Consider the following 71467-nt stretch of genomic DNA (forward strand, 5'->3'; position numbering starts at 1 on the left):
GTTGTGGGGTCCTAACCCCTTTTCTCCAGAGCCCTTCCTGCAGCCAAGGTGGGGTTAGGGAAGCCCAGGCCAGTTTGAGGGAGGGACCCATATGTCAGCCCAGCCATTGATCATCTGAGCTCTAAGACTTTGCCTCTTTAAAATGCAGGGGAGTCTTGGAGGCCCTGGGCTGTCTCATTGCCCAGTAGCCTCACCCACCCATTCCCCCAAACTCTGCACCCCCTCCCCCACCCATGTAAATCCCCAGGCCTCCTCCCCTCCCTGTCAGGGACTGATTTCAGCCCACCATGGTGATGCTTTATTACAGCTCACTTCCTGCTGTGAGTAAATAAGTTTGTCTCCTTTATATTCCCTGGGCAATTAGGAGAATGAAAGACTGAGCTTTGGATTAGCATTTATTTCCTCCAAACGTTTATATGAGGCCATTTTCCCACTGACAAATTGTGGGGCAAATTGTTCTCGAGAAAGTCTGTCTGCGCAAAGGTGCTATGATTAAACGGCTGGTGTAAATTTGGGACCATAAATCCTTTCCCTGGGTTAACGGGATTTATTCCCAGCAACTGCCATTATGGGCTGGAAGAAATAATAAACGAGGTTGATTTTGCACCTGTTTCAAAGTAATTAATATGCACACGAAGGCGAAAAGAGATGATTTTTACAAACTGCCTGGTTGGTGGCTCAAAACCTGGAGTTGTTCTGGGGTCCTCAAGGTCAGGGAATGACCTCTTCCAGGACCGAGGGCTGGAGCTCCAAGGAAGGGGTGGTCTGGGATCTGGTTGGCCCGAAGGCCTTATGTTGCACGTAAGGGACCCCTCAAGTCAGCCTGAGGAATGGGGTGCTAGTGGGCCAAAGGCGAGAGCAGGACATCTATGAAACTTAAGCGTGGAGTGTTGGACAGAGCTCAGTGATCAGAAGTGATGGAGACTCACGACAGAGCCCCAGGCCTGAGCGCAATGCTGCAGGAAGCCGGCCTGTGGACTGGGATGGAGACTTAGGACCATCCTCTCTGTCTCTCTCTCTTTCTGTCTCTGTCTCTCTGCTCTGCTCCTCTTTGCTCCCTCAGAGCTGGCCCTGCTAGGATGCCCCTCTGAAGGAATCCAGAGTTCTCGTAAATGGAATCTTACTGTACAAAACCCACTTGCTCTTTCCTTGGGGTCCCTCTCAAGGCGTCTGGTAGGGGCTCAGCCTTTCTAGTCTAGACTCTGCCTCAAGCCCATCCTGGCCAGAAGGGGTCTGTGGACACTCAGGGATCTTGTCTGCCGTGCACTGACCTCCAGCCTGGTACCACTGCCTCCCCTTGCCCCCATGCCCGGGTGCCCTGCCTTCTGCGTACGGATCTCGTCCCACTCTGTAGCCCGGCCCTGGTCAGATCCCCGCCCTGGGAACTCTGAGCCTGCACTCCAGCCACTGCCTGCATTAGTGCTCCTGACAGACTCCCCACGCCCTGAAATCCTGTGATCTGAGCTCCTCCCAGGTGGGGGTTCCTTGGAGGGAGGTTGGATCCTGGACTTCTGGCTGGGCACAGCAGCTGTTCTGATTGTCTCCGCCTGTTCAGGTGCCGTCTGGGCCCCAGCTCTCCTCCTGCCTCACAGGTCAGGTCCCTGGGGGCTCCCTGGATGTCCTAGGGATAATGTTTGGAGTGATCTGTGATGGTGGCATTTTCCAGAGAGGCAGTGAAGGTGTAGCAAGTGTGGGCTTTGGGGCCAGACGGCCTGGGTCTGAATCCGAGCTCACCATCTCCCAGCAGTGCCATCCTGGCCAAGTCCCTTCACTTACCCGACCCTTGGTTTCCTCCTCTGTGAAGTGACTATGACAGCAGTGGCTAGCTTGCCTGTCTTTTTTTTTTCCCCAAAGTGTAAATAGGTTGGATTTTTATGACCATGCCTAAGGAAGGCAGAGAAGGGAAAGATCGAAGTGGAGAGTGTTGCTGATTCCCGAATTTTTACTGGAAAAGCAGAATAACTGGGTACCTGGAACTCAAGCCTACCTTCTAGAAGCTCCTTGGGATGTCTCGAGAGTGACTGGCCCAGCTGAGCAGCTAGAGATGCATTTATAGGACACTGGAGATGAGGCTTCATGGGGTGAATAGGAGTTCTTCAAGTGGAACCAAGGAGAAAAGACCTAGATCCCCGGTAGAGAGAGCGCCCGTGCAGAGAAGGAGGAAAGCACGAACTGTGTGTGCAGGGAATGACGAGCAGGTCGGGTGTGGCCCTGGAGGGGGTGTTGTTTTGAAGCTCACGACAGAGACTCAGATGAGGGGAAAATATCCAGGTAAATCTTTTCTTTGAATCCATGAAATCCGATTCTAATCCCTGCCCAGAACCCTCTAAACTGGCAGGAAATTTAATCTCAGTCAGAATCTAGGCCCGGCTCCTCCTGGGGCCCTGCCAAAATCCAGGGGGCCAGTCCTCAGCCCTGCTCTCCCGTGTGGCCTCCTCAGCTTACATCCTCCCGATCTGGGTTCACAGAGGGCCCTGGAGCCCCGTGACTTTCTCCCACTGGGGATTCCCATCTGTTTGTCCGAGTTGGGCATCACTGGGCCTGGGGTCCTGCTCAGTCAACGACACAGCTGTCTCTTCAGTTGTCTCTGGAGGGTGGTGGCCGTGATGAGTCCCCCTCCCTGCAGCCTGGGAGCAGACCCCATCTTCCCGCTCAGGTTAGGGTCACCCCTCCCATGGCTCTGAGCTAGTTGTGAAGATCAGGGCGACAAAGGGCAGGAACTACTAAATCCCGGGTCAAGGACATACCACAGGCTCTGTATAGAAATGTTCAGAAAGAAAAGAGGAAGGAAAGAAAGAAGGAAGGAAGAGAGAAAAGAGGGATCATGTACAAAAATTACTTTCTCAGGCGCTGGTCCCGCCGGAGCATGATGCGGGAGGGCGGGTGGAGGAGGGCGCTGGGCATGGTCACCACAGCCTGACCCCAAAAGGGCTTAACCGTCAGACTTGTTACCAGTGAGGATGTGACCCAGGGAGGGGACCGGTGTGGAGAGGCGCAGGGCTCAGCTGTGCCATCGGAGTCCTGAGACGGGCCGCTGTGTGGCCAAGGGGTAGTGGGGTAGTGGGGCTCCCGAGACACTGTGGTCCTGGGAACGAAGGCAAAGCCAGGTGCCTGGGAGAAAGCTCTTGAAGCTAAGCCTCCTCCTTTTGGGGCCAGGCTGGGAGAGCCCTGGGATGACCAGAGGCTGCACTTGCTGCTGCTGTGTCTGCAATGTCTGCTAATGTCTGGAACCTCCGGTAAGGGTCCCCTGGGGTTGCGGTCATAAAAGACCATGGAGGGGGTGGCTTCAATCACAGAAACTTATTTTCTCACAGTCTGGAGTCCCAAATCACGATGTTGGCAGGGTTGGTTTCCCCGGAGGCTGTGAGAGAAGAGTCTCTGCTTAGTGTGTTGGTGGTCACCTGTGTCTTCCCCCTGGGTCCAGCTGGGTCTGGTTTCTTCTTCCTATGAGGACACTGTCCTGTTGGCCTAGGACCCACCCTGGGGGCCTCATGGACACTTGACCACCTCTTTGGAGAGCCTATCACCAAACAACATCATGTTCTGAGATACTGGGGGTTGGGGGCTAGGACTTTAACACGGGACTTAGGTAGGGGGGGGCACAGTTCAACCATGACGCCTCCAGACAAGCCCACAGAAGATAGACATGAGGATCGTTTTACAAACGGGGAGCTGGAGGTTGAGGGAGGTCAAGTAACTTGCTCTGGATTGCAGAGCCAGCGAAGGAGCAGGTGAGCCTCGCATGATGCTGATGCTGTTGGGTGGCGCTCGGGCCAGGTCCCGGGGTCCCTGTGCAGGTCGAGAGCTCCTGGGGGCACTGAGAGGAGGAGGCAGGAGGAGAGGGAAGAAATTGCATTCTGAGAGCCACTTTGCTGGCCTTTTGTCTCTCTGCTCTTGCCTGCAATATGCTTGCATCTTATTACTCAGGCTAGGTAGATTTTTGCTTGGCTGAGCTGAGATCAAAAAGTAATTTTTCTTTTTTGCAACAGCCAATTAGAAATTCATTTATTTTCACATTACGGACATTTGGCAAAAATTTCTTTGGCAATTTAGTTCCATTTATATAGTCTGCATAAAGGGAGACAGTGAGACTGGGAAGAAAAAAAAGGCAAGGCCCCAGGCAAAAATTAAATGCAGAATCATGTATTAGAAATGAGATGTATTTACTATTGTTTTTGAAAATTAATGGTGCATTTTTAGCTTTTATAATGTAATTTAATGATGCAATTCATCTAATAAAAAAAAAAAGAATGCATTTTAACTCAGTCACACAGACCTACTGGGGCACAGCACAGAACACCTTTCTTGTGGGAAGGGTTTGGAACGGAATGCTTGAGGCCTTTCTCTCTCTGAAAGACAAAAAAAGAAAAATTATGTGTGTGCATGTGTGTGTGTGTGTGTGTGTGTGTGTGTGTGCATGCGTGCTCACATCTGGGGCATCAGCAGGAATCCAGGAAAAAGGACATTCTTCTTTTGCCCTATTGGTATTTGTGTTATGTTACCGTGGTGTGGGAGCAGCCGCTGGTTCTGGAAGCTCTGAGGGTGTTGGATGCTCCTGCCTGCTAAGTAAGCCCTGATTCTAAGACCCTGGCCAGGGGTGGGGGATGGGGAACGAGGCCCTGGTGCTCTGTGGGGCTCCATTCCTCCTGGATTCCAAGCGGGGGTGGACAGACTATGGTCTGGGCATCCGTCCCGCAGGGTTGACCACACTTGTGAATTTGGGTCCTGTTGGCTTCCTGGCTCCAACACGTCTCTCTCTAGTTCATGTCAAAGAGCCTGATTGCCACTTGCCATTGGTCTCATTTGGGCTTAAGGCAATGGAGGACCGTCCGGTGCTGCACAGGTTTGCTGGGAGACAATCAGGGAGGAGAGGGAGGAGGGAGGGGTGGGCGGGCATCAACTTTCCTATCGTGAGTCTGGCACTGTGGTGGCTGTTCTGTTGTTCCTCCACCCACGAGAATGACAGATCCTTGAGGTGGGTTCTTTCCTGTCTCGCTCATGCTGTATCCCCAGCCCACAGTATACCGTAGGCACGCACCTGAGAACCTTTGACTGGCTGACCGACGGATGGGCCCTGGGCTAAAGGCATGATGCGGAGTATCACAATTAACCCTTGCTCCCATGCACAGAGGAGGTAGGGCTCCCTGTTTTATAGGAAAGAGGTTATGTTGACCCAGAGAGGTTAGAGAACTTTCTTGTGTTCACCCAGCTACTAAGAGGCATAGCAGGTACCAAACTGGGATTGTCTCACTCCAGAGTACTTGCTCTTCACCACCATGGTGCTGCATACCATGTATGCAGTAAATGAATGAATGAAAGCATGAAGGCATGAATGGAAGGATGGATGGTTTTTCTCAAGGCTATCCAACTAAGGAGCTGGGATTTGGGCTCAGATTTTCTTTTTTTTTTCTTTTAAAGATTTTATTTATTTATTCATTTATGAGGCACACACACACACACACACACACACACACACACACACAGAGAGAGACAGAGACAGAGACAGAGACACAAGGCAGAGGGAGAAGCAGGCTCCATGCAGGGAGCCTGATGCAGGGACTCGATCCCAAGACTCCAGGATCATGGCCTGGGCCAAAGGCAGGCGCTAAACCGCTGAGCCACCCAGGGATCCCGGGCTCAGATTTTCTGATTCCCAGTTGAGAACTTCCTTCCTCTACTCCCTTTACCCTTAGCAGGAGGGAGGAGACCATAGATAGAAATAGGGGCTTTGTGGGTGGGGATGAAGGTCATGAGTGTAGAGGAGGCCCAGGTGTTCTCCGGATGCTGGGGTTCCCGGGAAGATGACCAGGGATGGGGTACAGAGTTATCCCAGGGGTCAAGCAAATGTCCAGGTCATTTTTATTCATCAGTTCCACAATTATTTATTGAACATCTACCTGTGCCTAGAGTTCACCTGATCTCGTTGAGCCTTGGGAATTGGTTCTGTAGACTGAAGCTAACCCCTCAAAGTGTTTCTCAACAGGGCACAGGCACTGTTGGCGGCATGAGCTGGACGATCTGTTTGATTCCTTTGCCTGGCAGGATATGTGTCCCCACCCTCCCAGGCCGGGGTGTCCTCCAGTCATGGTGAGATCCCCAACGGCTTCCAACACGTGCCTTCGGTTGCAAATAGCAGATTCATGGAGATGCTGGAGGAGTAGGTGGGGTAAACTGTTGGAAGCCAGGAGTAGGTGTTCCTTTGTGTCTCCCTTCCCAACACCTCTCCCTCCTTCTCCTTCCTCCAGCCCCGCCAATGCCATCTCAAGCATTAGACGCTGTGGATGTCTCTCGTCCAGGCTACCAGCTCTTCCCTCCTGGCCTCCCCTGGCCTCCCCTGGCCTTCCCTCCTAGGCCTGCATCTGGCAGCAGCCCCTGGCCTTGATGTTCTGCTACTCCACTGGCTGCCCCAGCGCTGAGGCCTGAACTTGGGTCTTGCAGCCTTGGCAGGAAGGAAGGAAAGGTGTGTTCTCACTTTCCAGGAGGGCAGCTCGGTCTGTGCCCAACCCTGTGCTGCACCAACTCCCAACATTGGAATTTGGCATTTTGGGGCTGCCTAGAGAATTTGCCAGGTGAACATAGTAAATAGACCTCTGTGTTTCTGGAAGTCTGGAATTGCACTGACAATATGGTGGCCATTGGCCACGTGTTGGCTGTTGAGAACTCGAAATGGGAATTGAGGTGTGCTGTCAGTATACAGTTGGTGCCAAGTTTTGCAGACTTTGTGGCCCTGAGTGCAGCAGCAGGATGCTACACTTCTTTATTTTCCTGGGTTTAATTGGGGGGGGGGCTCCTCACTGGACTGACGGGGGGCCTGTCATCACTTATGTAGGGTGACCCTTCTTACTTTCTGGACCACGTAGACCTTGAAAGTCAGACATAACCCTCGCCAAACTCCCAGAGCTTGGGATTTGGACCACTCGCCCTTGAGCACCTGGAGTCTGCTCACCTTCAGGGAGCAGAGAGGGCATGGAGGGGGACACAGCCCCTCCTTCTCCCTGAGCACCTAGGGTTTCTGTGGAAATCTTTTCACTCCCCAAGGCCCACCCGGAGAGCCAGTGCTTCTACAAAGGTGCTCCATCCTAATGTGCGGTTAAGGCTTCTCCTGTGGAACCACTGAGCACCTTTGGTACCTTGTATATCTCATTCTAGATGTTTTGCCTACCATGCTCTTCTTGGCTTCAGGTCCTGAGCGGCTGCACACTGCCTGATTCAGCTCTGCACCCCTCCACCAGCCAGGCGCGTGTCCAACTCCCAGCAGTGTGGCTCAGGGTGAATTGAGGCTGTCAGCTGTCCAGAGATGTCTTTGAGAAGGCTCTGCGTGGAGGTCCCAGGCACGAACCTGAGCTCGAGCAGGTAAGAGCTGGGAATAGGGCTTTCCATTTCTCGGTGTGGGGCCGCCACCTCTGACACATACCGAGAATCACCGTGCAGTGACTCACGTGGCCTGAGCGCTCACGGGGCTCCGTGCTGCACGCTTTGTGCACATCGGCTCACTCAATCCTCACGACAGCACTGTTCCATAGGCTACATTAACCTCACTGTGCAGGTGAGGAACTGAGGCCCAGGGAGGTTAGGAAAACTGGCCATGGTCACACAAAGCAAGAGGCAAAACTAGCATTGGTCCCAGGCTTTGTGACCCTGGAACCCGGGTTCTCAACAACACAGCAGCTCTGCCTCTCACAGACACACGTACAGATCCAAGGACATGTGCAGACACGAGGACACGTAGGTATACATATGCGAACGTGCATATGAAAACAGATCCATGTAGATGTGGAGACAGACACACAGACTCGTCCACCGTTACATGGCTACGCAGATGTAAAGCTACACCTACACATACACCCACATACGCCCTCACCTATATGTATCCCCAGACACGCACCTGCACACACACCTCTGGCCACTATCCATGTGGCCACTCGGGTAGAAGGATGTCTCTCCGCTCGCCCGCACGTATACCTATCCACACACCACCTCCGCCCTTACATGTGTCCCTACACACATACCTGTACACACACCTGCAGCTACACTTGCAGACACCCCAACATGCACATGGCTAGCACACATGCAGGCGCACGCACAAAGCACACATTGGCACATGGGCTTGCCCGCCCGTATGCGGAGTCGGAGGCCCCCGCAACACAGCTAAGCATACAGAGGTGTGTGCACTCCCTGCTCGACACTCACTTTTGTCTGCAGAGAAAAACACAAATATACACACACATTTTGACATGCTTATAAGGGCACCCGCCCCCAGGGACGCAGAGCGCCCACCCCCCAGGCACACACACTCACAGGCACTCACTCAAGCACAGTGATCCAATTTAAACTGAAAAGGGAAAAAAGGAGTTGAAAATTAGAGGGGGAAAAAAAAGTCCTTCAGAAAGTATAAAGCTAATAAGCTGGCAGTGGTGAGCCGGCCGCCTTCACGATATCAATAACTCAGTATTGGGTTTCCAAAAAGACATCACATAATTTTTCAATGAGAAATCCATGAGGCCGGGAGATGCCGTAGTGGTGTGAATTACAATGCACACGCTCGTCAGCCGCCCCCGTCAGCACTTTCTCGGCCGCCTGCTCGGGCGGGAAGTGCTGTGGCTGCAGCCCGGGATGGTTATCGTTGCTATTATTTCTTTCTTTTGGAGCTTCAAATTAAGAACCCGGGACGCCCGTGGGTCCCTCCCTCTGCGGTCCCCTCCTCCCATTGTGCCCAGATCGAGAAGGAATGTCCCCACCTGATATTTTCTTGAGTGGGGCTACTCAGCTCTCCCCTGTCCTGGAGCCCTCATTCTGGGGAGGACTGTCTCTTGGGGCTTGGGCACCAGGGTCAGGATGGGTGGGGTCGGGACGCTGGACACGCCCCTGGGTGCTGTGCAATGCAGAAAACTGTGTTTTCTTGTTTCTATCAGCTGGACCTGGGATTTTGTTTAGCAGAGCCAGCCTCTTGGGCAGTGGTTTCTGCTGAGGTTGCCCTCGGGATGGGATTTCTTTTTTTCCGGGGTGGGATTTTAATTTAAAAAGGAGACAGGGTTCATGGGAGGAGCAAGAGGGGGTCATCTGGGTGGAGGGCGTGGGCCATCTTTATGGAGCACTGAGCATATTAGGAGGAACTGGGTGGCGGCGGAGAAGGCACTGATGCAGACAGAGCACTAGGTTTTGGAAAAGGAGGCTGAAGGCACTGCAGGTGGAGCTGAGCTTCCAGACTGTCCAACCCTCGTGTGCATCTTCTATTTGCCACGAGAAGAGGATGCTCCAGATAGGCATGGGTCCCAGAACGTGAGCCACATGGAGCAGACCTGAAGGTAGCCTGTGGTCAGGAGCAAAGTGGGCTAAGACATGCTTGAGGCCATCCAGGCATTTGCCTTCTGGTTGGAGATGCTGGCTTGGGTTGAGAGGAGGAGAGGGCTGAGTACATCAGGTCTGGGAGTGGTCTGAAAAGGAATTCACAGTTCCTGCCTTGTGCTCAGGGTAGGGGTGGTCTCCTCTTAGGGTCTTCAGAAACCCAATTCAGCTTGCAGTGAGAGAAGATGTCAGCACCACCGGCAAGGGTGCCCTGTCCATGGTGCCTATCTTCCCTCTTCTCCTCACCCTCAACATCTCTGAAGTCCACTAGGGCCAGCTTTGCAGATTATTCTACTTCAGTAGAAGCAGTTCCACGTTTATTTGTGGGGTTTCATGTAAGATTTTACATGAAAAGTGAGGAAAGTGTTGAACAAAGGTTTCCAGAGCACTGCATGACACTGATCTGTCTGGGATTATCGACTTGCCCTGCCTGGCCCCAAGTGGAGCTGGGGCCTGTTTAGCTACATAGACTGTATCCCTGCAGAGCCCCTGGGGCACCCTTCACTTGGTCAGTGATATGAACTCCCCAGAGATGTGCACTGCACTGTTTAGGGTCTGCCTCTCCTTTATCAACCCCGATTGAAGGCTTTGGGTGCCTTCTCCAGTGAGGGGTTGGCTGTGGTCTTGACCTTGTAACTCCATCAGGAGCTCCAGAACTGGGAACAGGCATTGCGAAACCTGAATCTCTAGGCTGTCTTTGGGACATTCATTTCCTCATTTAATAAGTAGTTATGGTCCACCGTACTCTGTGCTCAGCCCTGTGCTTGTCACAAGAGGAAAAGATCTCTCCCTTTCCTCTCCCTCCTGAGGACCATTTAGTTTATTAGGAGAGATAGAGATAGTGAGGAAGAAAACAAATAAATGTGTAATTAGAAGTTGAGATCAGTGGCCTAAAGAAAATAAATAGAATGCTGACCTAGAGATAAGGGGCTAGGGTACCAGCTGAGATGAGGTAAGAGAAGAGGCCTCCTTGAGGAAGTGACATTGAGCTGAGACCTGAGGGATGAGGGGGCAGCTATGAGATGAGCATAGGTAAGAGTGTCCTACGTAGAAGGTACAATGAGTGCAAAGGCCCTAGGGCATGAAACTACTTGACTCTAGAGAGTCAGGGGAGTTGTCATTGTGGTTGGATGGTCATGGGTAGGAAGGGCTCTGAATCTTCAGAAAACATCTGAAAGGTGCTCTAGTCAGGTGAATGTAGGTGTCCAGACCAGCCCTCATGCTCCGTGGCTGAACTCTTACTAATAGAGCAATGAATCAGGACGAGGGTCTGGAGGTGTCATCTTTGAACACATCCAAGGAATTACCAAATGCCTCCCATTGAGCCAATGAAATTCTGGGCCCAATCTCCTAGGGCAGACCCCAGACAGGAGTTAAAGTAATTCTAGATCCTATAACCGAGAACCTTCTAAATGTCAATCACTTAACAGCACAGATGCTCAATTCCCACATGAAGCCCCACAAGGTGTTGACAGGTAGCTTTCCCTGGGTGATGCAGGGACCCAGGCCTCCTACCCAGTATCTCCACCATCTCTGGGGATCTTGGCAAACGGTGAAAAGGGGGTGTAGAGCACTGCACAGGAGATTGTGATGGACCAGGGGTAGACGTGTATGTCTTTTCCACTCATGTTCCATTGGCCAGAATTCCGTTACTTGGCCATGCCCAATTGCAAGGGTGACTGGGAGAGGTCACCTGCTTGGATGGCCTCCAGGTAGAGGCAGTGGGTTCTGGTGGACACATAGCCCTCTCCACCACAGGTCTCTTGCTTTGAGTGGTCATGACAGTGTGGGCCGAGGCTCTCTGCTGTGACTTCACAGTAGCAGCACCCGGGCAGCTGCCGGGTCCCTATCCCAACCACTTAACTCAGGATCTCTGGGAATGGGGCATTCCCATTACGCATCTGCATTACGGAAAGCACCGCAGGAGATTGCGGTGTACAACCAGGTACTCTGTGCAGAGAGCAGATTCTGGGACAGGGGCCACAGCTGGGCCACCTTCCCCATGCTCAGGAATAATTAATTATGAGTTATTACGAGGTGACAGGCTAGTGTGGCAGGCAGGCAGGCAGGCAGGCAGGCAGGAATAAGCTATTTAGAAATAACACGGTTGCACTTCTGCATTCTAGGGAAGAGGCTGCTTGCACCTCACAGGTGGGCAGTGACTTGAGTGGCTCCTGGTGGTTGAGACAGGTGAGGACCTCACCTGGGCAGGTCCGGGTAGGGGAGGGCAGGGAGAAGCGGGTGACATGCTCAGCTTGGGTATAACTCTGAGCTTCCCAGGAAGCCACCTGAGGAAGACGAGGGAGATGTTCCACGCCACGGAGTGGAGGGCACATGTGAACGGGGCACGGGCCAGAGGGAGACAGTGTACGCCCAGCAGCCACGGCATCCGGCAGATTCGAAGTTGTTTCCTTCCGTAGAGGTCCTCTCACCCATGGACCTTGACCCCTGTGTACAGCAGCCTGTGTTCTTGTACCGGTGGGGTCTTGAGGGTGTGAAGGAGGCGGAGGGAAGTGTGTGGTAGAGTTGTTATCTGGGTTCAGGCAAGGAAAAAAGGAATTCTGAAGAATTTAAATAGCAAAGGATTCTGCAAAGGCAATATTGGGTACGCGTGACACAGGGAGGGACCCAGGGGTCACCCTTCAGCCACTGGCTGGATCTGGCTGGCCACGGGCACCCTCTGCTCCCTCTCTTCAGAGCGGCCTTCCCCTTCCTTCCCTCTGACATCCTGATGCAGGGCTGGCCAACGCCTGGCTCTCTGCTCGTCCCCCGCGGGCATCACTGATTGATGTTGCGTTGCCCAGGGCAGGTCCCTGCTCCAGGCATTCGTGACCAACAGATCACAGATGACACAGGAAACCAAACTTATTTCTTTTCCGGGGTTAACATGACACCCCCTTCCAAGGCAACGTGTGTGCAATTTCGATGAAATTGTCATTGTCTTAACCCCCAGGAGCCAGGAGCCAGGGTTTCATGCCCCTGGGGGCAGGTGGCCCACCTGGGGGCTATGGCTGCTGACCTTGCCGAGGCCTAGAGGCAGGCCAGTTTGCTGGTGGCCCTGGTGCAGCCAGGAGATGTCGTCTTCCAGATGAGGACAGTGCAGGGCCGTGCTCCGGACTCCCCAGGTCAGGGTGGCTGGGCCGCCCACCCCTCTGGAAATGAGGAAATGAGCAAGGCTCTGAGCTTCTCAACTACAAATAACTTAACACATCTTCATGGAATACTTAGTATATTCCAGGTTTGGGGAACATAAAAAGAAATGAATGGTCCCTGCCTTCAAGAAGCTCTGCCTTCGACTCTTGGGTGGCCCACCTAAGGAAACCTGAGAGCACTGTCCCGGTGGCTGTCACACCCTTCTCCTGACCCTGTCTCCAGCTGGGGAGGCCTGCGCTGCGCCCCCCCCCCCCCCCCCCGCCCCCTGCTTCACTCTGACTTCACGGTGGGTCCTGACCTCCTGGGTTCTGTCCCACAGGCAGCATTTGCCAGCTTCATGCCCTCTCCTGTTCCCAACCAGGCCCCGGGCTGCAGGGAATCACGGGGCTGCCGGGTTGGCCCGGCCCAGGGGGAGCTGGGATCACACATGGCAAGGGGGGCAAGGGCCAGTGATCACCTCCATTGCCCTCCGGTGGGTTTCTTTCCCACCTGGTTCCTCCTCGGCCTTCCTAATTACTGTTCCGTCCTAATCCCTGGGCTTCTCTTTGACGATTCCCACCCGTGGACTGTTTCCAGAGGGAAAGAGAAAAAGGCAAGAACAGTGAGTATCAGGGCGTGGGCTGAGCTTATATCCCGAGTCCTCTCTTCCCCGCTGTGTGACCTTGGGCAAGTTGCTTCTGTCCTCTGTTCAGTGAGACTAGCAGCCTCCTGCTGGGATTGTGGGAAGACCAACGACCCAAGTGTCCGGCCCACGGCCCACGTGTCTGGCAGGCTCCAACTGCTCCGCGAGCAAAGGCCGCCGTGGCTCCTTGTTAACGCATCCTTGGTGGCTGGGGTTGAGGTTTGCAGGTCGGCCGTGGCGTGTGGGCTGGAGACTTGGACATTCTCCTTTTTTTTTTTTTTTCCACCCAGAGCTGCTGGGACTAAGCTTTCTCTCATCTCTTCAAGGAAGATATGACACCAACTTTGTTTTAGCAGAGACAAAACCCAAATAAATCATCCACAGAGGGACCAGCAGGCTAATAGAATGTTCTTAAAAGGGCATTTTATTTTGTCAAATTGCTCTAGTGCAGCTGATCTTTGCTTGCCGTTTTTTTTGTGTGTGTGTGAGTGCAGATTTCTCGAGGGTTTGTTTGCAAGGTTTGAGGAAAGCTGCGGCCCTGACATCTGTCCCGCACCCCTCGCTCTGTAGCTCTGTCGCCCTGTTCCTGCCAGCACCCAGCCCGCGACATCTTCACCTCCACCCCCCACGTGCAGGAGGAGCAGGGGGAGACGTGGGAGTGGATGGGGGGCCAGCGGGGGGTGGGTGGGTGGGTGGGGAGAGCCCCCGAGTCCTCTTTGGGGGTCCACGGTTTGTGCAACGCCGGGACCCGCTCCGAGCCCACCGCATTATCCAGGCTCGTTTTCTCTTCTTATTTTCTGAAAAGCCGTGTGTCAGCACAGGCGTGGCAGGTGTGCTCGCTCCCCGAGACTGCGCCCCAGCTCGGGAAGAAAAATGCAGACTCGGAGAGAATCCGGAGTCAGGCGGCTCTCCCCTCGGGTGCAGGAGAGGGGAGGAAGCGCGGGGGTGGGGGGCGGTGGCTGGCGTCGAGGGGTGCAGGCTGCCCAGCCTGCCCAGCTGGCCGGGGGGCCTCCTCCGGGCTGAGGAAAGAGGCCCCCATAAAGTGACTGCCAGGAGTAGAGCAGCTGGCTGGCTCCCTCCCCCCATCTTGCTCCCCTCCCTCCATCCCTTTCTCCCTTCCTTCCTCCTGCCCTCCCTTCTCCCTTCCTCCCTCCTCCTTCATCCATCCCCCCCATTCCCCTCCCTCTCTCCCCGGCCTCCCTCCCGTGCTGGGCTAAGGACCTACGGCAGCCCGGCTCAGTGCTCCAGGCTCCTGACGGGGTCCAGCTGCTGGGGGTGAGCCTCTGCGCCCTGGAGCCTGCTGGGGATCCAGGGGCTTGGGTGCAATCCCCATGCTACTGAAGCTACTGAAGTTCTGGGTGGTTCTCCAGGAAGCATCACTGTGCCTGGATGGACAGAGAAGGCCCTTGGAAGGCAGGGGAAATTTGGCCCAGGTCTCAGTTTTTCAGGGGGAAGGGTGTTCTCAACAGAGGGAACAACCTGTACCACGGCTGGGAGACGGGACGGGGTTCAGTGTGGTGCGTGGGGAGGCCGGGAGGCTCAGGGAGGCCTGAGCAATCACCGTGTGGACGGAGACTCCGGGCTGACGTGGGTAATCAGTACATATTTATGCATGGTGCTCCTGCCACGTCCGGCCCAGAGCTCCTTTCGGGGGAGGACACAGAAGGTCCTGGTGAACTGTCTGCCATCCCCTGGGGGAGATAGTCAATGAACACTCCTTCAGCCTCGGCCTTGAGTCCCGTCTCTGCCCCTGTCTGTGTGCCAATCAGTTCACCCTTCCTGAGTCTCGGTTTTCTTGTCTGTAAAGTGAGGGATGATAGTTCCCATGATGGCCCACGATGCTTTGGGATCTGAATTAGCTCATATGTGGAAGGCTCTGGCACCACATATGTCATCTCCTTTTACCTCCATGATGACCCTGGAAGGAAGGTACTATAATCTCCATTTTACCCATCTGGAAATGGTGGCTCAGAGAGGTTGGGCAACCTGTCCAAGGTCACACAGCTGGTAAAGGTCTATAGATGGAAACTCAGGCAGTCTGACTCCTAAAGCCTGAATGTTTAATAATGACCTCCCAGAAGTCAGCATATGGACTTGGAACAAGACAAATACGTCAGTAAAATGGGGTTGCCCAGATCTGGCAGGAGCACAGGGGATCAATGCAGGGGTGATGAGCTGTGAAGGGCCATGGGGACGCTCGTCTCTTCTGTGGCTTCTTAGCATCCCATCGATTGTACTCTCCTGGACTATGGGGTGGATGGGAAGAGGGGGATGGCTGTTTGGGGGGGGGCAGGGATGCGGGGAGGAGGGTGGCAAGTACAAGAGGAAGAGTCCTTAGAGGGACCTGCCCCCTCCCATCTGGGTCCCTCCCTCTCTCCAGACGCCCAGCACCAAGGTGTCTGGGGAGCCCCGTGCTCCAGCAGAGGCCAGGTGGGTTTCCATCCTCCCAGCGGTGCCTTTTCTGTTCCCATGGGACCTTCTTGCTCTGGATACCCTTTTTTCCAGGAGTTTTGGTCTTTTCAGATCCTGTCTAGGGGACCTCTTATATTCCCTGGGCGCACCTTCTGAACCTGTGCTTTGGCCTCTGCCTCCCTGAGCTCTCTCTATTCCCATCCCTCCCGGAGGGTGGACAGTGGGGCTCCTCAGGTCCAAGGATGCGCTCCGTCATAGCTTTATTCCCGGGCATCACGTCCCTTAGAAGGAGCCCAGACTACGGTGTCCCTAGACTAGGTCCCCAGTCATGACAAGGACTGGCCACACGATGGCGCCCTGGGACCATCAAGCACCTGCCATCCCTCCAATGGCCCCTGGTCCACTGTCACCCCTGGGCTGGTCTCTCCCTTAAGTGTTTCAGTGGCACCAAATGGTCTGTGCTTTATCTCATCATTGTCATCCTCCTCTCCACCCGCCCCTTCCTCAGCCCTCTGTGGACCCAGCCACCTGGAACTGGGCTCAGGGAAATCTTTAGGACAGGGGAACAGACCTTTAATGTCCATCCCAGGGGACATCCGGCTGCCTGGCTTGGGGCCCCGAATACAAATCTCTCCTCCTGGAAGTCTGAGGGCCAGGGCTGACACAGAGAAGGATGCCATCAGCTGCCAGGGGCCTGCGGAGGAGTGAGAGTTCACAGCTGCAGCTGGACGTAGCTCCCACGGCACACGCGGCCCAGGCCAGCGGTGCCCTTTCTCGGGCCCTGCTGAAGCTGATGGAACTACCAGCTGCAAAAATTGAGGCTTCTTTCTTTCTTTCTTTCTTTCTTTCTTTCTTTCTTTCTTTCTTTCTTTCTTTCTAGATTTTATTCATGAGAGACAGAGAGAGAGAGAGAGAGAGAGAGAGAGAGAGGCAGAGACACAGGCAGAGAGAGAAGCAGGCTCCATGTAGGGAGCCCGATGTGGGACTCAATCCTGGGTCTCCAGGGTCACTCCCTGGGCTGAAGGCGATGCTAAACCGCTGGGCCACTGGGGTTGCCCCTGAGGCTTATTTCTATGAAAAAAGAAAAACCCACCTCAGGTGAGGGGGCCTCGAGTGAATTTCACACATGCTCAGGAAGCAGGGACAAGTTTGGATTATAATAATATAACCATTTGTGGTGTACTTACGGCATGCCAGGCACTGCTCGAAGCACTTTGCGTGGATTATTTTATTTGCATTGATTACCCCCTAAAATAGGTAATGGGAGAGGATTTCTAATGAGCATCAGGCCTGGGAAGGAGACAGATCTTGTTTTAGTGCCATGAAGTCCAGGGTACGTGCAGGATGGAGATGAGCTCCTTCAAGTCATAGGGGTGGAGAGAGAAAAGCCTCCTTTTAACTCACAGTGTATACTGAGACCTGCCACGGCAGCCTCTTCCCTTCCTACCCATTTGCTTTTCAGGGGAAGGAACGGTCCGCAGCTGGAGTTGGATCCTGATTTAATAAGGCAATAACCAGAGAAATGCATTTCGATTATTAAGCATTTGTTCATTAGGGCTCAGTTGCTCTGACCCAAATAGCTGCAAAGCAGTCATTACACATCAAAGACATTTCTGTTTATATATTTTGTTTATTTACCATCATGAACAAACATTATTGCATCAATTAAATGTTGATTAGGGGCCCATGATTTGAATTAGATTATACACAGAGCGTCAAGTCGTTTTTGCATCTCTTTTGGACATATCATCCATTTCTGTTTTAATGTTAGAATACAGTTCAATCCAAGTGTTAGAGGCTGTGACTGGTTGACGCGATAGGGTGGCTTCTGTGCACTTCCAGGGCTGGGTTGCAGCCTCGGACTGTGTGACGGTGGCCTGCGTTCAACATTGGTGATTCATGGATGTGCCTTCTCTCCATTGTGATTCTTGGCTTTTGGGGGGACTAATTTCTTAAAACACAGTGCAACACAATGCAATAACCCCCCACCATCAAATCCTTAGATACTGATCTCCAGGGTTGCACAGTTGAGCTGCCCAAATGAGACTAAGTTCTCTAAAATCGGTATTGAAATCAGCAGCATTGAAATCGGGAATGATACACTGAAAGACTATACATAGTTTTCCCAATCACTTAATTCAGAAGCACGGAGATGACATACCTCAACAGCTTTTTAAGAATAAGGAAAATTTGGGGAAATCTCTAAATGTATGAGAAAAATACTTTTTAGAAAATTAGATCACAGATAGACCTTTTTAAAAAAATATTTTATTTATCCATTCATGAGAGACAGAGAGAGGCAGAGACATAGGCAGAGGGAGAAGCAGGCTCCATGCAAGGAGCCTGATGTGGGACTCGATCCCAGGACCCTGGTATCACAACCTGGGTTAAAGGCAGATTCTCAACCACTGAGTCACCCAGGTGCTCTCATATATAAACCTTCTTGCTTTTTTGAGTCAGAGAAGGGACCTGAAGGAGGTATCCTGACTGGGTTGGGCCCTCTTGGGCTTAGAATGGGACCTCCCTAGTCCCCAGAGTCTGCCTTCCTTCTACTGCAATCTCTAGGTTAGCTGAAATAGGACTTCCCACGGGAATGTGTGGGGTGGGGGGGATTCAGATCTTCTGGGATGGTGAGGCTGATGAAAACTTCTCCCCACCCTGACCGCCAACCCAGCACAGGAAGGCCACTGACTGAGGCCAGCCCTGGGGAGGCTGTGTTCAAGCTGTCCTGGGTCAGTTCTACCGGGCGGCATGCAGGTGGGGGGCACTGGGGCAGCCGGGATGTGCTCCAGCCACGTGGAGCTGTGAGGCTCAGCTAGGAAGGCCAGCCCTGTACCTGTAAGGTAGGGTTTATTCTGGGATAAAGGAGAGGAAGAAAAGCTGGAGGGTGAGGGACAGTGGTGGGGAGTGAGTGACCTGCCTGCAAAGGCCAGTCTGCTTGTTGAAGGGCTTCTCCACTTCCAGCTCAGGTGTTTTCAGATATTTTTTTTTTAAGATTTTATTTATTTATTCATGAGAGAGAGAGAGAGAGAGGGAGGGAGGGAGGGAGAGAGAGAGAGAGAAGAGGGAGAGAGAGAGAGAGAGAGAGGCAGAGACATAGGCAGGGGGAGGAGCAGACCCCCTGCAAGGAGCCTAATATGGGACTCAATCCCAGGATTCCAGAATCAGGTTCTGAGTCAAAGGCAGATGCTCAGCCGCTGAGCCACCCAGACATCTCAAATTTTTTTCTAAAGATGTATTTTATTTTATTTTTTTAAAAAAAGATTTTATTTATTTATTTGAGAGAGAGAGGGAGTGAGAGAGAAAGTACAAGCAAGAGAGAGGGAGAGGCAGGCTCCCACTGAGCAGGGAACCTGATGTGAGACTTGATCCCAGGACCTTGGGATCATGACCTGAGCTGAAGGCAGACACTTAACTAACTGAGCCATCCAGGCACACCAAGATTTATTTATTTGAGAGAGAGAGAGAGAGAGAGAGAGAGGGAGGGAAGGAGGGAGAGGGAGAGAGAGAATCCTCAAGCAGACTCCCTGCTGAGCACAGAGCCTGACACGGGGCTCCGTCCCAGGACCCTGAGATCATGACCTGAGCCAAAATCAAGAGTCAACCACTTCACCAACTGGGTCCCCCCAGGCACCTCTCAAACTTCTCTTTTTTTTTTTTTTTTTTAAAGCAATGAAACTCTTTCATCAAATGACATCCTATGCCAAAGTCTGATATATAAACACTTAAACATAGTTGAGGTGAGGGCGGGGTCCATCTCACTCACCCCCTTGGCCCTCCACCCCATGGCACCCCCAAGTATCTCTGCCCAAATCCTCATTCTCTGCAAACCTCCGCATCAAGATAAACGGGACAACCCAAGTCTCAAAGCCTGTCTCCAGTCCAGCTGTGGGCCAGGAACAGAAGGATGACTGGGATGAGACCTTCTCGAAGTCCCAGGCTACCTGTGGATATTCTGATTCTGGAGGGCTGGTTTAGCCCAAGAACATACTGTTAAGGGGATCCCTGGGTGGCTCGGTGGTTTAGCGCCTGCCTTTGGCCCAGGGCTCAATCCTGCAGTCCCGGGATCGAGTCCCGAGTCAGGCTCCCAGCATGGGGCCTGCTTCTCCCTCCTCCTGTGTCTCTGCCTCTATCTCTCTCTCTCTATGTCTACCATAAATAAATAAATAAATAAATAAATAAATAAATAAATAAATCTTAAAAAAAAAAAAAGAACATACTGTTAACAAGATCCCCCAGTGATTCTAACGCAGTGCGCAGCGCTGGGGGAAGGGCACGGCACGGCAGTGCTCCCTCTCAGGGGCTGACTCTGCGTCCGTGTCTCCCTGTGGGTCACCTGCATGCAGAGGTGCTCAGAGAGGGCTTGAGTGATTGGAGCCTAGCCAGCCTGCAGTGGGAAGCCACCTCTGCTTCTCCACGGGGCACACTGCACAGACATCCGGCTGGTGGCCATCGTCATAATAATCTTAATTACTGTTGCTATTCTAAATGTAAGGTTTGGTGCTTACGAGGTACAAGATCCAGTGAGAAGCAATTTATAAACCTTCTGGTATTTTACCCTCATACCAAACCTTGTGATATTAAGTTCATTTTGTAAACGGAGAGCTGAGACTTTGGAAGTTAAGGTCTTGTACAAGTTCATACTGCTAGTTGGTGGTGGACGTGAGCCTCACACTCATGTCTAATGTTCCCCAAAGCTTTGGCATCTTGACCTTTATGTTGTATTGAGAACCTGGGCATACAGACTTTTCTCAGTAGTGAGGATGATGTCCTCAAATGACCCTTGCTCCAATATAATAGTGCCCAATATGGATAGTAGTAATGGTGTACGTCTGCCCAGTAAGTGACCCCATCTGCCTTCTCTGAAACAAATCCCACCCACACGTGGCCACAAAGGTCGCATGCTCCAGACTGGGCCTGTCAGAACGCCCCATACCCTTTGGCCCAGGGTGGACACTGGATCCATATCAGACCAATCGCATGCCTTCCCCAGGCAAGTTAGGAGGGGAGGGAGAAGGAGCAAGGCCTGGTGACCGAGTCTTACTGGTCAGGCCCTTCCCCAATTCTGAATTGCCAGAGCACCTGTCATTCTCAGCTATGTCACAACATTTCATTTTTTGCTTTAGCCTTGTGTGAGTTAGTTTTCTGACACTTGCGACCAAAAGAATCCTGTCTAATTGAGCATCCCATGTCAACATGCTGGTCCCTCCATCCTGAGCCCCCTCTGAACTGCCTCTGAATCACCACTCTCTCCCTGCTCCTCTCTGCAGACCATGCTTTCTCCCAGAGTGGCCAAGGGTTCTCTGAATACTAGTTACTCCCAGGAAGTCCCCAGCCCCACCCAAGCGTATTTATTTAAAATTTTAATTGTAGTAGATAGGCATAACATAAAATTTACCATCTTAATTTTTAAGGGTCCAGTTCAGTGGCATTAAGCACATTCACATTGTTGTGTGACCATCACCACCACCCATCTCCGGAACTTGTTTATCTTCCCTGATCAAAACTTTGTATTAATTAAACACTAACCTCCCCCCCTCCCCACTTTCCCCAGCCCCTGGCAATCACCGTTGTCCTCTGTGTCTACCAATGTGACTACTCTAGGGATCCGATGTGTGTGGAATCACATAGTATTTGTCTTTTTGTGGCTGGCTTATTTTACGTGGTAAATATCCTCAAGACTCATTCACATTGTAGCCTATGGTAGTATTTCCTTCCTTTTTAAGGCTGAGTAGTATTTCACTGTATGCGTACATCACATTTTGCTCATCCATTCATCTAATGAGGGACACAGAGTTCTTCTACCTTTTGGCTAATCATGACTAATGCTGCTATGAACATGAATGTACAAATATCTCTCTAGATCATGCTTTTAATTCTTTTTTTTTAAAGATTTATTTATTTATGACAGACACGGAGAGAGAGAGAGAGGCAGAGACACAGGCAGAGGGAGAAGCAGACTCCATGCTGGGAGCCCGATGCGGGACTCGATCCCGGGACTCCAGGATCGTGCGCTGGGCCAAAGGCAGGCGCCGAACCACTGAGCCACCCAGGGATCCCCCCCCTGCTTTTAATTCTTTTGGCTATATATCCAGAAGTGAAATTAATGAATCATATGATAATTCTATTTTTAGTTTTTTGAGGGACTGCCATACTATTTTCCACAGTGGTTGCACCAGTTTGCACTCCAATCAACAGTGCACAAATGTTCCAATTTCTCCACATCCTTGCCAACGTTTGTTATTTTCTACTTTTTTTTTTCACCTATTAGCCATCCTGATGAGTGTGAAGTGGTGGTAGTGAATTTTTAATAATGATAACTGTATCAGTTGTGCTGCATAAATACCATTCTAAAATTAGTGGCTTTTTTTTTTAATTTTTATTTATTTATGATAGTCACAGAGAGAGAGAGAGAGAGAGAGGCAGAGACATAGGCAGAAGGAGAAGCAGGCTCCATGCACCGGGAGCCCGACATGGGATTCGATCCCGGGTCTCCAGGATCACGCCCTGGGCCAAAGGCAGGCGCCAAACCTCTGCGCCACCCAGGGATCCCTAAAATTAGTGGCTTAAAACAACCACCATGACAGGTGCCTGGGTGGCTCTGGTTGATCATCTGACTCTTGATTTTGGCTCAGAGCCGTGGGATCTAGCCCCAAGTCATGTTGGGCTCCCTGCTTAGTGGGGAGTCTGCTTGAGGGTCTCTCCCTCTGCCCCACCTCCTGCTCATGCTCTCTCTCTCTAAAGTAAATATTAAAAACAAAAACAACCACCCTGATTCTCTGAGTTTGCAAAATGGGCTGAGCTTAGCTATGTGGTTCTTCTGGTCTTGGCAGGACTCTCACTCACGTGTTTAGGGCTAATTTCAGGGTTGACTGATCTAGGATTATTTCAGCTGGGACAACTCATTGGTGCTTTGTGTCATCTCTCCTACAGGGGCTAGCCTGGCATGGTCACAGGAACTCTGGACAGAACTCTATAAGAATAAACTGAAATGCGCAATGTTTCCTGCGGCCTAAGCTTAAAAGTGGTATTCAGTGACCTTCTCTGAATTCCACTGGTCAAAACAAATCACACCAGGCCAGTCCATATTCAAGGCAGGGTGAGAATTTACTCTACCTCTTGGAAGGACTTCCAAAGTCAAATTGCCAAAGGATGCAGATATGGGAAAGTGAATAATTACCACCATTTCCCAAAAATCTATCATAACTTTTCAATAAGTTTTTGTATCAGACCGCAAAGATGTCCATTTAAGATTCACTCTGAGGCTCGCCCAATTTATAAGTTTCAGGGGCTCTGGTTCACCTCCAAGATTAGACTATGCTGGGAAGCATGGAATCAAGGCTACTAATTCATCTGTTGGCCAAGAGCAGTTGACTCTAGGTTGGCTTGGCCCATGTAGCCTTGTACTGTTAGTGGCAGCCGTTATGCAATTGGCTTTTTCATCATCTTTAGAAGATGACAAGTCCCACCTTCTCCTCAAAGCCTATAGCAACCAGGGGAGCCTTCACAGGGCTCCATGGCCTGTGTAAAAGCTCAGAAAGTCAAAACTAAATGAAGACTAATGGTTTCTAAAACTCAGAGCCTCCCCCTGAAACTAGATAAATACAGAGCTAGGCTCAAATGGTCAGAGCTGTTGGTGGCAAGCGTGGGGGAGCAGGTACCCCCAGGCATTCTGTTCAATGCTCAGTCCCTGGAGGCTAATCTGAAAGATCTGGGCAGAGTTTCCTGCTTCATTATTTCAGTTACTGCTACACTCATGCTGCATGACAAAACATTCCCAACTCAGTGGCAAACAACACTAAGCATTTATGGGTCTGTGGGTTGGCTAGGGTTCAGCTGATCTTGGCTGGGCCAGCCTGGACTCCAGGAAGTGGGTTGGGTTCAGGTCTGCAGCAACAGAGCTTCATTCTTGCACCAGCAGCTTACCAAGGCAAAGTCTTCTAACAGAGAGAGGGAGAAACAGAGGACAAGTAAATGATCTTAAACATTTGAGGCTTCTTCTTGATCATGCCTACTATTGTTCTGTGGGTCAAAGTGAGTCATGTGGCCAAGCCAAACATCAACAAGGTAGAGAGACCTCAACTCTTCTTTCATTAGGAGGGTCCAGTGAGTTACATGGCCCGGGATGAGATGAATAATCTTAATACGAGGGAGTAAAAATTAGGACTCCCATATTTACCCAGAGTGGTTTGGAGGTTAAGGTATTGGGGTTAAACCTAAGTTCTGTGCAAGTGAAGTTTTTTATATGCTTATTAGAGAATATCTCATCAATGGTTGGCCTGGATCAGCGGGAGGCTATTTACAGGAGGAATGGAGGATTCTTATGAAAATGAGCTCCTTTGGGTTAGTACAGAACTGAGCCAAGGAGCTTCCCCAAGTAACAGAAATCTCCATCTTTGAAGGAATTTCAAAGTTCCTTCCAAATTTCAAATTTCCAGTTCCTTCTCCCACCTGGCCCATGCCTCACTGTTGACTCAAAACTGGTTTCTGGGGAGAGGGCATTGTTTCAGTAAGACTGGGAGAAGTCAGGCCTAAGCAGTGCTATTGTGTGTCTCCTTCTGTGAGCTGACTATGGAAGGGGAGAGGGGCTTTCTCTTCCAAACCACAGACCCTTACTGTGGGGCTTTGAAATTCTAGCATGGGCAATGGTTATGCTTGGTATCGGGCAGGACACGGAAGTGCCCTGTAGCAGCAGACACAGAGTCCCAGAGAAGCAGTGGCACCCACGGAACTTGGCATGGGTGACCTCTTGTTTAGAGTGACAGATTCCAAATGGGTGGGGAGAGATAAGATGGGGGACAGGTGAGCATGCCCTTCTGGGGTCTAGTCTTGGAGACAGTGCATGACTGGGCCTTACTGGCACACTGTCCAGCATGTACCATGGTTCCAGCCATACTCAGGCTAAGGCCTAATGCCTAGGCTGTCCTCCCTGGACTTTAGGAATATGATGGTTAATTCAATTCTATCAGGAGATTACAAGGATTGCAAACAATGTTTTCAACACTATTCCTTTGTTCATTAAGTATCCAGCACATTCTCTGTGCCAGGCCCTATGGTAGGAACATCGAATAAAGAAACATTTCCTTAGTTTCAGGTGTTGTTGATAATGGGGAAGGTGATGCATGGGAGCAGGGGGTAGGTGAGAAATCTCTGTACCGTCTGCTAAATTTTGTTGTGAACCTAAACCTGCTCTAAAAAATAAAGTCTATTTTAAAAAAGGGGAAAAATTCCTGTTTTGAGAAGCTCATTATCTAGTATAGGGCAAACTACAGCCTATGGGCTGAATCTGGCCCACCAACTCTGTGTTGTAAATAAAGTTTTATTGGAACACAGCCATACGCATTTGTTTACATGTTTTCTATAGCTGCTTTAGCATATAAGGGCAGAGTTGAGGGGTTAAGACAGAGACTATGACCTGGGATGAATACTCTGTTAACTCTGGATTCTTTTCAGAAAAAATTTGCCAATTTGTTGTCTAGTAAAAAACAAAAAAACAGGCAATGACAATACAGCATGGTAATCCTGTGACAACAGTAAGCACAAGGCTTTGGGATCAGGGAAGGCTTCTTGGAAGAGGCAATGTCTAATTCAAGAACTACAGTGGAGAGATCACAGGCTGAGAAAAGCATGAACAAAGTCCAGAGGTAAGAGTGAAGGTGGGATTTGGGTCTCGGTGTAACTGGGAGCTAGGGTGAGGTTGGTGCTTATCAACAGCGGGGGTGTGCTCTGACCTGTGCTGATGATATGAGTGCATTTGACTCTCTATTCCTTTTAGGCCTGGATTTTGTTGTTTCCAATTTACAGATGGGAATGGATGTGACAGTAAAGGAACTGACATTCACGGAGGCCGGTGGATGGAAGGATGATTCGAGTGTATTTGCCACATCTTGTGAGTGCTGGGAGTGGGTTCTGGTTAGAAGCTGGGGTTGCACCCTGGCCTTGCCTCTAGGCTCCCAAGAGACCAATATTAGCTGGTGATCCCTGTGGTAGCCTGGCAAGACTTAACCCAGCTCCAGAGTGTCCTGTGCCCACACTCAGCCTTCCCAGGGGGGCTGCCTGGCACAGGGGTCCCCGAACTCTGGGCTCACCTGCAGGTCTGGCCCTCCTTCCTCTTCCCTCCCATCAAAATTGTGTCCTTTGCCCTCAGGCCAATGAGATCTGCAAATCCACACTGGGGGAAAAAAACCCTGTGACTCAGAGCAGCCACTCTCCAGGGCTTGAGTGGGAACCACAAGCATCATGACTTACTGGTTTGTGCCCAGGAGGATCTTCAGGTTTCCCACCAAGTCCAGACACACAGCTTCAGAATCCTGCTCAATTCACCCTCCATCCATCAGCTGATATACTTCCCAACCCTTCCTGAATCTGGAGAAGGGTTGGCTCGCGCAGTGCTTTCAGCACAAACCTACTCACTTCCCGTAGGAAGCCAGCCTTTCCGTCAACTCTGCTTCTGACCCAGAATTTAACACAATTCAACAAATGTTCACCGAGAATCCACTAAGTGTCAGGGAGCAGGGATGAATAAACATGGTCTCTGTGCCCTAAGGAGCTCACATTCTGATGAGAGAAGTTACTGACTTCAGCTCCCTCTGAAGTGGCAGCCTTGCTCTGCGGAGGTTCGGGGTGGAACTGGGCACGCTCCATGCACAACTGCCCTCAGCCTTTCCCAGCAGAGATGGGGCCATCCCTGCATGCCATTGTGTGGCTGGGAACTCAGCATCTTGCACCAGTGGGGGCTGGACCCCAAGGAATGGCAGCAGCTCAAGGTAAAAGATGAAGTCAGGTGTGAGTCAGGCTGGGATTAATGAACAGTGCATCTGGCCTGAGCAATGGGTACAGCACTGGGGTCTCTGGAATGTTCCAATAAGGAAGTGTACTCTGGGGTGCTGGTCACCATCTGGTGAAGGCATGGGGAGGAAAGAGCTGACAAGCAAAGAACTAAAGTATCAGGGCCTAAGCCCCCCAACTAGGAGCACAGCAAGAAAGAAACCAAGGCAGAGGAATAGCCAGTCCAACTCTGTGCAAGGGTTGACAAATGTGTCAGGACCCCAGCAGGTTTGCCAGGCTTTATAGAAAGACGCCAGTTTTAAGAAGCTCGGGGGCTGATTCCTCTGGTCTAGCCCTACACTGCCCAAACCTGGTTCAGGGACGCTGGATGGCCGGGGCCTCCCTAAGTTAGAACGCCCATGAGAGCCTCTTGTGACTTGTCACGTTTTCTCTTCATCAAGACACAATGGCCATTTCCACGCAGCGGCTGTCTTCCCGCCCCCAAGGGCTGGCAGTCACATCATTCGCAGAAGGGGCGCCCGGTTACCTCTCAGACCTTGTCCTGGCATTTGACTACCTGCCTTTCTGTGGAGATTTCCAGAATCCACTAAGTAGGTGCTGTAAATAGGCAGAGAAGGGAATGAGTGTGAGTGTCTATGTGCGTGTGTGTGTCTTAGTCTCTACTTACACCGCAGACACACACACACACACACACACACACACACACACACACAGCCACACTCACAGAAGCAGATCGACTTCATCGGAATCAGTTTGCAAACTTCATTTCTTTAGGATGAAGAGACGAGAAAATTATTATTAACATATCAATGGCACCTCCATGCTGGGAACAAGATTACTCTCAGGCGCACACAAGCACCCAGGGAGGCACAGACGCTGTATTTTAAATGTGCTCCGTCTCCGCATCGCGCTCTCCACCCTGCCCCCATTCCCTTTTTATTTTTATTTTATTTTTTTTTATTCCTCCAAGCTTGTTTCTCTTGAAATTTCCACCTTGTGGTTGTGTACTGCTGACTTCACATTTGCTGTGGTGTGAACTCCACATCTGTGAATGGATGACAGGAAAGATTAATAGCCCTGCTCCCTTCTCCTTGACTGTGGGCCCAGCTAATGAATAAATAAATAAATAAATAAACAGAGCTCCAATCCCCTAAATAGAGACCCAGAGCCGGGGAGAAAACAGCCTTTTGCTGAATCCATTCTTTAAGGAAAAACCCAACCTCTAATGATCTCTGATTTACATAGTCGGCAGTTTTTCGCTAAACATTTTACAAAGACACAAAAGTTTGGGGTGGAGGGATTGCCCCCACGCTCCTGGTAGACGGAGGCTGGGGGCCCGAGAAGCCCACAAGCCAAGCTGAGCTGGCGCAGAGCTCGGGCTGGTGGTGATTAGGAGCCGGTTTCTCACCCAGATCATCTCAGGCCAGAGACCGCTGAGCCAAGTGATGGCAAGGAGGGTGGCAAAGCGACCCCACGGGGGTCCCAGCCGTGGTGCTCACTTACCAGCCAGGAGGAGGCATGTGAGGCCTCATCAGTCAGCTCAGAGAGAGTCTATGCTCACAATGAGGGGGAGATCACCTTCTCCCTCCTGCCTCCTTCTGGCTCCCAATTCCCGTGAAAGGGGAAGAAGCTCAGATGTTCAAGGAAACTGCTTCCCAAACTTGAATGTGTACACAAATTACCCGGACATCTTGTTACAATGCAGAGTCTGATCCTGTAGGTCGAAGCTGGGGCTGAGATTCATCATCTCCCAACCAATCCCCAGGGGATGCTCAGTGCTCTGGGTCCAGGGACCACAGTGGGAGGAGCGAGACACAGTGGCATCGTGTCCTCTCCTCTGTGGCTGTCATCGGAGGACAGTCATCCCCTTCCTACTACCATCCTTGGGGCTTGGCCTTTACCTGGTTCTTCAACCTCGGCTAACTCTACGGCTTGGTTATTGCCGGGCAACGTCAGCCCACCCCGGCAAGGGCGTCCTGTCTAGAGCACGCGTGGAGATTTCGGGCCTTCATGGGCTGCGTTTGAAAGGCCTGCTGCGTCTCACCGGGTCACTGCGTCTTAAACAAGATGAGTTGTTTGACACAGGGAGATGCTGCGGCCGGGGCACTGGCCGGGGGGCAGGCAGGTTCGCGGGCAGCGAAGGCGTCCACCTGCCCCGGCTGAGCTGGCCAGAGGCTGGGGGTCCCAGGCTGCGGACGTCGGAGGGACGGCGAGCTGCTCGTCAGCGCAGCCCGGAGTTGGAGGGGCCAGGATGGGGGTGCAGCAGCCATCCACCCCAACCTGCTGTTCCTGCTGTTGATCAGCTCATGTCACCATCTGATGACAGAGCAGAGAAGAGAACATTACCGCTGGCGGGGACAGGAAGCCCTCAATGCTGGACATTCTCTTGAACTCACGGCCCCTCCGGCTTAAGCAGACCTGGTCCAAAGGAGCCAGGTAACACTCAGGTGGGCAGACTGGCCCTCAAGGAGGTGAAGGGAGCAGACCGGGCTGGCCCTCTGTCTTGTCTTGTCTCAATGCTCAGGTGGGACATCAGGTGCATCCCTGTTCTTGATCCCCAGCTGCGAGTCAGCTTGTGAAAGCCTTGAGTTTTGGGCTATGAATCACCCCAGTGAGCTCACCTTCTTACTCCCTGGATCGTTGTCAGCTGACCCTCATCCAGCCAGGGCGACCCTCATCCAGCTGCTGCCCATCCCACTCTGTCCCGGGACCCCCGCCCCGTCCGACTACTTGTTTCTCTGAGCCTCAGTTTGCTCATCTGTGAGACACCTGCCTCCTAGGGCGGGGAAGGCAGAGAAGAAAACACTGCAATGTGCCCAGGCCGCTGTTTCCCTTAACCTGGCCAGCAACCATTCCGTTGGCCTCTGCACGCCCTCCTCCTTCTACCCTTCCCACGCTGCCCCCTTGGCCCGGGGCCCTTCTGTGCCCTCTCTGATTGGTTAGCTGGGGAGCATCTCCCTAGTTGTGTTTCAGGAAACAAATCCCATGAGATGCTTTGCAAAAAAAAAAAGTCTACAGTAAAAAAAAGAATTTTTTTTTTTTTTTTTGCAAGGGGGGTGGGGAGCAGAAATTGCATAACATTTGCCTCTTGAGGAGTAAATTCAGGTTAACCTTGCCTGGTTCAGCTTTACCCAAACTTGTTTGGCCGTGGAATGTTCCTCAGTATAGCACTTACTACCAACTGAGGTGTCAGAGGCTGGGAACAGCCGACACTCTCCTCTTCCAAAGCCTCAACCTGGGGCCAGTCTGGCCCCCGGGGAGGCTGGGTTTTGTGGGTGCAGGCTCATCCCTATCCCTACAGTAGAAATGGTAGGCATTTCTATCCTGTTTTTGTCTCCTGAACTTTCTGACCCCATGATTCTCTCTGGGCTTAGCTTCCCATGCCGGGTATTTTAGGCTGTCTCTTTGCAGAGAAAGTTGGGACTGAACCTTGCACCCACCTGGAGAACCCTGCCCGGCTCAACTCCAGGGTTATTGCACTGATATAGCCCAGCTCAGCTCACGAACCTGAGACCAATGTCATCTGTGACCTGCTTGTATCCCCTTGGCATTCCTCATTCCAGGAAGCTGCTAACTGGCAGCCCACGGCAAACCTCTGTGACTCTGCCAGGGGATTTGTCTCTGCTGCTTGCACGGAGGCCAGGAGGCCAGACCATTAATGCCTCCTGGGAGGTGCCCTCTGCGCGCGCCTGATGGGCATAGTAGTTTCCTGGGGTGGCTGTAACAAATATCCACAAACTTGGTGGCTTCAAACCATAGAAGTATTCTCTCACAGTTCTGGAGGACAGAAGCCCAAAATCACTATCACTGGGCTGGAATCAAGGTGTCAGAGGACCATGGTCCCTCTGGAGGCTCTCAGGGGGCAGTCCATGCCTTGCCTCCTCCAGCTCTCGCTGCTGCTGGCATCCCTGACTCTGGTGCTTGCGCTGGTGCTAGGCCACTCACATCTCTGTTCCATGGTTCCATTGCCTTCTCTTCTGTTTGTGTAAAATCTCCCTTTCTTCCCATTTTGATTGTATTTAAGGCCTCCCTGGATAATCCAGGATCATCTCCTTATCTCAAAAGCCTTACCTTAGTCATATCAGCAAAATGCTTAAAAAAAAATTTTTTTTAAATTTTCTTTGCCATATAAGGTAACCTTTGCAGGTTCCAGGGATTGGGGTCTGATCCCTTTGGGAGCTGTTATTTTCCCCTGTTACATGAGGGCTGGAGGGAGGATAAACAACCAGCTTCCTGCCCCTTTGGGTGCCCAGATCCATTGCCTGCTTTCTCCTATTGTTCCCGCAAGGAGCAGAGGGGTTGCACCCCCGTTGTCCATAGCAACACAGGGCTCAGCAGCACACTCTGCTGGGTTTCTTCCTCTCATCCCCTCCCTGCCTCACCTCTGTATTCCTCTGACCCGCGGCTCCCGGGAACCCTTCCTAAATAAACTAGTTGGCCCTGAATCCTCCTCTCAAGGTTTGCTTCTGGGGGATCCAACCTAAGAAACCCACCTATGGCCAGCCATCCACAAGCAAAGGCAATAACTTGTCGATTATGCTACAAACTCCAAGAATCTCGATGTATGGAGCCCCGGGGACGAGGTGCTCGGAGCCGTGAATGAAGTGGTGGAGTCAGCAACCACCCTGCAGGGACCGTGGAGCCTCCCACCAGCACAGCCGCACTGCTCGCTCTCCATGCAGACTTCATTCAGCGGAGGGAGGGCATCGAATCTGTATTTACCTTGATGATTCACAGCGGAGCAGAAATCTTGGTGGGATGTAAAGAGCAGAGTTTCTCCCAAAGCCACCATCATCTCTTTGATGTGGGGATTTGACCTCCTCCAGATGCTGGGGAAGCAGAGGCCCTCATTACGCCAAGCAGCTTGCAAAGGATGTGAAGGCTGATAGCTACTTAGAAGAAAGAAGTACCACGAGGTGGACGGGCATAGACCTGCCCACCCCATGAGGTGTGGGGACCCTGGAAGAATAACCTTGACTCCACAGCTCCTGGGGTGAATGGGTCCATCCAATGGTATTTTGGGAAATGCTTTACAATTGGCTTCCGGATGGGGTGGGGGGAGCCTTGCTCTGTAACATTTGCCAATTTCTGTGGTGTAAATACTCTCAGGGTGGCCAGTTTCAAGCGACCAACTTGTTCACTGGTTTGAAAAATTCTCAAAACTTTAACAATGAACTCTTGTAAGCCAGTATGAGCTGGCTCGGGCATGTCACTACCTCCATCCTTTATTTCATTGTAGTTGTTAAATTGGATTTTTATTTTATTTATTGGAAAGGATTCTTTTTTTTTCTTTTTCTAAAATTTTAATTATTTTTAATATAAATTTATTTTTTATTGGTGTTCAATTTGCCAACATATAGAATAACACCCAGTGCTCATTCCATCAAGTGCCCCCCTCAGTGCCAGTCATCCAGTCACCCCCACCCCCCACCCACCTCCCCTTCCACCCCCCCTAGTTGGTTTCCCAGGGCTACGAGTCACTCATGTTCTTTATTACATTTTATTTAAATTTCAAACTTGCAGAAAAATTCCAAAAATACTCAAATAGACCACTGTATGTATATACCCTTTATCTCCATCCACCAGATATCAGCATTTTGCCATTGTTACTTTATTTTTCTTTCTGAACATATATATTATTTATTGTTGTTTTTTATTACTGTTGACCCTTTGGAATGTAAGTTGCAGGCACATGACTTGTTCCTAAGTATTTACCTCATCTTTTCCTCCTGGACCCCACATCTCCTGTACACATCTGTAACCACACTGATACACTAGTATCTAATTTGTATTTGAATTTCACCTATTGCCTTAGTGATGTTTTTTATAGTACTTTTTTCAGATCCAAGATCTGATCCGGGGTCCTGTTTCATTTCTTTGTCAAGCGTCTTTTCTCTCTGTTAGCGTGATTTCCTTATACTTTGTCTCTTTCCTGAATTTTGACATTTTTTTGGAAACATCCAGAAAAGTTTTGTAGGATGTTCTTTAATTTGAGTTTATTTTAGTACGGAGATGCAATTTTTAAAAAATTTGATAAAGAAATATGCTATTTTAAGTTACATACTTACTATTCATTTAAATTATAGAAAGAATATACAAGAAAAAACAAATAGGAGTAAGAAAATAAATATCATTTATTATTGCCCTACCCAGAAGGGGCCACTCTTGACATTTCACTCAGTGTCTTATCTACATGCACACACTTAACTTGTTTTTCCAAAGAGGAAATTATATGTTCATACAGATGTGTCAAGCTTTTATTTGTTAAAATGAAGTGTATGTCTCTCCTTATTATTCAGGATCTCTCTACAACACCTTCCATGGCTACTGAGTATTGATATACATTTATATTATTTCTAATTTTTCTTATAAAGCTCAATGCTGGGGCACATTCATGATAGCTTCCTTGGGAGAATTTTCCAGGGATGGAACTGATACATCAAAAAGCTCAGAAACATTCAACGATTGTGCTAGGTGTTGCTAAATTGTCTTTGGGAAATACACTAATTTCTATTTCACCAGCAGCACATGAAAGTTGTCATCCACCCCCCCCCCCCCAGCCCATCTCCCACATCACTAGGAATTATTTTATGTTAACCTTTGGCATGGACAGAAAAATGAATACTTACTTGTTTCAGAAATATTTTATTATGAAGCATTACAGTTAGGTATGGAGATTAATAAAGGGACTGCTTGTGAACCTAGCACTTGGCCAACTGTATCAGATCTTAACATTTTCCAGTTTGGGTTCAGATTTCTTTTAGTAAAGAAACACTGTGGACACATTTAAAGCCCCCTGATGCTTGCTCCCTGCTATGCTTCCCTTCCCGTTTTTCCCAGAGCAAATGCTAGCGTGGCCTTGGGCTTGTCCCTCCAATACGGTTTTTATCCTTTCACTAGATATGTGCAGTTACGTTCACAGTTCTGTGATGGCTGATGACATCGAGAATGCTTTCAGATGCTTTTTAGCCACTTGTACTCTCTGCTTTGTGCATTGACTGTTCAGGTCCTTCGCCTAATTTTGTTTTTGTTGTTACTCATTTCTAGGAGGCTGAGACACTGGATCAGGCCTCATTTCTCTTCCCTGGACCTGTTTCTCTACACCTCCAGTCCCCTCTCTTCTGAGCTTCCTATAGATCTGGCCAGGACACATAATTCATAGAAATCCTTTTAAGGATCCCCCACTTTTGGGACACCTGGGTGGCTCAGTGGTTGAGTGTCTCCCTTTGGCTCGGTCGTGGTCCTGGGGTTCTGGGATCAAGTCCCACATCAGGCTTACTGAGGGGAGCGTGCTTCTCCCTCTGCCTATGTCTCTGCCTCTCTCTCTCTGTCTCTCATGAGTAAATAAATGAAATTAAATAAAAAAAGGATCCTTCACTTTCTTTTGGACAGAGTCCTGACTCCTCTGTGAGGTCTGTGCTGATGTGTCCTGGCCCACCCTTCACCATCCCATGTTCAATGATCTACCCTCCTACACATTCTCCCTGGTTCCCAGGTCCTGGCATTCTCAAACATGCTACCTGTTCATGACTGTGCTTTTGAACACTCCGTTTCCTCCCCTTGGAATGAGTGGCCTTACGGATTGAAAACTTCATCCATCTGCCAAGGCCCATGTGGACAGCCATCTGCTCCTTCGTTGGTGGTCCGATTGGACCTTGTACAGATTGTAGGACTACACTCTGGATGGAAATGATCTGTTGGCCCTGGATGCCAACTGGCACCTCCTGGTCCTTTGAGTTCCAGTGAAGATTGGTTGGAGCCCCTATTTTATGTTTAAACTTTATCCCAAACCTTCCCGAGTTCTCTACCTTGGCCTCTGGCCCTTCCATTCTCAGGAATACATCGGCCCTGCCTCCACTGCCTCTAGGGTTGAAATTTCTGATTAACACTTGCACACCCAACTGGAAAACTCAGACCCTCCTGCAAACAAAACCACTTCTTCTAAGCGTCTGTGAGTGTGCCAAGTGTAGCAGAATATAAGTGATGCTGTATTTGGGGAATGAGAGGCTAGTGACAGGAAACCATCCTCTTTTTAAATGACTTCAAGTCACTTCAACCTCGGGGCTCCAACAGATGTCCCAGGGTGCCATATTTCCAGCTTTCCGTCCCTTTCCTTCTGGACTATTTTCCCTTTGACCCTCTCCTGCCCCATCCTTCCAGGAGTAAGGAACATTATTGAGCTTGTCCTGCATAGAGAGGTTCAATTATTTTCCTCGGTTGTCACCCAGGCATGTCTTTGGGTCTCACTGTCCATCTCAGGTGGCTCGCTGAGGCCTTTGCACAGGACAGTCTGCCCCTGCTCCCAAAGGGGCTAGCCGGTGATAGGTACTAACCTCTGTCACTCTTAGATGCTTGTCTATCACCAACAAGGCACTGGGGCACCCCTGGAGGACTGGAAGAATGTAAAGAACCAGCTTCGTTGTTGCAAGGGTGGTTATAAAGGATGAAACGAGATGTTTTCCTCCATCTGTTTCTTATGAGATATTGTATTTTCACTTCTCTCCTTATTTTGACTGAATTGACCACACTGGTCATCGTGTAGGCCCAGCCATCTCTGCATCTCAATGCCTCTCTGGCCTTTGTAGCCTTGTCCGCTGACAGCTGGCTTTCAAGGAAGGAGATCAGGGAGCCAAGGTGCCAGTGTGGTTGGGAGCAAAAAGCTCGGCACAGCACCCCTTGGCACTGAGGGTTAGGAAAGCACCTGCCAGCAGAGGTGCTCCCTGGAGCTGCTTGGCCCCGGCCCAACCCAGCCCATACTTGACCACTACCTCCTCCCTCCATTCCTTTGCCTGCTATTTCCATCTCTGTGGCACACTTTTCCTCCTCATCTTCCTCTCTAGCACCTCCTCCTGGATCGGTCAGCATCATCCCTTTGAGGTGGGTAGTATTTTTATTCCCATTTTAGTGACAGAGAAATGGAGGCCTAGAGATATTAAGGCAGAGCTAGGACTCAAAGGCAGCCATTTCAGCTCTGTAGCCTCTATGTCAAAGGTAGGACGGGTTGTAACAAGAAGGGCTGGACCCTTGGCCGAGGAGAAAGGATGGTTGCCATGCTGACTGTTAGGGTCAAACGTGAGTGAGCAGAGGATGTCCCAGGTGTTTAGGGGCCATGCAACAGGTGAGTCAGTGGTAGACTCACGCTTGAGTCCAGTTTTCCCCCCTTGTCCCATGTCCCTTCTAGTACATTACCCTGCTTCACTTTTTCTTAGGCCATCCCAGGGAAGGCTGAGTCACTTGCCTTAGAGCCTGTGATTTTACTATGGGAGGTGGGATTAGGGTCAAGGCTTTCTGAGTCCTGGCCTAGGATTTTCTCACCACAAAAAACTACCCTCTACCCAAGGTTATCTATGTCTTTGTGGGAATTTCTGTCTCTGCTTCTGCCTCCCCTGTGGGGTAGCTAGGTGAAAGACACATTAAGACTCTTCAGACCCAGTTGCCCACGGCCTGGTGGTGTCATGCCTCTACATACTCTGCAATCAAGCTGTTAGAGAAGCCCAGGTTTATGTGACTTCTGGGCCAACCAGGACATTGCTGGTGTGCGTGAGCACAGGGCTGGGTACTCATATCTGCTCAATGCCCACTTCCTTGCCCCCTCCTGCAAGTATGTGATCAAGTGACAGGTCGGGCTGGGCTTTTGATCATGTTTGGTGAGACTCAGGGAATGATTTTTGCTTCCTTCTCTACCTTCACACACACACACACACACACACACACACACACACACACACTCACCTCTAAGCACCAAATGTCTATGGGTAGTTGTGGGGCAGACTTGTCCTTTAGCTGTGGGCCTTCCAATATGATTTGGGGTTTGGGGGGCAGGCGATAGGGAGGCTGAGCTGTCACTTTGAATTGCAAAGTCTCTATCCATAATGCATAAAGGGGCCTCTGCAAGTGGCCACAGCCTCCTGTCGTCCTGCGGCTCAGGGAAATTAGACAGCTTCAGAGCCCCTTATGAAAATGCAATGTATTACCGCTGCTTTTTGACTAGTGAATTATGCATTCAAGAGTGACAAATTCCAAGACGCCGCCTTTATTAGGAACTCGGTGCCGGGCGGGGTGGACAGTGCTGTCTTCCAAGCTTGTGACAGAATGTTTAATAACTTTTTCTGACTGCGCTTCCCGGAGGTGGTGTTTATAATATGTATCCCCCCCTCCACTTTCATTTTAGCAAAAACACTGATGCTGGAGATTATTGCTCTATTTATGCATTTGGAAACTCTTCCTGGGTCAAAGGGCAGCATGATTGGAAATGACAAAGGCAATGACAGAAATCACTTTTTTAACTAATCTGTCTTATGTGCCTGTGACCTTTGACTTCTTGGTTTTTTAAAGACCCGTCCATTTGGAGGCGTCCGCCCTGTGCTGAACTTCAGGCTCGGAGGCAGGAGACAACGTGTACCACCTCCTGCCAGTCATTGGGCAGACTGAGACCTGGCATTGGTATCCAGGTTACGAGAATCATTTTCCTGCGAGTGCGGGCAGGGGATGCTCATGGAGAGCCGCTTAGAGAGTCTGAACGGCCCACTCCCTATTTTGGTTTCGATCCAGTTCTGGCTGTCATGCCAGGTAGGGCGAGGCACTGGGGCTGTCCCATCTGGCCATGCTGGGCCTGTTTTAAGGTTCATCTCTACTAAAAAGGTTTGGTAACCTGTGCTTCTTCGTGGAGTGTGCTGTGTCCAAACAACCCAAAGGTTGTGCTTTCCTGTCTCTTCTAGGACATTCCCTGCTCAGCTCTCAGAGGGACTGTTCTTGCAAGCAAATCTGACCCTATAGCTCTTCTGCTTTGAGGTCTTCCGTGGCTCCCCACAGGCAATAGGGGGTAACTTAAATTCTTCAGCCCAGGCTAAAAGGTGCTTGATGATCTTGACCTGCTGACCCTGCCAGCCTTCCTGGTTCACCTCTTGCTCCTATGTCATCCTCCAGCGAGGCTCTGCCACTATATCTTTCATGCTAACTTTGTGGCTCCCAGAATATAGGGCATTCTGGCCCTTTTACAACTCTGTACATGCTATTCTCTCTGCCTGGAATGCCTTCCTCTTTTTATCTGTCCGGCAAATCCCTACTCATCTTTAAGGACCCAGCTCCACTTTTGCCTCCTATGGGAAGTCTTCCTTGATTTCCTGGGTTGAGTAAAGTCCTTCTCCATGCCCACATACTCACTGTGCTTGTACATACCTCTGTTAGAGCAATAATCATATCAGATTTCAGTGGTTGGCTTATCTTTCTCCCTGCTTTGTTATTCGTAGAAGACCTGGATTTCTAGCTTAATAAACGTTGGTTGTTTGAATGGCGTCTTGTGTTGCCTGACATGGAGTCTTGACCAAATTCATTCATGCATTCAGCACACATGCACTGAGCACCTGTTACATTCCAGGCACCGCTGGAGCCCGACATTCGGTTCCACGATCTCCTGCTAGCATAATTCTGAGCAAATTCCTCATTCTCTCTTCTAGCACAGGTGCTGGCACATGGTGCTCATATAATGTTAGCTGCAACAGTGGTATTATTGTCACAATTATATTGTATTATAATATGTGAATACTATATATTTATTATAATATGATGATTATTAGTGTTATTATTATTCACATTACTTGCTCTCCTTGAACTGACTGGGCCTCCATCCCTCCCTGGCTGCTTTGCCCTGCACTTGGCAGATGGGATGTGGATCATTTTAATTAGGTTTTATTGGGCTGTTATATGGGTCATAATTGCGGCCATTATTCATTTTCATGGGGCTGCTGACAGAGCCTCGGTTTAGACATGATGATATCTTGACAAGACAAATCCCTGTATCAAAAAGATCCCTGTTTGAGGGGCTGGAGCTATTGGCAGGATAAGAGTCCTTCTGCGGCCCCAAAGGTGGATTCTGCAGAGATGAATACCAGGGGTATTCATCAAAGAGAGGAGAGGTGGTGGCTGCCAGTGGCACACTCTCTGTGGAGGTTGGGGTCACCCCCATGGGGAGCAGGGTCATTCACCCCTTTCGGCTATGTGCTCCAGGATCACCACTGGATTCCCAGTGCCCTGGACGAAGGAGGCCCTAGGATAATACTCGCTGAATGAAAGCCACACCTCCAGGTGCTCAGGGAAACCCGAGAAAGGAGTGTGGCTGAGTCCACAGGCTGGTGATTGTGGGCTGGTGGACTGAGCCTGAGTTCAGGACCCTGTGATGTTCTTGGGATCCCGAGTAAAGGCTCAGTGAGGAATTGGTATCAGGGAGAAGTCAGTGCAGGCCCATGGCTTGGTGCTGTCCACGAGTCCCAACTACCCAGAACAGTGTGTTCTTAGGTTCAGGGTGGGTGGATTGTGGATAAGCAAATATTCACTAACCTCCCTTGGGGGATGGAGTTGTTTTGCAGCCAATGCTGTCAAAGTTGCTCGGGTGACAGTGAAACATTCGCAGGCTTGACACAAGAAGAGACACATAGATGGGCCTGTGTGATCTGGCTCGTGCCCTTCTGCATTGCTGGTGAGCTGCTGTTGTGAAGAGCATGTCCATGCCACCCTGCAATACACATGCCTAGAACAGACCTGAACCCAGTCTGCAGCCTGAAGCCAAGTGTAGCCAACTTCCAGCTTGAAGTGACCTGTCCCACTGCACCCCGCCAAGATTAGCTGAACTCAGGCTATCTGCAGACATGGCAACACATGCTTGTTGCTGGAAGCCTTTGAATTTTGGGGGCAATTGTTGAATGGCATTAGTGTGGCACTTGCTGACAGATACAGAGCCCCAGAGCAATTCCCCTGTGATGTGTTTCATCTATTGGGCTTCTAAATCAAATTAGTTTTTTTTTTTAAGATTTATTTGAGAGAGAGTGTGCATGAGTGGGGGGAGGGACAGAGGGAGAGAAACTTGAGTAGACTCCATGCTGAGCACGGAGCCCAACGTGGGGCTCGATATCACGATCCCGAGATCATGACCTGAGCTGAAATCAATAGTCGGACACTTAACAGATCCAGCCACCCAGATGGCCCTCAAATTAGGTTTGAAATGAGTTCAGTTGTTGAAAACACATCGAAAACCTCTAGACCTTGGTTTTCATCCAGAGCTGATTTTACCCTCTAAGGGACATTTTGGCAATATCTGGAGGCAGTTTTGGTTGTCACAACCTCAGGGGGAGTGGTTTCTGGTGGGTAGAGACCAGGGATGCTGCTAAACATTTTCTGGTGTGCCAGCAGCCCCTGCAGCAAGGCATTCATTTAATTGGAATGGCAATAGTGCTGAGGCCGAGCAAACGTGCTTAGACCCTCTGAATCTGGAGCTGCAAATATATCCATTCTCCTTCCCATTCTTCCCTTCCCTCCCCACTCCCTCCCTCTGCTCCTCCTTTCCCTACTCCCTTCCTCCTTCCCTCCCTCCTAAATAAGATGGATACAATTCCTCAGGGAATTTGTGTTGAATGGGGGAACTCAGACATAGACGTGAAGCTCTGAAATAGTTATGATCCATGCTTTACAGGCTGCGCTGGTAGAGAAAAACAGAAGGGACCACCTTCAGATGGGTGATCAGGGAAAGCCTCTCGGAGTGGCTGACATTCAAGGGAAAGCCTAGAGGAGGAGGAAGAACCAGCTGTGGGAGAGGCAACAGAAGAGTGTTCCTGGCTTTGGGAACAACAGCAAGTGTGGAGGTGCCAAGGTGGGAAAAAGCTTGTGTGTTTCAGGAACCAGAGGGAGCTCCTGTCTGATGCAGGAAAGGGGGGCTTTCCTGGGGGCTGGACTTTGCTGATTGTCATGCTCCACCTCTGCACCATGGAACTCCCAGAAATTCCTGTGGAACCCAGAGTCTCAGGGCCCACGAGGGTCCAAGCTTAGGTCTGGAAATTTGCCTCAATGCCACGTTCAGTCCATTTCTTACAAGTGCAGAGCTGAAAGTTGATCAGCATTCAAAGTAATGGAATTGGAATATTGTCATAGGAGCACCAGAATCCATGGAATTGGAATGTTGTCCATGGCAGATTCTGGTTAAAATGCCCCGGGCAACGTGGAGTGTGGCCTCGCCATGGCATACACCCCTGCTCAGGAGGGCTCAATTGGATCAAACAGCTGGGGCCCTTCCCAATGATTATGTCTTCCCACTTTCGCCCTGGCTCCTTCCAATGCAGTCTCATGGGACAGCCAGGACACATGGGATCTTTTGCCCCAGTCTGACCTCAGGGTAAGATTCAAACTCCTCACGATGACCTGAGCAGCCCTCTGTGATCTAGTCCTTGCCAGGCCCCCCACCTTATCACATCCATGGGCTCTGAGAACCTCCAAGCTTTCTCACACCTTTCCTGCATCAGAATGGGGCTCCTTTGGGTGCTCAGGACAGGGCAGCCATGCAGCCTCCTTTCTCTTCCCTGGACACGATGAGCTGTCTCTGGACTCCTCGTCTTCCAGCTTGCTACCCTGTTGGCTGAAGTATTCCTCCTTGAACATGTTTGCACAGTGATCTCCCTTCCAGCCTTCAGGCTGAAACACCTCCTCCATGGAAAAACCTTCTCTCATGACCTGGCCCTAAATCACCCTCCTCACCCTCATTTTTCTCTATCCTCCATCCTGTTCATGTCCTTCATGGTGTTTGACCTATGCTAGATTTCTCTCCCTATGTGTTCACTTGTTCATTGTCCTTGCTTATCTTGGCCACCAGGATCGTCCCTGGCACATAGAAAATATTCAATAAAAACCCACTGACTGAATGAGTGAGGGAGTGAACGAGTGTATAATGCGTCAACCCATCACTGGCCAGAGTCCTCTTGCACAGGGATCAGAGCAAGAGTGTGCAATGGGGTCACAAGGCATGAACACGTATGGCTGCCAATAGTACAGTATTATGAGCTGAAATGTGTCCCCCAGTACCCCCATACGTTGAAGGCCCAGCTGCCAGTAGTTCAGCAAGTAACCTTATTTGGAAATACAGGGTCTTTACAGAAGCCATCAAATTAAAACCAAGTCATTAGGCTGGGTCCTAATCCACTCTGACTGGTGGCATCCTCACAAAAAGGGGGAAATTTGGAGAAAGCATGCACGCAGAAGAATGGACGGCATGTAGAGATCCAGGTAAAGATCGGGGTGATTCATCTATAAGGAAGCCCAGGAGCATCACCCAGTGCTGGAAGCCACCAGCAGCGAGGGGGGAGGCCTGGGACGAGCTCTCCCCCCACAGCCCTCAGAAGGAACCAGCCCTTGATCTTGGGCTTTTAGCCTCCAGGACTGTGAGCCAACAACTTCCTGCTGCTTAAGTCACTCAGTGTGTGAGACTTCGTTATGTCAGTCCTAGGAAACCGGTACAAACAGGCAGAGGCAAAGGGACAGACCGGCCCAGGGACTTCACGGAGGGCAGGGTGGTGCAGGGGCTCAGTCTGGGGAGTGGACTGGGGCTGGGTCTTGGGGGGAGAGGCTGAGGGTGGGGCCCAAGCACTGAGGCTGGCTCCCACCCTGGCTGTGTGCAAGCGGGGCTGGAAGCTGCCGGCCTGTGCCAGCCTGGGGCCCTCACCCCCAGCCTTCCACGGGCGCGCGCTTGTCCGTGTGCGTGTGCATGTGTGGGGGACGTGGGGTGTGGCAGGGCACGGAGCGGGGCCAGAGCCAGAGGCATAATTAGGACATGGAGAGGAAGAGCCGCGGAGCTGGCGGGACCTTCTCTGCTGGAAGAGAAACCTGGACCGGCTGGTTGGCTGTGAGTCCTTCAGCTGGGTCCCCGTCCCTAATTACCACCCAGCCCGAGCCTCTGGGTGGCAGGTGGCGGCGGCCTGTCCCATCTGCAGCCTCTGAGATGCCCAGGATCCAAGCCAGGTGTCGGCGTGCAGGTCCTCGTGGCCAGCGAGTGGCAAGAGGACTTTAATTAAAGAGCTCATTACTGTGGCTCTCCACTGGAACCCCCCAGCCTCCCGGCCGGTCTGCAGCAGAGCTCTCTTAATCTGGGATTTCAGAGCAGCGCTCGAGGGTGGGTGGGTATGGTGTGCCCACGATGTGTGCCCGAGTGTGCTTGCTGTGTGTGCACTGAGCGTCTGGGTGTGCTGCCGTGGGTGTGCGTGTGCCAGGGTATGGGTGTTACCACAAGTGTCTTGCATTTTTTTCTTTGTGCGTCTCTTTTGTGGGGGTGGATTTCTGGGAACGTGTGCGTGTGTGTATTGTCGCGGTCCTGTATATGTACATGGGTGAGGGGGTGGATACACATGGGTGTGTCAGTGGGGTGTACGTGTGCAAATTTGTATGATTCTTTTCCTTCACTGATTACTAGAATGTTGGTGATTGTCTTGGGAGTTGTATGTGTGTTTCTGGTCACCGTGCAACTGTGTGTGTGTGCAGGATGTGTGAACGTGTATATAGAAACAGGCTCCAGCATCTGTACTTAACCGGGCTCTCGGCGGCTCTGCTCAAGGGAGGGGAAATGTGGAGAGCTCACAGTGTGGGTGCAGGGGGGCGGGTCTGTGGGGCAGCTGGCTTGTGGGGGGCTCAGCCCTGCTCGGATGCCTTATTTAGTTGTGCTGAGCTGAGGAGGGAGGCTATTCTAGTCAGCCTGCTAGGAAGGAAGATTTGACTTAGGACAGGGGAGTGTGTGTGGCTCCCAAGGGGACAGCATGGGTCCCCCCAGGGTGAGCACTGTGCTTCCCACTTTCCACTCTGATTCCCTGGGTGATGCAGAACTGGGGCTGGGTGCTGGATGGGGAGGGATGCATAGCACCAGGGAAGCTCCCACGATAGGATTTCAGGGAGGTGATTTTATGAAGACTTTTGAGGGTTGGGGCAAGGAAACTGAAAAGCTCTCTCTCAACTGCAAAACAACGTTTATAAGTTTCAGATTCCAGAAGAGCTTGGGGCCTCAGACTGGCCAAAAGGAAATTTGTGATGTTTGCAGAGGTAGTGTGGTCTGTTTGAACCTTGGAATGAGGAGCACAGGAGTTTGGGGAGGCTCAGGTGGACATAAAGAGATTGGAGGGGTGGAGAGGAGCCCCAAGGGTATGGGAAAGGAACTGAGCCATTTGTGACCAAGGGTGGTGAGGGACTGAGTGCTGGGGCTGGGCTGGGTTCTCCTATGGGGTGCCTGGGTATAGACAGGAGCTTCTGCATGGCAGACTGGAGTTGGGAAGAAGTTGGCACAGTGGAAGTGTTGATCCATTCAATCTTGTGTCCTCCTTTCTCTCTCTTCCACTCAACAGATCGTGTCCCAGGGAGTCTGGAGGACGCCCTCCAGCCCCTGCTAGGGACCAAGGACACAGGGTCAGCAAAGAATAGATATGTCCCCTGAAGTCCTGGGTAAAACATTTCCTTGGCAGCTCATTAAATAACCTTTTTCTTTGACTATCCAACTGGTGTGTGGGGAGTTGTGGATGTCACACAGCTCACAGACCCAAGCTCTTCCAGACACCTGTCCCCTCTGCTTCTTGAGGGCTCAGAAGCAGGTGGATCTGCTCTGATTCCAGCCATGTAGAGGACCAGAGGGTCCTTGACCAAAGTCATTTCTTTCTTTCTTTTTTAAGATCTTATTTATGTATTTATGTATTTATTTATTTATTTGAGAGAGAAAGTGTATGAGCTGGAGGGAGATGGAGAGAGAGAAAATCTTAAGCAGACTCCCTGCTTGACAGAGCCTGCCCATGTCCAGAGCCTGACATGGGGCTTGATTGCAGGAACTCGAGATCACGCCTGAGCTGAAACCAAGAGCTTAACCGACTGAGCCACCCAGGCACCCCATGAAGTAACTTCTTGTTTGCCCTGGAAGGAGCCACCAAGTTAAAGCAGAGACTCAGGTGGCTTAAGAGGATGGGATGGATGGTCTCAGGGAGGCCCAGGATGGCAGGTGTGGGAGAAGGGGAGCTCGGCAGAGAGGTCGTTGGTGCCCTGTCTGTCTTCCATATCTTGTTTCTATGCATGGGGTCTGACTCTTCTGTCTGTCTTTCTCTCAGATGGTGTACAGGGTGGGCCGGAAGACCTGGAGGTTCATGCCCTGGGGAGTGGGCGGCAGCCTTCAGCCAGTGAGGATACGAGTTGGTGGATAAATACCCCAGCTCCCCAGCAACCTTGGCCTTCTGCTGGGACGACTTGGACCCTTGTCCCACCCCATATCCTCGAGGTTCCCAGTGTATTGAAGCCCAATTGCCCCCAGGGGTCACTGGCTCAGGAGTGGACCCCATACTGGCTGTCTTCCTCTCCCACATCTGGTGCCTTTCCTGGGACCACTTCCCAGATAAACCACTCGTTCTCAGATCCTAGTCTTGGGGTCTGCTTCTGGGAGGCCCTGGCTGAAAATAAGGGTTCTAAGACTGTCTCTCTCAAGCCCATGTCCCAGCCTGACCTGCCAGAAAATAAGAGGAATGGCCCTAAGAAAAAAGGGAGTGGTCACTGAAAATCTCTGTACCTGGAGCAGCACGGTGGAGCTTCGAGCCTTTTGCTTTAACTGAAGTTCCCAGGCCACGGCCAGTAGCTGAGCAGTTTCAAGGGGGTCAGGGAAGAGCAGCCAAGGAGGAGGGTGTGTGTGTATGTGTGTGTGTGCACGCACACACGTGTGCAAGCATGTGTGTGCATGCATAGGTACCGTGTATACACCGCACACACTTTCCTAGCACCAAACAGGGGTCGGCCTCACCCTGTCTCATGGATCTATGGACTCTCAGTTCCCAAACATGAGGATAAGATGCCTCTCTGGGGACAAGCCTTGGAGGCAGGGAGGGAAACTGAACGAGTGGCGGGAATGTTGGGGTGACTGAGGACACGGCAGGTGTGCTGCCTGAAAGGCGTTGCATTGGGAACAAGCACACCTGCATTCGAGTCCCAGGCCTTCCCCTAAGTGCTGTGTGACCTTAGGGAAATTATACTTCCTCTTTGGGCCTTCCCTGCCTCTGAGACCCTGGCCCCTTTGAGTTCTGTCTCTGCTCTTAAACATGGCCTTGCTGTGGGTGTCGGACGGTCATCCCCTTCTTTGTCACTCATACCAAGAATTGAGGAGGTGGGTTCATTTTACTGAAGTTTTGGGGGTGCTAGTGTGTTAGGGTTCACCAGAGAAGTAGTGCCAAGGGTCTAGACATAGGTATATAGAAAGAGATTCATTCTGGGGGACTGGCTCGCAGGATTGCAGAGGCTGAAAAGTGCCACGATCTGCTGTCTGCGAGCTGGAGGCCCAGGAAAGCTGGTGGTGGGGTTCCAGTTCAAGCCAGAAGACCCGAGAACTGGGGTAGGGCAGCCAATGGGTTAGTTCCAGTCTGAGTCTGAAGGCTTGGGAACCAGGAGCTCTGGTGTCTGAGGACAGGAGAAGCTAGACATCCCAGCTCAAGCAGAGAGCAAATCACCCTTCTTCCTCCACCCTTTAGTCGTATTTGGGTCCGCCTGCATTGGTGAGGGTGATCTTTACTCAGTCTACAAATGTGAACACTAATTTCCTTCCCGAAACACCCTTCTAGACACACCCAGAAATCATGTTGTACCAGCTTCCTGGGCATCCCTGAGCCCGGTGACACTGACACATAGAATTCATCGTCACAGCCAGGGAGCGACAGGGTCACCCCACCACGCACAGCTTTTGACTGAGCACAGGCCCTTCTCTACTTGTCTGGGCTCAGTTCCTGTCTACGCCAGTCTTGGAATAGAGAGAGCAGCTCAGCTCTCCCGGACTCGCAGAGCCCACCCCAGTGCTGAGCAGAGCAAAGCTGAACAAGACTGTCTCTTGTGCCAGCCTCCTTAGAAGCGTGCTGGGCTTAGAATTAGCAGAACTGTTATCCTGTCCCACCCATGTGGCACACTGGGGCTGTGACTATCATTTCACATAATCAAGGAGTTTGGTGTCCACAGAAGACAAGTAAAATAAACTCTCTGGACGCTGGCAGCCTTGTTGGGAGAGAAGGAGCTTTGAAACTGCTCTTGAACGTGACTAGCGCTTTACAACGTAGGCTCGTGTAGTCCCCACAAAAAGCTGACAAGGTGGGTATGATGACTATGAATGTCCCATTAGCAGACTTCTTCAGTGGGGCAAACAAGAGCCATGTTCCCATTTTGCAGCTGGGGAAACAGAATCACGGATATGGTGTGTTGTTTTAGAGATGAGTCTGAATGCTTTTTGCTAAAAGGAGCAACCCAATTAGAATAGACTTAAAGGACGGGACCCATTTGTCCTTGTGTATGGAGAAGTCCGGATACCAAGTGGTTCTGGGACTAGGCAATGTGGTAGCCCAACGCCTCCTCCCAGAGCAGCTTCTTCTCACATCCTTTCCACTTGGGACTACTTGCTGTCCATAGGTAGGTTTGGAGCTTTTGGTCATTCATGGATCAGACATTGGGACAAGGCCCTATCAATCACATGCACATTTATAAGGGAGAGAGTTGGGGCCCCGAGTAGCTCCCCCACAATGTCCCCAGCATGTGGGGCAGGTCTTCTTCCTCCATTTCCAGAGCTCTTTGTGGATGGGCTGCCCACCCACAGTGCTAGGTGTGGCCTCTGTGGGAAAACTCATGGTTCTGAGCTGGTTCCAGGAAAGCACTTCTTCTGCCCTCTTTCCTTCTGTCCCCTCTGTCCCTGGCCAGTGCCAGATGGACCAACTTGGTTCCAGTTGCTGAGGGGAGAGGGAGTAGGAGTGTGGGATGGGGAGGGGATCTCAGGGCTGGTTCACAGTGACTCCGAGCAAGGCCCCACTGAGACGGTGTCGGCAAAGATGTTGAGCATCCTTGCCTTCATGCCCTGGGGTGCCTATTCACAAAATATTCTAGGAAGTCAATGACTCTTTCTAAAGGGCAGTAGACGTAGTGTTTGGAGCAGGCAGATAGATCTGCTATATTAGCAGAGAAGTAGGCTCCTCATTGAGCAGGGAGCCTGATGCGGGGTTCGATCCCAGGACCCCAAGATCATGATTTGAGTGGAAGGCAGACGCTTAACCGACTGAGCCACCCCGACGCCCTGAATCTTACTTCTTGCATGCATGAAGTTCACTTGGTTGGGGGAAGTGTGGAGGGAGGGTCTGCTCCACAAAGCCATTTGGGGATCCAGGTTGATGGAGATCCTGCTCCTGCTCCTTCAACATATGGTTTTCCAAGGTCACCCTGGATTTCATCAGCTGGAGCCTGGAGGACAGCACATGGGGAGTTTGGCAGAGGCCCCTCCAGGGAGCACTGTACCTCACTCCTCTCATTCTGTGGACTGAGACCCAGCAGCATGGCTATGTGTGACCCCAAGGGACGCCGGCTGTGTGTTGGGGAAGAGGACACGAGTTTGGGAAGCCACACTTGGTTTCGAATAGGGACCCTCGATTCCTTGAACATGTTGGAGCCTGTTTTCTCACTCAAAGTGAGAAAGGCAGTGATCTGCTGGCCCGATCTGTGGTGAGGGTCTGCTGAATCCTTTCAACACTCACCGGAGCCATGGTCTTCTCCTTTGGAGACTTGCCACTATTTACAATTGTCCATGTACTGGTAGGCTCCCTTGGTAATGACTCCTCCAATGGGATGAAAACTCCAGAACAGGGCCATGCTGCTTGTTGTCAGAGTGTGGTCACCCCAACTGGCCTGGAGCCCAGCACTTAGTAGGTATTCAATAAATCTGTGTCAGGGAGATGAATGCTTGGATGAATTAATATGAATGTGGATATGCTAAGATTTACTTTATTTATTATTTATTTATTTATAAATTTTTATTTTTTTTATTTATGATAGTCACACAGAGAGAGAGAGAGAGAGGCAGAGACACAGGCAGAGGCAGAAGCAGGCTCCATGCCGGGAGCCCGACGTGGGATTCGATCCCAGATCTCCAGGATCAGCCCTGGGCCAAAGGCAGGCGCGAAACCGCTGCGCCACCCAGGGATCCCTAAGATTTACTTTAAAAAAAATTCTTCCTCAATACATATTTCTACCTCTATGTTCCAGCATGGGGTGGTGGTGGGGAGTGAGGGGAGGAGGGGGAGGATGCGAGGAGGAGGAGGTGCAGCTTCCTCCCAACCCTAGCAGAGCCCAGACTATAAATAGCTCCAGTTGGAATCTGACTGCAGATTCCTCTAGCAAAGTCAGCATCCCCAGGACCTCTCATCCTAGATGGGGACCAGGAGCGCTTCCTCATTAATCACGGCTCTTTAATTAACAGCTCTGAGCCTGGAACACAAGGTGCTTACCGGGAGAACGCCAGCGGGCCCTGAACTCTGGCCGCCTGTTTTTATTTGGAGGACCCGGCGCCTTGGGGAGCAGGCCTGGCATGGCTCGGCGCTGAGCCCAGCAGGGGTTGGGTTTGGAGGACGAGCAGCTGGCAGGCCGGCCGCCTGTCTCCACCTTGGACATCACCTCGCAGAGCTGACTCGACTCTGAGCAAGTAGCCGGCAGCTCTGTCTTCCCAGGGCGCAAGGAGGGGAGGTGCCCGGAGCAGGACAGTCTAGGACAGCCGTCTCCAAACTTGTGTGCATCCTGGAATCACTCAAGGAGCTTTGGAAACACTGAGGCAGGGTCCTCTGAGATTCTGACGTAACTGGTCTGGGATGGGGCCTGGCAGTGGGAGCACATTGAGGACCACTGCTTGGTAGAAGGCATCTGAAGCTTGGCCACCAACCTGGCTGGGATGGCCAAGGCCCAGGCAGATCAAGGTGCCTTCTCCATGTTGGGTGCACATAGCAGGAATGGGACCTGCAGTTTCCTTCTCCCTCCATGCCTTCTAATTGTGCTCAGCAGAGTGTCCGACCAGAGAAGCAGGACCTCAGGACAGAGGCTGGAGAGGGGAGGAGGTAGAGGCTGGCACAGGTGGCCGTGGCTGAGCCGCAGTGGAGATTCGCCCAAGGGATCTCTGACATGCTCTGAAGACTCCTCCTTTGCAGGCTGTGGGCAAATAGGGAGCAGTTGGCAAAAGAACACCAACTTTCAGCTAGAAGATGAGTAAGGGCTGAGGATCTAGAATAAAACATGGTGGCCATAGCTGCTAACACTGTAGCGTAGCAGTGAAATTTGCTAGGAAAGTAGAACTTAAGTGTTCTTATCAAAAAAGAAATACATTGAGGGGATGGATGTGCTAATTAACTACATGGCAGGAATCTCACCGTGGATCCGTGTATCAAATCACCACGATTAAACTTTAAATACCTTATGATCTTATTTGTCAATTATGCCTCAATAAAGCTGGCCCCTCCTCAGTCTCCCTCCACACCCCTGCTCCTGTACTCCAAGCACGGATGTTGGGGCTCCCATACAGTCCAGCTGGGCGGTTACCACGTCCTGCCAGGTGGGTGGCAGTCTCCTCATCTCTAACATGGGGATCACATGCTACAAATTCCCAATATGTTTGACAAGTAGCAGGTGCTCAGAAAATCCTTGTTTATGGGACGCCTGGGTAGAGCTACCCAGGTGGTTGAGCATCTGCCTTTGGCTCAGGGCGTGATCCCAGGGTCCCGGGATTGAGTCCCACATCAGGTTCCCTGCGAGGAACCTGCTTCTTCCTCTGCCTATGTCTCTGCCTCTCTCTCTGTGTCACTCATGAATGGATAAATAAAATCTTTAAAAAAGAAAAGAAAAGAAAATCCTTGTCTAAACCCTAATGTCCACATCAGGGATGGCAGAGATTCATCCCACTTGCCTGCCTGCAGCCATCTGAAAAGGAAATTGGGGCCAAATTGGGAGTCAGTAGAAAGGATGCAGGGCTTGATTAGTGATGTCTGTCAGGGGTGCAGGAAGGGCAAGTGATGGCACAAATGTCATTGTTTTGCCATCCTGGTCTAGATGTAAGCTATGTGAAGTCAAGGACAATGTCTTTCTTGTTCCCTTTTGTGGCCTCGGAGCTAAGGGGAGAGTCTGGTGTATATTAAGCACTCAGATGAGTGTGGAAGGAAAAGTCTGTTCATTTTTCCTAGTTACAATTGCCTTGACTTTTCCTGCCCCATCCTTCTCTGGGTCTTTTCTTCTCCTGAGGAGTTCTTTTTATGAAGTTCAGTTTCCTTGTTTCCTTCCCTATAGACATGGTGACAAATCCCCTCCGTTTTTGGGGGAGGGGGAGTGTCTAGTGTGATGTGTGAGAACTGGTCTTGCAGTCAGGCACCTTTGGGCTCACATCTTCTGAGTACTTCCCTGCCCTGGAGTTGGGGGAACTAGCTCCTCTCTCTGAGCCTCTCAGCAGTCCTTTATGCCATATGGGAATAACACTAATTTTCTTGCACGTTGTCCCGGTGATTACATAATTAAATGCATTTAAACTGCCCCAGAAAACATAAGTGCTCAGAGTTGCTTGTGAATTACAAGGGCCGATGTCACCTTTTCTCCCTCCCTTGCCATGTGCTGCTGCAATGGGAGTGGGTGTGGGAATGTTCACATCCTCCTTCTTGGCCTCACTTCCTCACTGGGCAAGTCCTCACACTCCACCTCCTGAACCTCTAATGCCCCCTTCACCCTTCCCTGCCCACCAGGAGTCCTTGTTTTCAAGTGTCTCCTTGTAGGCATGACCCTCTATTCACATGGTCTTATTTTTCCCAGACTGAAGATTCCAGGATGGCCTGTCCCACTGTTCCCTCTGCCCAGAGACTGACTTCCCCCGAACTCTTAAGTGGGAGTTCAAGTGTTGGGGGGATCCCTGGTAGTAATCTGGGAATCTAGCACTTTTCCCAAAACAGTGTTTCCCTCATTCCATTTATTTTCCTTCATCCATTTGAGAATTTATTAGATGTGCAGATTCCTAGGCTCTTTTGGAGTAGATATTGTGAATCTGTGACTTTCAAGCACCCAAGTGATTCTGATTCAGTCTAAAGTTTTTGCCAGGGGGCAGCCCGGGTGGCTCAACGGTTTAGCGCCGCCTTCAGCCCAGGGCGTGATCCTGGAGTCCTGGGATCGAGTCCCACGTCGGGCTCCCTGCAGGGAGCCTGCTTCTCCCTCTGCCTGTGTCTCTGCCTCTCTCTCTCTCTCTCTCTGTGTGTCTCTCATAAATAAACAAATAAAATCTTTAAAAAAAATAAAGTTTGCTAGGAACATAGAGAATGTTCCTAAAATGAGACTCCATTCCAATGGTCCCTTGGGATGCTCTTTCTCTTTGCTTGCTTTAGCCTCTTCAACTCTTTGTCGCTGTGGCTCTCGATCTGGATCACACACTAGATCCCCCATTGATCATGCCAGGAGTTTTAAGGGTGAGTCTCTGGCATTGTTACTTCTGAAAAGTCTTTCAGGTGACTTGAATGGATGTACAGGGTTGAGAACTCCTGGATGGATCCCTGTGATTCCAGCTTCAGAGGAAGAAGGGAGTTCTTGCTCGGTCCTCTGTTTATTTCAAGCAGAATTCTCCTTTATCTTCCCTCTTCTGCCTTAGGGATTGGGGCAGATTCTAGATACCTGACTGCCTCTCATATGCAGTGGACAGAGTGACTGTGTGTTAAAACCCTTCCCCCCCATGGGCTTGGTATTCCTTCCTTGCACCTAAAACCCTCCCCCCTCCCCACCATGGGCTTGGCATTCCTTCCTCGCACCTCCATGGAACTGGGGTAAAACGGTGGTATTTGGGCTCGTCTCCTGACACACACAATTTACACACAATTTACTACTCTTGTGTGTCAGTCCTTCCACCCCACGTGGCTGGCAGGTTGTGGTACTGTACCAAGATGCAGGCTGGGCACGAGAGAGATGGGGACACCTGCCAGGACTGGCCGGCTCCAGCGCACCACCTGTCCCACCCCTTCATCCGACAAGATGAAACCTTGTTCTAGTGTCGCTGCCCCTGGAGGAGCCCTGCAGCCTCTCTGATAAATCTCTCTGAGGGGAAGCTTGCCATCTCCTTAGGCTGCTTCTTCCAGATTGGAGAAGTTTGGGGAGCCAAATTCATCTCGACCGCCTTGCTCACATCAGAATAGCACAGCTCTGCACTCAGGTAATTCTCTTCCTTTAGCAGTCTGCTTAACCGCCACCCTGACCACCCCGTGACATTTGGTGCCACCACCTCCCCCAGCTGCTCAGAGTGCAGAATTGTTATCACTATGAACTTACTACACTTGGTCATTATGTTTTCTTCTTTCCCTGTTGATAAGTTCCACTAGGGCAGCAACCAAACCCGTTTTTTTTTCCCCTGGCAAGAAATCGATGTCCCATGTGCATCCCGTGGCTTGAGTTTAATAAAAGGACTATCTACAAGAGTGTGGGCAGGTTTGAGGGACTCAGTGTGGGGTGGTGCAGGACCCAGGGCTAGCAGCATCAAGAAGCTGTTACTGGGGCACCTGCCTGGCTCAGCCAGTAGAGCAGGTGACTATTGATCTCAGGGTCATGAGTTCGAGCTTCACATTGGGTGTAGAGTCAACTTAAAAAGAATGAATACGTAAATCAATAATAAAAAAGAAGCTGTTACTAATCCAGTGGCTGACAGGCAGAAGAAGCGAGTGGTACTGGAATCTAGAGGGAGCAGTGGGGAGGGGGCCACCTAGCAGGACCTGAGGCCTTCAGGAGAATCTCTCCAAGCACTTGGGTGACCTCACGATCCTCCTACCTTCTGGGCTCTGATTGGCTGAACCTGACTGGAAGCCAGAGGGGAAGGGAGCCTGGGGACGCCTTTCACTAAGGTCATCCTGTTGGGATGTGGGGTGGAGTGCAGAAGGGAGCAAGAGAGCCCGGAGGGGCCTGTAGAAGACAGCCCACTTTTACTGTTGTATGCCTGGAGCCTGGCACAGCGCCTGGCACATAGTAGATGCTTATTGCTTATTGTTGAACTGATTGAATCTGACTCTGCATTGAAGAGAGTGGTCCTGCTGCCTGGTTAAGCTCCCAGGCCATGCTGTGGACCTTCACATGAGGCAGTCCTGCGACCTCTCTCCAAGCTGGTTATGTTTCTTCTGAGTGCACTCACCATAGTTATGGCGTCTAGGGACGTCTGGGTGCCTCAGTGGTTTGGCACCGGCCCATGATCCTGGGATCCCAGGACTGAGTCCTTGCATGGAGCCTGCTTCTCCTTCTGCCTATGTCTCTGCTTCTCTCTCTCTCTCTCTCTCTCTCTCTCTCTCATGAATAAATAAATAAAATCTTTAATAAAATAAAGTCTACCTCTAGGTGTGGTCTCATTGGCATGAAGCAGCAGGACTCTCCCTCTGTAATCTCTCTGAATACAGCCCGAGATCCTGGTATATTTGGGGGGATACGTCATGATGTCTCCTTGCTGTCAAGTGAAATCCCTCCACACTCCTGTGAGCTGCTGAGTCTATAAATTTAATTCCAGGATATGGGTCTGCTTCGGACGTTGTCTCACTGGTGATTATGATCTCAGCCCAGATCAAGAATGGCAAACACCAAGCAAAGCGCACTTCCATGGCAGACGTTATTAATCGCTCATGGTCACTCTTCTGTTGCACCTCTGAATCTTTCTCAACACAGTGCTTGAGGCAGTAGCTACCAACCTCTTAGAGGAGGTATATGAAGTAAAATTCGACACTTTTGTCCTAGGTGTTCTTCATTATTTGAGAAATGAGGGATGGAAGTAGAAAGCCAAATACATTTGTTTTTGTTTTTAGTTTCAAATGAATTGTTTGATAATTTATCACTTGCCTATAACACCCAGGGCTCATCATCCTGTACCCTCCTTAATGCTCATCATCCAGTTACCACATCCCCCTACCCACCTCCCCTCTCCTCCAGCAACCCTCAGTTTGTTTCCTAGAGTTAAGAGAGGTTTTTCTTCCTCTATGATACTTTGCATTCAGTTTTCCCTCCCTTCCCCTAGGATCCTAGGATCCTCTGTGTCATTTCTTATATTCGACATAGGAATGAAACCATATGATAACTGTCTTTCTCTGTTTGACTTACTTCGCTCAGCATAATACTCTGCGGTTCCATCCACGTCGTTGTAAATGGCAAGTATTCATCCTTTCTGATGAAAGCCAAATAACTTAATGGGCAAGGAAGTGTTTCTCTCATGTGCTCAGCCCCCGGGCACCTATGTGATGGGGTCTTTGTGATGTTTAAATCTGGATTCAGGTGCGACACAAAGTACGGTGCCAGGCTCATAGACGAAGGTCAGAATGCTGGAGCTGAGAGTTAGGGAAACTGAGTCAGCACTTGTCACTGGGATCTGGAGTGGGCTGTGTAACCAGACACCCCACCACCCCAATGTGGGCTTCAGGTACCGACTTACCTGCTGAGTTTACAGCCTGCTCCAGACAGGTAATGTGCTTGCACGAGCTGGCAGAGGGGCTTCTGCCTCAGTTTCCCTGCCTGGAGCCCAGCTTATCTTTTGGATCCAGACTTTTGACTTTCTCTTTGTAGGGTGGAATCTACTGCCAACCCTTCAGGGGCTGACCTCCATGTAATCCCCCTGATGAGCTAACCCCTGTGCACCCTTTAGATCATACGATGCTAGCCACAAATGTGAGTTAGTTACATACTTTTCCATATTCTATTGTCGTATTAAAAACAGTAAAAAGAAGCAGGTGAAGTTAATTTTGGAAATATGCTTCACTTAACCCAGTATATCGCTCATCTTATCATTTCGAAATATAATCAGTATAAAAATGTCTAATGAGACATTTTGCAACTTTCTTTTGTCTTTGAAATTTGGTGTACATTTTATGCTCACAGCTCATTTCAATTTGCACGAGCCACACTGCAAGCTCTCAAGAGCCACGTGTGGCAAGTGGCCACCATATGGAAGAGCATAGGTTTATGTCTTAGGAAAATCCCCTGTTCTCAGGCATGGCTCTGAGCCTGGACATATTTACTCCCATGTCGGGCTCTCCTTATCAAAAGAATTGGTAGTTCTCTAAAGTTGTTGGTAGTTTATTATTTCTCCTCCTCTCTAAGTCATGTGTTTCATAAGGGCTGGGAGCTCCTACCCGGTTTGCCTAGCATACAGTACGGACTCAATAAATGCATGTTGAATGAACAAGTTAACATGGCCCTTTATTTTCTGGAGATCCCCACCACCTCTGTGTTCTATGCCTCCACCCCTGTCTCTGCCTCAGTTTCTTAGATCTCTGCACATCTCATGGCCTCCCAGCCCCTCTGTTAGGACAGGCTTTTAGCTGGCCTGGTCCTGAGGCACCTGACAGCTGGGATTATTAGTAGGCGGCCCAGGCAGGGGCCTAATGGACTCGGGCAGGGCCCGTGGGGGAGCCGGTACTGTGCAGGGGGCAGGCTGAGCTGCCCGGGATGAAGGATGGCCGTGCCTGCTGGCCCGGGGAGGCGCCACGCACGTACTTCCCACCGATCGGTGCCAGCAAACGTTCCAGGGACACTGCTAAATGCCTGCTGTAAATCTTGCTTAAAGGGCCATCAAGAGCAGCTTTTGGCTGCGAGCATCTTTGCCATTATTCTTTACTAGGCCCTTTTAACGTAACTGGGAACAGGGCAATATTTTGTTCATCTGTAGCTGTTGGAAAGAAGCTCAGTGAAGTTTAATGGCTGAGACCTGGATAGCAGGCTTACCCTGGGAGTGACCTGGGGCCAGCTGCAGCCAGCTCTGGGTGGGGCCTGCGGGGGTGCTGTGAGTCCGGGGGTGCTTTCTGTTCCGGCTCTGGGGAGGGCAGGGCCCTGTAGCCGCTGAGGATTGGGCGGATCGCACCTCCTCCCCAGGGCCACTCCACGCTCCTTAGGTGGGGTGAAGGGCTGCATACTTCCAGAGGCCCCTGCTGACCCCACGGTCCTGGTGCAACTGGGGGCAGAGAGCAGGAGGCTCCCAGCAGGGGCCCAGGCAGTCTTCTGTCCCCAAGTCATGTGCCCTTTAACCTTCAACAGGAGCAGCTCTTCTCTAGTCCCCATAGTCCTCCACAGGGAGTGAACTACTACTTCCAGGGACCTTCTGGCCCCAGCCCCCGTCATCCTCACACTCTCTATGCAGTGTGCAAGTCCTCATCCAACTGTTTCCAAAGATCAGTAAGTAGCTCACAACCCTTATCTTGGAGGAGGCACCCCTATCTTTCAAGTGTTTGAACTAGTTAAAGGGCAGCCTATAGTCCATGTGGCCCTCCACCAGACAGTGATTTTTTTCTCACAGATATGGGGTTCCTTGGTGATCTTCAGGCAGGGATGACATAATGTCCAACTCAAGGAGGACACCACTCATATCACAGTCTATGTGAATAGCACCTTCCTGGATTTGTGCATTGCACATCCTGGGCAACAAGACACAACTGTCCTCAGCCTCCAGCAGGTTTCCGCCTCGGCATGATGTTGAATGTTGGGGTAGCTTGTGGTTCTCAGAAGGCATGCTCATGGGCTAGGCCCTCTTGATAACCAGGGGCCTCTGCTGTCACTGGTGGATCTGAGCATCTCTTCCCTTCACTTCCGAATTCTAGATGAGAGATTGACTGATTATGGAGCTTTATCGGACTGCAGTCCGTCTGTTCATGCATTGTCTGTGACTGCTTCCAAATAGCAGAAGTGTGTAGGAGCCACAGAGATTATAGAGCCCTCAAAGCCAATCTTATTTACTATCTGGTCTTTCAGGAAATAGTTTGCTAGCCCTGTCCTATCACTCCCCCCTTCACTGACTGTGGTGAAAGAAAAAATGGCTTCTAATGCTTACCTGCTTCATGTCTCCAGAGGGCCCTGGGGCTTTCGTGACTGCTTTGATCAAGCAAGCCCAGACATGTCTACATCTTTTCTTGCTGCCACCGACTTAGTGGAATTAGGAGCATCCAAATGTCTTTGTTTCTCCTTGTCACTGACATCTGATTCAAGAGCAGGGGCCCCAGTACCCAATCCTGGGTCTGAGAACCAGGATTCAAGAGCTTATTCTGCAAATGTTTATTTTACCCACTGAGTGTCAGGAGCCAGGTGCTGCGGTACAGATAGAAACAAGACGTAGGCCTGCAGGCTCAGACCTGAAGGAAGTCGTGGATGAGTAAGATGGAAATATGTGCATACAGATAATTGGAACATGCTATGAAAAATGTTATAGAACATTGGTCCTATGATAAACACTTCTGTGGAGACTTTTTAGGGTAAAGGGGGATAAATGAGTTGGGCCTTGAATAAGAATAGAAGTTTTCTAGGCATATGAAGGAGGGGTGTTCTAAACACATGGTCTCAGTTCTGATGTGGTCTCACTTCCTCTGGGACCCAATGTAGGAATCTGGAAAACACACATAAAAGTTATTCCCCTAGGTGTAATGTCCAACATTATAACCCTGCACATATACACAAAGACTCATGTCTCCAATGTCTATCAAGGCACACTGGTCCTTATGTAGACAGATAATTACGCAGACATGTGGGGACAAGGTGATCTGTAACTGGCTCATGTCAGCCTCACTCAATCCTACATGTGTTTGGTGCACAGCTTTGTGCACACACCGGTGGATGCTGGGAGGCTGGAGTGTTATGCACATTCACGTATACAACCCTGTACAGTTGGGTCTTGTCCTTGGTCTTCTTCCTCCAGTGTATGTGGCCACCTGCACTTTATTCTCTACTATCAACAATAACCTGGCCCTGGAGCCCAGGAATAATGGACTGGATGACATACGAATGTGGCAGGCCTTCCTTCCCCAGCTTTTACTTTCTCCTGCTCCATCCCCTGTCCTAGCCTAACTGCCCTTCTTGGTGAGGATACATGGTCTGTGCTGTGATTTGGGGGCAAAGAATTGAGTGCTGTGTCCAGGTTGGAGTCAGGCATAAGGTTACTCTTGTCAAGGCCAGAACCCAGGAGGCTGGTTGTTCACCTGTCACATAGCCCTGCATCTAAGCACAATTTCTGCCATTGGCTCTAGCAGCTGCTTCCTGGAAGTCAGGCCACCAGAAAGCTTATCATCCACTTAGGAAAGAAGCAAATGGACATGAGACTGGAGACAGGGAGATGATAGATTTTAGGAGTGAGTCCTCCACAGGTCTGAAGATGACCTCCTTCTCCATCCTGGTATGTGTGAGTCTTGGGTAGTTGGTTGGTGTCCCACTTTGGACAGCGTGACTACGTCCACAGGTTCTGTCTACCTAGAGTACTTCCTTATTGTAGATTTCATCATGGGCAAAAGTTCTGGCTATTTTCCACCATCCTTTAATAAACACCATTAAAAAATGGAAATAATAAAATTAACATGGTAAGGGAGACATCAAAATTTGGATGTGGCAAAGGACCAATATTCCTAATAAATAAAAAGCTCCTGCAAGCTAATAAGAAAAAGACAAATGCTCTAATTAAAAATTATGCAAACACTAAGAACAGGTCATTCACAAAATACATCCGAATGTCCTACAAACATAAAAACACACTGAACTCACAAGTAGTCCGAGAAATGCAAGAAACAGAGGACTTGTTAGCTGGAAGATTAGCAATGATTAAACATTAAAAATAACTGATTTCTTCAAGATTGTAGGGAAGTGAAGCTCTCATGCACTGTGGGAAGTCAATGTAAATTCATGTACCTTTTCTGGAGACACAATGTGAGAAAGTTTATCTAAATTTTAAATGTATCCACCATTGAAGCTGGCTTCTACGTCTAGCCATTTATCCTAAGGTAATAAGTGGACAAATTCACAAAGAGGTAGGTACAAGGCTATGCATCATAGCACTGTGGATAGGAAAAAAAAAAGAGAAAATAACTAAAATGTCTATCTCTATGGGGATAGTTAAATACATTCTGATAAAATGGCTAAAAAGAGTGATGGAGATATGCTTTCAGGGGCATAGAAAGAGCTCCTGGATATGGGAATAAGAAAACGAGGCAGGTGGTGTACTAGCATGATCCGTGTGTAAAACAATACCCACTTGTATGGGGGTCGGTAAATAACAAAACGGCTGAATGTTGGTGGCGGTTGTCTCTGAGACACAGAGGGATCTTTGGTTTCTTCTTTGGATGTTTCTGAAGGTGTAAATTTGTCTACAACAAGCATGCATTATCTCTGTCAACTTAAAAATAAAAGAGTTGCTCTGCCCTAGCACTGTCTTGTTTGCTGTTGCTGGTTTGCCTGCAGTGAGATCTACGAAGCACATGAGATAAACGGTATCTGTGGACATAGTCACTCTGCCCAGTGTGGGGCGTCGGCTGACTGCCCAAGACCCACGTGCACCAGGATGGGAAAGGTTATTTGCAGTCTCCTGGGTAAGACAGCCACCTCTTATTGTAGATGGGAAATCTGGTTCATCTCAGAGAAGAGTGTGCCTTCCTTCCCCTTTGCTTGTGGCTAGAGTCGTCTCCATTCTTGGCCTTGGCCTCTCTGATGGGCCTTGGAACCCATTGGGCTCCCCTGTAATGATCCATAATCAAACAGGCACAAGGCAACCTCTCTATCATTGGGGCTTTTGGTGGGGAGTTGGAATAGGGGTGTGGCCAGCCCAGGTGATAAGGAGAGACAGTCGTGGCTGGGAAGGTCTGTCCCCCAGCATTCTCCTGTGCCATTATCTTGGACCGCAATACTGAGGGTGAGACCAAAAGGGATACAGAATTTCCGTGTTACACCGAGAGCGTCTGGAATGGTGGGCCTGGCCCAGAGGACTGTGGGATGTGGCTCTAGGGGAGGGCTGATGGGCTGGGCTTGTTAACCCCTTGATGCCCTATTTGGTCAGAATGACTTTAGATACAGTAACCATGGGTCCCGTGTGTATATACCAGTGCCCCGTGGTCAGACCTTCTACGCCAGGTTCAGGGACGTGCCTAGATTTTGATGGGGGCAATCTGGCGCCTGTACCTTTAAATGTTTAATCTCCTTCGCTCATGGGGAGAAAAAGAGAGGGAAGGACGTTGGTATTTAGGTGTGAATGTGAGCGAGGGGTTGTGTGAAGGAGTGGGAGGGCGGGTGCATGCTGGGGGACCCCGAGATATTTTCTTTCTTGCCTGTTTTTTCCACCCTATTTCTTTTTCCTCCATGTCAACACCAAACAAGACAGGACTAAAATTAATGGGGGAAAGCAGCAATTAGCAAATTAGGTTAGCGGCGTGTTGCCGAGTGGCACGGCTGCCAGGTGCGGGGTCTCTGGCAGGATATTTATTAGGGCCTGTCAGAGAAGTGACACTTTGATAAATGGAGTTGGGTAATCAGCCCCTCTATGACAGCAAGCATTGTGAGGCCTCGGCATGCGCCACTACAGAAGCCAACCTTTGTTATGATTTTTTAAATTTTCACGTGCACAAAAGTAACACAACAGCCACATCCGTTGCCACAGGGAGCAGGCTGGAACCCAAATCCTCCTGTCCAGGGGAAACCGCTGGTCTTGGGCTTTCCCTTTGGAATGAGTGACTGGAAAACTTGGTCAAAGGCAACCGATGTGGAAAAGTCTTTCTGAGTTTTAGAAACGCCCTAGAGTTGAGATAGGAAAAATATGAGTGGGTTTTTGAGAACAAGCAGTGTGAGAATTTCCAGTGGGCTCATCTGCAAAGGTGACTATTTGCTGAGGCGCCAGAGCACTGGGGTCAGCTGCTGGGAGCCCGGGGGGTGAGGGGGTTCTCTGCAGGGTCGTGGAAAGGCCTCCGAGAACCTACTGTGGGAATTCCTCCCTCTGGGAAACACACTCTACTTGTCTTTCCTCTGCAATGATCAGCTTCCTGGAAGAAGGGTTTCAGTAACCAGGTGGAGGGTGGCATGTCTGGCCAGTGACAGGGTTTGCAGGGAGGACTGGATCTCCGGCCTGAACTGGGTCACTGCCTTGTCCAGGAGCCCGGCCATACCCAGCAGGTCCCGTCAAGGCCCTGGCGCCATGTGTTCAGAGCCCCTGCCTCTACTCCCTGGCCTTAAGCCCGCTGCCCTCAGTGCTGGGGTGTTCTCATGTCCACCAAGTCCTAGCCTTCCTCGGCTACCCTGCTGAGCACAATTCCTCTGGCTCTGGTCACATGGCAGCACTCTCAACTTACAGGTGACAGAGTGACCAACTGGCCACTTAGAGTCTCAGGTGTTGGAGTCCAGCTCTAACCTCATTGTCTGGCTGAGGCTCTGACTCCAGGCCCTCTCTTAACACATCCCCATTCCACTGGACCCTGTCTCTCCATCATCAGCCACTGTCTTGTGTCCCATTCTGGATTGGATCCACTGGATGTTGATCTAGGCTGAGTGGAGCTAAATTTGCTCTATCTCTTTGGACACTGGAGTCCTGGGCTGCTGACTTCCCCACCTGGGGGCTAGGGTCACAGCTAGGCCGGCAGCCCCCCAGCCTGCCCAGTGCCAGCTTCCTCTTCTTCCCCATCTGCGTCCTGCTGACTTTCTGTGAGCTGCAAGCCTGAACCCGCCCAAGTTATGACTTGTGTGGGTACCTGGATCTGGGTTAACCTCCAGCAGATGTGTCTCAGAGGCAGACTTGGGTCTCACCTTGCCTTAGCAATGTGGCTGTGAGTGAGAATGTGCTCTCCCTATATGTGCTCCAAGGGAGGAGGGGAGCGTCGTGACTGGTTGTTCCCGGTATCCGCCACCAGTGTTTCCCGCCTCACCCCCCAATAGGCCTTGAGTCTCTGAACTTTTCTTAGGGACTGGAACTGGAGGCCAACAATAAAGTCAATCCCCTTCCCAGTCTGCCCTGGGGCTCACGCAGCCCCATCTTGCTGAAGGAAAACAGAGTCATTGGTGATGGATTTCTGGGCTTTCACACCGAGGGGAGGTGAAGAAGCCTGATGCCCTCATCACCACCTTCAGGAGTCTGGATTTGGGGTGGAGGGTAATGTAAGCCACATCCACACTCATTTGCTAGCACCTTCCTATAACATTCTGTCAAACACAGTTCTTGTCACCATTGGTTCAGGCTGGGACAGAGAAGGGCAGGCTGCTGAGCCAGACACAGGGCTCCAGGGATGTTCTGCACAGAGTGGAGGGACGGAAGAGGGATCCCTTCTCACCATCCATGTTCCTATTTCTGTCCACACAATCATATATATATATATATATATATATATATATATATGATTATATATATATTTAAGATTATATATATAATCATAAAATATTATGTATATAATCTATCTCTCCCTATATATATTTAAGATTTTATTTATTTATTTGAGAGTGAGAGAGAGGAAGAGAGGAGGAGAGCACAAGCATTGAAGAGAGGGAAGCAGCTTGCCCATATAGCAGGGAACCCAATGAGGGACTCGATCATAGGACCCTGGGATCATGACCTAAGCCAATGGCAGCCATCTAACTGCCTGAGCCACCCAGGTGTTCCAAAACAATCCTATATTTTACAGGAGGGTCCACAGGATTCCGCATGCTTTTTCCATGAGCTGGAGCCCATGCTCATGAAGGGTATACTTTGAGCCTCAATGTGTGGCACTAGTATGAGCCCTATGGAAATCATTCTGTTGGTTTCCTCTTAACCTTCCAGTTTGTTGGGATCACTTTTTTTTTTTAAAAGATTTATTTATTTGAGAGAGAGAGAGGGAGAGGGAGAGAGAGGCACAAAGTTGGGGAAGAGGCAGAGGGAGAGGGAGAGGGAGAAGTAGGCTCTCTGCTGAGCAGGGAGCCTGATTCGGGGCTCAATCCCAGGACCCTGGGATCATGACCTGAGCTGAAGGCAGACACAGAATGGACTGAGCCAAAGGGACTGAGCCCCTGTTGGGATCATTTTACTTCTGTCAACTTTGTTACTTTTCAACCTTTGGAAGGGAACTTGTTACCTTCTAAGTCTTCATCCAAGTGATTGATAAAGTTACAGAGAACATGGCCAAGACCTGAGCCTGTGGCCCCCCTCCAGACACCCCTGCCATCCCCAAGCACTCTCCAGGTGAGGTTCTGTTAGTAACAATTAATTAATAGCAGTGCCAGGAAAATTATTTTCTGAAGGACTTTTATGTGCAGTTTTTATCTGGCTGTCATGATATCCCTGTGATGGACTCAGTAGATTTTATTTAGGGCCTCCATTCCTCTGTTGATAAGTACTAGAACGTGAATCAACCCAGGCTTTTTTTTTTTTTAATCAGCCATGCTAGTTTATTGTTTTTTTTTTAAGTTTTTTTTTTTTTTTTAAGATTTTATTTATTTATTCATGAGAGACACAGAGAGAGAGGCAGAGGGAGAAGCAGGCTCCATGCAGGGAGCCCAACGTGGGACTCAATCCTGGGTCTCCAGGATCAGGCCCTGGGCTGAAGGCCGCGCTAAACTGCTGAGCCACCTGGGCTGCCCAAAGATTTTGTTTATTTATTCATGAGAAAGAGAGAGAGAGAGAGAGAGAGAGAGAGAGAGAGAGAGAGAGAGAGAGAGGAGAGAGACAGGCAGAAGGAGAAGCAGGCTCCATGCAGGGAGCCTGACGTGGGACTCAATCCTGGACCCCAGGATCACGCACTGAGCCAAAGGCAGACACTCAATCGCTGAGCCACCCAGGCATCTCTAGTTTATTGGTTTTGTCTATGCTAAACCACTTGTTTTTATTAGTAACTCTTGGAAAGGGAGCACACAAAGTCCATAGATCATACGTGAACGGCTTGATGCATTTTCACAAACTGAACATTCTTGTGTGACCGTCACCCAGACCCAAAACGAAGCCCCCTACTGTCCTGAATCCAACAGCCTGCATTTCAGCTCAGGCCTCTGTCTCAGGGTCGTGAGTTCAAGCCCCATGTTGGGGCCCACGCTGGGTGTGGAGCCTGCTTAAAAAAAGAAAACCTGTTTTTCTTTATCATGTTCTCCTATCCCCTTATCTATTCCGTTAGTGCTTCCAAGAAATATTTAAAGGGCAAGTTCTCCTGTCTTCCTTGCCTTCCAGTTCCTGTGTGAAGATAGGACATGGCTGTATGGCTTGTGTAACCTCGGCTGGAGCCAAACCCTCGTGCAGCCCTCCCTCTGTGCATCCCCTCTCCCCATCGCCGCCCCCCATCCCCCTCACCGCCTCTGCTTCAGCCTCATGGGGCTGCGGCTCCCCCACAGCCTGGCACACCCACCTGGGGCCTCAGCGCACGGCGTGTATCTTCAGCCTGGGGTGCTCTCCCCAGCCGTCTGTGTGGCTTCCCTGCCCCCTCCTTCGGTCTTCACCCTGACATCTCCTTCTCCAAGCATCCCACCTGGCGATCTGTCTTGCCAGTCTGTGTCCTTAGCTGGCCTTGGGTGTTTTCTCCTCGAGCTCATGGCCATTGACCGCACCGTCCGCGTTGCCCAGCTGTGCACTGGCTCTCACCCTGTGCAGCCCCCTGGCCCCCCAGGACACGGCCTCCGCCTGTCTCATCCCCCTGGCATCCACGGCACAAGCACGGCCCCTGCCTGCATTGGCCTCTCCGAATACATATTTGTAGACTGATGCGCACCGAAGTACAGGTGTTCTGGGTCCCACGTGTGGGCAGCTTGTCAACAAGGAGATTGAAGCAACTTCATCTGATGTTCTCTGAGGACGGGCGCTAGATCTTGGTAATCACCTCATTCTTTGGGAACTAGTTGCCAGCTGACCAGTTAAGGAGACCTCACATTTTTCTTGGGCTTGAATCCAACTGTTTCCTTTTCTTGGAAAATCAAAACGGTATTCATTTTCCAGCCTCTCTCACATTCTTCTTGGCTTCTCAGAGGCCCTTCATGTGACCCTGAGATGGTGCCAGTGAGACGCGGCCGGCCCCGCCCTGTTGGTGATGCACCTGCCCGGTGCAGGGCACTGCACTATCCTGGACCTCTGAGGACACAAAGGCACAGAGGATACTTTCTCTGCTTCTGGAGCTTTCTCAGGAGTCAAGGTGTGGGGAGAGACCTGCAGCTAATGTGACAGTGGCCCACGGTGATGGCTGTGAGTGGGGGGCAGTGAGTGTGGCAGGACAGGCTATGTCAATGTGTGCATGGAGGCTTGTAGACTCCAGGGAGGGGGGGAAGTTTTCTTGCCATGGATCTCGTACTTAGCAAACATTTACCAAGCTCCTACTATGTGGTGGATGCTTTGCTGAGCACTGGGGATGCTATCATGATGCAGACAAATGCAGATCTTGCCTTTATGGAGTGCTCAGCCTAGTGGAAATAATAAACAAACAAGTAAGCAAATAAATTAAAAGCATAGTTTGCTTGTGATGAATGCTAAGAAGGAAATAAATGTGGTGCTTGAGATTCTAGGTGAGGAGAGAAGAATTCTTTATGTGATATTTTTAATTTATTATTTACTTACTTATTTTTAATGCTATCTTTGAGAGAACCTGAGCCAGGTGTGCAGGGCTAGGTCTCTTCTATATTTTTTTTAAAGTAGGCTCCACACTCAGTGTAGCACCCAATACAGGGCTTGAACTCATGACCCTGAGACTGACACCTGAACTGAGATCAAGAGTCAGATGCTTAACTGACTGAGCCACCGAGGTGACCCAAAAAATTCTTTAGATAGGGCGAGTCAGCGAAGGCTTCTCCAAGGACCTCCAAGAAGCTGACTATGGAAGATAAGGAAGGTCATTCCAGGCTCCAGCAGAAGCCCTGTGGTGGAAAGGGCTCTGTGTGTTACAGCAATTGAGATACCAGTGTGTTGAATGGGAAAGGGGGAGGGTGGTGCCCCATAAGATGGGTGGGGCAGGAGGGCTTCCACCATATGGGGCCTTGTAGCAGATGAGAGGGCATCAGGGTTTCTTCTAAGAGCAGTGAGAGGCATTTTGGGGGAAAATCATGGTGCTATTTCATTTTGCAAAGCTCTCCATGGCTACAACGTGGAAGACAGACTTCTGAGGGCAAGAGGGAAAGCAGGCAGATGGGAGGGGAGGTTGCTGCAGGTGTTCTGGAAGAAAGGACAGTGGTGTGGGCTGGGAGGTGGGGCAGAGGAGCTGGAAAGAAGTGGCTGGGTGTCAGGTGTGTTTGGGAACCTGCTTCAGTAGGACTTGCTAGTGGATTGGATGAGGTGATGAGATTGGGGAGGAAGCAGAGATGATTCTAGTTGCCAGTGTGAGCATCGGCATGGGTTGTGGTACCATTTACAGGAGGAACATGCTAGCCCATGATGGTCTTAGAAGTGAGTGAGGAGTTATCTCCCCATTACCAGAGTCCCCAGAAGAAATAGATGTGCCTTTATTTTGCAGTCTTTAAGCACCTGGAGCCTGCCAGGCAGGTCCCGTGCCGGGTGAGCCTCTATCATTCCCGGGCTTTGCATAGGTGGTGTGGTTTCAGAAATGAACCAAACATCCCTGCTTTCAAGAAGCTCACAGTCTAACTCAGTTTTGTGACCGAACATTGATTCATTAATAATGGCTAATGCTCTGTGTGGAGAAGAAGCTTGGGTCTGGCCTTTATGGGAGAGAGTGTCATACTCCATCTGCAATGTCTGCCTCGGGCACAGGATGGGAGAAATGGTATCACTGTGCCTGCCTACCTAATGCTCCAGGGTAAGCATCCCACACTCCCCATGAAGTAGGACCTGGCTCTCAGAATCAGCACCTCCTTGGGACAGGTTTCCCTGATACACAAGTCAACAAATGTTTTTTCCATAGAGGAAGAACACAGGGACTCTGGAGTCAGCAAATGCTGGCTGGCATGCACATGCTCTGGTCACTACTTGTTTACTCTGTAGCCTTGGGCAGTTTTCTACCACCTCTCTGGGTCTCTGTTTCTTCATCTGAAAAATGGAAATAACACAATCCCTGGCTCGCAGAATCATGAGGATTACTTGGGGTTGTTTCTGGGATATAAGAGGCCCTCGAAGAATGTAGGTTGCAAATTGCTGTAGAAAACCTGAAGCCACATCTGGAGCCATAACCCAGAGAGGGGAGTTTTATCCTGACCCCAGCAAACCCTGGCATGCACATCATCCAGCTACACCTGTCCATTCCAGAGTGAGTGAGGCAGATTTGAGCTTCCCACAACTAAAGGGGCTTTTAGGAGCACTGGTTTGGATTGTGTGTGGTGGGGAGGGAGTTGACATTGGGCGAGGCAGAGGGAGAACTGGGGTGATTCCCATGTGATCAGTGGTACAGGGCCATGTGGAAGGGCCAGATGATTGTGTCCCTGGAAACCATGGGATTTGGACAAGAGGATGCATCATTCAGGTTCCTGCCCTGACAAGTGTCCCATATCATACAGGAGCCAGGACTTAGGCCCCATGGATTGGATTCACATTTTTACACACCCTCCCCCACTGTTACTGTCATCACCAGCACTGTCACCACCATAACAATGACAAACAGGAACCGTAACCTGCCCTGAAGGAAGCTCCATAACATTCCCTTCATTACGAATCACCAATGCCTAGTACAGTGCCTGGCATAACTATCCACTATTTATAGATAATTCTTTCCACTATTAAAAATAGTATCATTTAACATTTAAAACATATTTATATTCACATCTCACGTAATTCTCACAGCAACCTTATGCTTTATGGCAAGGAGTTGGCAAATGACAGCCCATACACTACATCTAGCCTGTGGCTTATTGTGAAGGCCCACAAGCTAACAATGGTTTTGACATTTTTCAAGAGTTGTAAACAAAACAAAACAAGAACATAAGAGGCCATCTGTCCCACAAGGCGTTGAATATTCACTCTTTGGCTCTTTGCCTAACTCTGATATAGAGTATTTGTTAGGATGGGCTAGGTTTTGCCTCAGGGACAAGCAGCTCGCAACCTCAATGGCTTAGCTTAACAAGGGTTTGCCTCCTGCTGACTTACTGTCTGCTGTGGGTCTGTGCCATCCTCTGTGGCATCTGTCCTCCAGGTGATCAGGCTATTCTCATCCTGCAGCTCTAATATCCTAGCATGAGGCTGCTTGGTTGTCATGGCTGAAGAAAGAGGCTGGGAAGCTCATGGGGGCCTCTCATTGCTTCACTCATGTGACTCTTGCTACTTGCACATAGCTATTTGCTATATTTCATTAACTGGAACTTGTCCCATGGCCCTGCGCCTAACTATGTGAGCCTGAGAACTGTAAAGAAGCAGTTCTAGAATGACCTAGGATAGGGTGAGAACACTGAGCTTCAGGGAGCTGAATCTCTCGTTGAAGTTTATGTAACAAGAAAAGGCAGAGCAAAGAGATATAGCAGGCAAGTGTGATTTCCAAAACCTGTGATCTTATCTACTCTATTCTCCTTCCTTTTATATTCTCCTTGTCCTGGCTGTAAACTCCATTAAACATCTCCCTGCTTTGAAGTGCCTCAGACAGAGTGAGCCCATGGCTGCTGGCACATCTCCCAGAGAAGTCCTTTTAGTTCTGCACCTCCCTCCCCCAGCCTCTGTCCTCCTGGCTCCGGCCCCAATGGGGGTGGAAGGTGCCACGGCCTGAGTAACTCATGGCCCCATTGGCTCCCTGCAGTGATGAATGACATCCATCCATCGTGGGCCCTGCTGACGGTCGAGCTCATCCATCATGGCCTGGCGCTCCCAGGTGATGTATTAGTGCCTGGAGAATGGATTGCTCAATAGCCGGTCTGGTTGGGAAGGAAACTGAGCCAAAGAGTGGATTCAATCTAATTACCTACTCACCCTGGCTGGGCTTGAGAGGTACTTTGGCAGCCCCTCTTGGGCTCCCTGCAGATATATGACTTGCAGTTTTTGAGCTACCAGGTCATTCCCAACTCATGGCTGATGAACAGGGCATGATTTTGAGGGGAAAGAAAATCCAAGGAGGAGCTAGAGCAGAGTTGCTTCATGTTGGAAACCCAGGTAGGCAAAGTGAGTCTTCTGGTGATGGGTGAGGTGTGGACCAAGCACCATATGAGGGTGAGGAATTGCTGAGATGGATCAGAGGTGCTGGGTCAGTAGAAAAGTCAGTGGTCAAGGCTGTGAGCTCTGCAGTCATGTAGACTTGGGTTAGAGCCCTATTTCTGTTACCTACTGTGTGTAATCTTGGGAAAATCATTTAACCTCTCTGAACCCCAGTTTCATATTCTATAAAAGGAGAATATGGTTGTGAGAATTCCATGGGAACCACTCTCTCTTCCTCCCTCTCTTTTTCAAAGGCCAAGCAGAGTAAGCCCAGTACAGAGTAAGTGATGATGATGGTGGTGACAATAATAATGAAAATTATAATTAAAACTCTAAAATTGTTCTCCCTCCTTTTTGTCACTTATAGAGTTTGCACTATTGCCTGGGAGACAGTGGCAGATAATGATGTGTGCAGATTATTTGTTACTCCCCCACTGAGAGGTGGAATGACTAGCCTCATGACTGCTTCAACCAGTAGAATATAGAAGAAGGGATGCTGTGCCAGTTCCAGGCCTAGCTAGCCTTTAAAATAACTTCCCCCTTCTACTTATTTTTTCTTGGAACACTTGCACTGGGGGAAACCAGTTGCTCAGTAAGGAGCCCACTTCCCCAGAGACTGCCGTGCTGTAGGGAAGCCCAAGCTATCCACCTGGGGAGGTCATGCCGAGAGAGATGCCCAGACAGCCCCCATCCCTTCCAGCCACCCCAGTTGAGGTGGGAAATATGTGAGTGAAGAAGGTCCAGCCCAGTTGAGCCTTCAGATGACACCACCAGCACCATATAACTGCAATGCCATGAGAACCCCCCAGTGAGAACTGCCAGTCAACCGACACAAACATGGGGATAGTCCATTGTTATTTTAAACTACCAGGTTTTGAGGTGGGTTATTATGCAGCAGATAGATAACCAGCCCATCAGGAAAGGTAACACTGACTTCTTTAGAATATGAGCCTTAAGGATAGGATAGGGCTACAGCTGCCACAGACCACTTTGCTCAACCTTAGGAGGGAGCAACCCACCCATGGACACAGTCAAGAAGTGGCCAAAATCAAGAGACTGAGAGAGAAAGACAGGGTTCTGGCCACAGCATCCCTTGAAGTTTGCTGTGTTTCAGACAAATCCTGTATGTTAGATGTCTCAGTTGTAAGAACCAATATGTTCCTTTTTTTCCTCCCTTAAGCTATTTTGAATTGGGTTTTTTGTCACTCACAACCACAAAAGTTTAGATGAATACACTCATAGTCCACAGGTGATAAATTCATGGTACGTATGCCACCTGTTCCTATATCCTATGGCCATGATAGGCATGTTAATAAATCCAACACTCCTTCTTATCCAGCCTAATTTGGCTTCTGAATCCTTCTCAACACAAAATTCCAGGCAGCGAATCAGATGAAATCAGATGAAATTAGATGAAATTAGATGAAGAGGCAGTTGTTATCCTCAAAGGAATGTTGGATAACTTGGGTTTGCACCTTTCCTGACCCTGTGGCTGGAGGCCTGACACCTGCTTAGCATTGTCAGCTCTCTTCCTTCCAGCAACTCTTTCTGTGAGAACCACAACCCAGGCCTCTCCTGCCCATCTGCTGCCTGGATCCTACTCCAAATTAACCAGAGTCTTAGGATTTTGACTCTGCTGCCTACCTGATGGACCTAAAGTCCCCTCTGTCCTCATGCTCCTACCCAGGACCTCCATTCCCCAGATGGTTATGGACACAGGCCTCCTGTGCTTCTCTGTGCACTGGGGAAGCCCCCCTCCGCCACCCCACTCCCAATGGGATAATCCTATCCTCGGCCTGTTTGTTCATATTTTGGGTCCTTTCCCTAGACTATGACAATGCATTTCTAACGATGGCCAACACCAGCATCACACAGGTTGGGCTGTCTCCTCCAGGTGTCCTACTGAAGGTGGATATTGTCTCCTTTCTATCTGTTCTCTTACTTTCAGTGAGGGTAGGTTTTCAAAATGTAAACAAGACTCTATTACTGTCTGCTTATAACTCTGTACTGGCCTTCCATTGCACTTAGCTTAAATTCTAGAAATGCCAGCTTACCGTGGCTTTCAGGGCTCTGCATGTCTGGTACCTGTCAGCACGTCCAATCCCAGGCTGAACAACCACCTCCTTCCCAACTGTTTGCACTGAAACCACCTGAGTGTCTCCCACTTGCTGGAATGGCCCATGCTTTCTCTTGCCACAGTGCCTTTGTGCATGATGTTCCCATTGCCCTTTGCCCTTCATCTCCTTTATTCCTCCTCATCTTCAGGTATCACCTCAGCTGCCACTTTCATGTGGAAGCCCTTATTACTCCCAGATCATCTTAACTCCTTCTATATGGAAGAACCAACTTTAATAAAAGAGTGAACAACATGCAACACTTACTTTGTGCTGAGACCTGTTAAAAGTCCTTTATACATATTATTTCATTCCCTCCTTGCATCAACCCTGTGAGGTTGGTGTTCTTATCTGTTTTACAGATGAGCAGCCTGAGGCACATGTTACATCCCCAGGTACCTCTGCTTCATACCACTTCACAGAGCTGGATTTGGGGTTTATTTGTACTTTTCCAAGAGAGTGTTTGTTGCTCCCGATGTGAGACTCTGACAAGCAGGTACGGCATCTGTTTTTGTTCATCGCTTTCTCCTTAGTGCCTAGCATGGGGCCTGGCACAGTTTTAGATTTCCACGGACCTCTCTGGCTTCTCTGAGCCCCAGAGGAGGCTGCAGTGACTTCTCTGTCGTTGATGCTGGTCCCCAACCCCCA

At 50.3% G+C, this 71467-nt stretch overlaps 1 long non-coding RNA gene across 1 annotated transcript; it reads left to right on the plus strand.

The window, feature by feature from the left end:
• Positions 1-11220: 11220 nt before the first annotated feature.
• Positions 11221-27307, plus strand: LOC102152115. Its single transcript, XR_005377378.1, has 4 exons — positions 11221-11290; positions 24986-25176; positions 25308-25421; positions 25680-27307. It is a non-coding gene; the product is annotated as an uncharacterized LOC102152115 (long non-coding RNA).
• The last annotated feature ends 44160 nt before the right edge of the window (positions 27308-71467 follow it).

This window comes from Canis lupus, chromosome 24 (genome assembly GCF_011100685.1).
Source record: "Canis lupus familiaris isolate Mischka breed German Shepherd chromosome 24, alternate assembly UU_Cfam_GSD_1.0, whole genome shotgun sequence".
NCBI lineage: Eukaryota > Metazoa > Chordata > Mammalia > Carnivora > Canidae > Canis > Canis lupus.